Source organism: Serinus canaria, chromosome 2 (assembly GCF_022539315.1).
Source record: "Serinus canaria isolate serCan28SL12 chromosome 2, serCan2020, whole genome shotgun sequence".
NCBI lineage: Eukaryota > Metazoa > Chordata > Aves > Passeriformes > Fringillidae > Serinus > Serinus canaria.
This window is the reverse complement of record NC_066315.1, coordinates 74447997-74520085: the sequence shown is the minus strand read 5'-3', so window position 1 is coordinate 74520085 and position 72089 is coordinate 74447997.

The following is a 72089-nucleotide window of genomic DNA, read 5'->3' as shown; positions in this document are numbered from 1 at the left end:
AAAACAATTCCAAAGAGACCTACACATAATGTAAATAAATTATAAAGATTTTTTTTTAAATAGGTAAAACAAACACCTGTCAAATAGTTAATGTACAGCTGTTCAAATTTTTGTGCAGAGGAATGTATTAGATTACTTATCTAACAGTTAAAATTTGGTTCTTTTGGGGACAGATTTTCCATGCCTACATTGTTTTCATGGTTAGATTGTTTTCATGGTTAGATTGTTTTCAATGCTAAAAGAATACATGCATAAGGAATTACTGCAAGAATCTAATCCACGTTTCAAACTTTTAAGGCATGGATTTATTTTTTTTTTTCTATTGAAGGCCAATAAAAAGCTAAGAGAAAACAGACAAAATAATCTGTGCATAGAACAATTGTAATAGCAAATTCTGTGGGAAGCTGGAGGGGTGTGACTTGCATACCACACAATCTAGGGAGGAATAAATTTCATTCATCAAGGCAGGAGACAATAAGAATGCAATCATGGACTTCAAGGTAGGGAAGAAAAGTCTCTTCCTAAGCCGTGGTCATTTAGTGCCAAATTTACAGCCTCTGTGGAACAAGACACTATTCTGAAGAAAAGGAAAATGATAGTCAAGTAAAGGGTCATTATACCCGAAGCAGAGTGGGAATGTGACAAAATTACAAGTTTCCTTTCCATGCCCTACTAGGTGTATAGCTCTATTACAACTTGCCTAATAGTACTGCAATAAAACATCACTCATATTAACAATACAAGAAGCTGTCTCCTCAAACCACTGTTCCTAAGACTGGCTAGAGCTGCTGCTCATAATAATCCAAAGCCCTCAGGTCAAAGCATTATTCAAATATCTTTACCCAAAGTAAAATACATATTTTCAGTTCTTATGTTTTCAAAAGCAGCCTATCTTTTAGACCTCCTTGGCATCACAGGAAACCCGATTGTCTGCTGGCATCTTTACAAAAAAAGTTTTTCATTTCAAAAAAAACCCAAAATCAAACAACTCAGTGACAAGATTTTACTAAGCAGATGACAAGCAGAAAAATAAATAACATTAATGGCAATGAAAAAAACAGGGCAAAATGCCACAACACTGTTGGGGAATATAAACTCATCTTTCTGCAATAGCTGAGAGAAGGGGAACCACCCCAAACCAACAGAAATTCCAAATTATTTTGTTTTTCATCAAGTACTGTCTAAGCAAGTATAAATTTAATCATAAAAATTCAATGATCTTCTGTTATAAATGCCTGAGAGGCTGTCTGGAGCAGAGGCTAGACAGAGTTGAAGGAACAAAGTAGGTATTTATTAAAAGGCCTTCAAAGGATACACCTTGGGCAGTACAAGATCCCAGCCATGGCTCCACCCAAGATGGACAACAGGTTTTCACATGAGTTTTCACACTTTTATATGTTTTGGTCCCTTTATATATTGGGGTTAATTTTCCAATTACAGCTTCAGGTTATGAAGTCCCAGACTGCTCTCCTCAATTAGCCATTGTTTATACTTTTTGGGCTCAAAGCTGCAAAGGTGTCCTCTGTCCCTCAGCCTGGAAAAGGATTGTTTTGTCTAACTAAGCTGTGAAGAGAACTTGCCGACACTTTATATGAAGTTCAGAGTTACACACTAAGCCAATACAGAATCTGAAAAATATGAAAGCTAAAACTTAAGGCATCATTGTTACCTAATAAAATACACTCCCTTCTGTCCAAAGCAAGCTGCACTATTACAGCTTCTTACTAATTACCCAGGACTTGATACCACGCCACAGTTTCTTCCCAGCCTTGGCTTCAGGAGCCAACATATTAACTATAGCCCACACAAAGAACACCCAGAAATTAATTTAAATGCCACCTTTTCGTCTCTCTTGATTTCAAGGAATAGCTGCTTCTCTCTATTTCTACTTCTCAGTAGTCATAAAACCCAGTAGGTTTCTGCAAAGAGTGTTTACAAAATCCATCAAAACTGCAAAACAGAGCAGATGCAACATTTTTTTTTTACTCGCTGACAATCATAAAAATACTAAGCAAAGGTCTCACAAGCTCAGCTGTTTGTTGTGTCTGCTAATTGACAGATTTTCAAGTTTTTTAATTCACTAATTATTCACTAAATTAAATTTAGTAGAATTCATTTACTGACTGTTTACCAAGTCACTAATTATACCATGAATTTCCTATTATGAAGATAGCTAGAACAATGGCTCAATATAAAAGATCAACAAAGATATTAATCAGTATCTCTCCTGCTACAGAAAGTTATTGTTATAATACAGCTTAAAGGAACTAGTAGTATTTAAAACCAACATACTTAATTCTAGAGGCTATATTACTGCAAAGTATTTGCATGTCTTACATAAAAATGCAAACAGTGAGTGAATACTTGTCTGATATCAGTGTATTTCCTGAATATGTCTGAGGGAGAATGCGATTGGACCTCTGCAAGTGGAAGATTATTGGAATCTTGAAAGCAAACTAGTAATTTCTTTTGCAGATTTTGAGAGGAAAAGAAGGAAAGAAGCAATATTTCATTGAAACCAATGCATTAATATTCTGTATCATTTATTCCTCATGTAGAAAATTTTTACATTATTTCTGTGCTTTCTCCTCCCTCCTCCCCATCAGCAAAGCATCCTTAAAAAACAGACAATCCAAAAGTATACTAGCTTTTTCTGACAGGTTTGGAACAAGCTCTCTCTGTACTAATTAGGAGGATCCTTGGGTGTACTCTTACAGCATGTACTAAAACTTTGTCTCAGAATTAACACTATAATCCACCCACTATTAGAAGTATCACACTTCTTTTTTTTTTTTTTTCACATTATGATCTACTCTACAGTCAAGGACTAATGTGTTTAACTTGTCAAAACGTCAAAAATTAACTGTTATATAACTTGTAAAAAATATTTTGGTGTTATGAAAATGTTGCCAAAAGAAAATAATGTATGAGCCCATTAGTACCTGAAGTGTATTATCAGATACATCCCCAAATATTCTCACTGAAAAAATGTATTAGCTTTTCTTTAGAAGTGATAGAAGTTGTCCATAAGTAGGTCCTACTTCATATATAGGCTAACGTTCATGCAAGCACTTGCAGCAATTTCTTAGTGGAGGTTATTTTCTACTTCTCTCCTACCAGCCCATGCAAACATAAAACTCACTGCTTCTTTGTGTCCTCAGACATCAGCCATCCCCAGACAGAGCAGGTGTCATTTATTGCTTCTTCTCATGCAAATGTGAAAACTTCCAATTTTAAATAAATAGTTTTTTTCAGGCACAATAGGAAGCCTTGTTGTGCTTCTTACTCTGGGTACAACACTTTGACAGCAATTGGTCAAAAGGTATCACCTTTATGGGCCAGGTAACACTGAAAGAAGAAGAGTTGTTCTCTCCTTAGTATGGCTCATTTGCCTACAGAAAGATGAACACAATGTACCACTTTGATGTATGAAATTTGGAGTTGAGAGCTATACATCTAGAAATTTTCAGGCATCAAATAGTATCTTGCAATGATGAAGCTACAGCATACTGGGATGTATCAGCAAAAGTGTTGCCACCACTTTCCCTTTTTTTGGCACCACTGTACCACATCTGGAATATTATGTCACCTCAGGCTCCAAGGTATTAAAAAAAAAAGGAAAAGGGGAGTGACTACAACAGAGGTAGTACCAGAGAAGAATGTGGTAAAAGGGGACTTGACATATGAGGCAAGGTGGTGAGAGTTGGCCTTCTTCAGTCAAGATAATAAGGGAGGATTTATTACTGTCTTCAGAAAGGTTGTTCAGTGTGGTGGTATCTCAAACCTTAAACACTGAACTTTGATGGCAACACACTAAGATTTCACTTTGAATGGAGGTTAATACAAGATGACCCTGAGAGATCAGATCAGCTATAAAGAATTCGGGTGGGTATGGAAAGTAACAGTGACTCTGTACTTCTGTTGATCCACTTACACACAGAGGGTATTTCCAAATTAATTTTGTTCAGAACAGAACTGGTATTTCCCTTACAGCTACTTAAGAGATTCTATGCCAAATTTCCATGTTAACAACAACTGTAATCTTTAAATTACATTTTTCAGTCAAAAGTAATTAATGTACCTCCCTCTTGTGAAGGAAGCGATGGTATTTTGTCTAGAAAAACAAATCAAAGGACTGCTACAGTTCTAAAGGAAATATTTTCTCCATCAACAGCCAGTGAGAGAAAAAAATTATCAAAACTTGTCATCATTCTTTTCTTCCAATTAACTTATATATTCACAATACAAATATTCTACTTAAATTAATTTACCTCCTCATCTAGACTTTTCTTAATGTCATTTCATTGTACAGAACTACCATGGTATTTTTTTGGTTACTTTATTACTTTGTTATGGGAGGTATATAATCAGCTCTTTCACAGGGAAACTTATGACCACTCCTTGTCCTGGTTTGACAGATTCAAATGGATATGCTAAATACCCAGTAAGATCAGTTTCACTTTCAAAGTCTCATGATCATTTTATCTCACAGTTAATATCATCTTCACACTTTCCAGCAGCACATGATGCCACAGATCATTTCTTTCGTGAAGATGTTTTTTTCTAGTGTTTTATTTGAAGTGACAGTGACTGAGCCACAACTACTCTACCATATGAGTAGATAAGAAAGGTTGTTACAGGGGATATATCTCCTTATATCGCCCAAAGATACCACTCAATACCACACTAATCTCGTCTACAAAGAGCCACTTTACTAACAGAAGGAAGGGAGTATCAATATGCTCTTTCACAAGCTATCATATTTTTCCATTTTCCACTACAAGTGATACTTCTACACATGACTGGATAGGAAAAATTATTGGTTTATAGAGCTAAATAGTTGATTCGTTTTTGGAACTGAACTGAACAAACTATTCCACTACTCCCCCTGATTCCAAAAAACATATGTATTAATATACATATGCATTATTTTCCCCCTCATAAATGTGAAGTGTAGCTTAAATAGATGCTAAATCTGATTCCATTCTCCCTGGCAGCAAAATGAGATTTCTTTAAGTTATTATAAACACAACTTTAACAAAGTGCACTGCATACAAATAGAATTTAAAAGGGTAAGCACTCAGGCACTGATTTGTATTTTCCAGAACTTCTCGTTACCTTTACTTTCAGAATGCATCTGAATTATTCCCTTTCTATCTCCTACAGTACTACTGACAAAACAAGTAAGAACACATAAAATATGGCATTACCATCTTCTTCTCTTTGATTGAAAATATACAGACCAAATGAAATATAAAGCCAAGGGGATATTAAAAACTCTATGGAACAACATAAAAAAGATGCCTTCATATGCTGATACATTTCACTACATGAACAAGTATATTTTATTTTTCTTTCAAGTTAATAGCATTGATTGCTTTTTAATTAAAGGCATATAGCAGACGAAATGCAAAAGAAACAAAGAAAAAATAATATGGTTCAAATATTTCTGCATAAAACTCCAGATCTTCAAGGGATATAAATTAGTTCAGAAGCTTAGAAATAAATAAGATATGCAAATTTGCATATGCAAATGCTCCAAAGCCCAAATCAGAAAAAAATACATGAATTATAGACTACAGATGTTCACATATTAAGTGAATCAGGTGCATTACTTTTTTAGATGAAACTGCAAGAATAAAGTTTGTTATTAACATAGACACAAAATTTGAATCAAAGTGCTCAAAGATCTTTTGCTTGGGATTTTATGACTGTGAAATATAGAAATGGAAATTATCTTAGTTAAAGTAGTTCTGCTTCTTTTTTTCCCCACATCAGTAGTCTGCTGTAATTGGTGAAACTTGGCCAACTCAATAGAAACAACAAGAAAATAAGAAGGGTACTCTCTGTGTGCCACTTTAAGTAATGGTGGTTTAAAGAGAAGAGTATAAACCAAGAAGGAATTGCTTTGTTTTTCTCTCAACATACTTTGTATTTACAGCAGCTAAACAATGTAAATATATTTCATTCCCAAAGTCATGCCCCTTCTAGTATCTGCAAACGAAACAAAAACTAATAAAAGCACATGAAAAAATATCGATTTCTGAAATCTCCTGAAAACCCCAGAAGAACATGGTGCCATCTTTCATGACATAAACACAAAGCAACAGGTCCTGATACCTCTGACATATTTTGAAAGGCTTTCAAAATCCTATTTTGAAAATAATATTTTACTGATTGATACAGATGTTAAACCTGATTGGTCTAAATAAAAATACCCTTTTTGTTTTCTTCTTTGCACAAATTATTATATTTATTACAGAATCTTCTGTGAAGCTCCAACTTTGCTAATGATCTCTGGGTTTGCAAGAAAATTTTGTATACTACTCTTCAGTGTCCTCAGAAATCACAAGTTCTCAGGAAACTCTATGGTAAATGCTCAGCCTTTTTAGATAAGTTCTCGATCAATAATGAAATGTTCTTAATCAAAAAATTTAAACTTCTTTTCATGGGATTTTGAAAGAAACTAACAAGTGTAAGGATTGCTTTGTAGGACATAATTTTGACGTCGCCCCTGTGCTGTAAGAACAAATACCCATGCAGTCAATAAATAGCACTCACCAAGACAAAGCATCAAGGTTGTGTTTAGGAGTTCCATCCTGCTAGCAAAAGCAAAAATCCATATGAGGACGCCTGGGACATGAGAAGAGCACAAAATTGCTTTGAGCCACTGCGTTCACTGATAAATGGCACACTAAGAAAAAGACATTTCTTTCCTCCCTCACAGTGGTAGCACTAACGGAAATCTATAATAAGTTATTTTCAAGATCATGCTTCATATTATTTAAATTCTCCCCCAACATATAAACCAAAATCTTAAGAAACAGACAGAAACCCAAGCTGTACTCTGGGACATAGAAAGCTTTCCTTACCTACAACTGACAAGACAAAGGATGAAGATGATATAACAGTTACTACAACTAGGACACAAGAGAATTAGGTTTGGTTTTCTGACCCTCTCTATACTAAAACTTTTTCTAAAAGGCAGTCAGCTCATGTGGTGTTTGGCTAAGCTAAACCAGAGGCACAGAAGTGTAGCTCTGTTCCCTTTCTAAGCAGAGAACTCAGATGGTTTCTGCAGTATATTTCAATGAAATCCATCTCTCCTCTTGAGATTTCAAAGTAGAAAATCCATGTGTGAGGTAGGAGAGGAAACAGCAGTCCCAGAGTTCACAAACAGGCCAGGTCTGCAGACCATATGCAGCACACACCTCTATGAATGTTCACTAGCCTTTAAAAACAGAACATTAATTCAACAGCTATATCTCATGAATTATGAACACTGCAGACTTTGAATCCCTACAAAGAGAATTCAAAAAGCTTCTTGAGCCCACCTCTCATGGAAGGGAACTGTGTTTGGAATACTGATCCTAGACATTACATATTAAAACCACCAATACTATGTAAGAAACCAAAAAAAGAAAACTCTTGGAATGAGTTAGTTCAAACACCTTGTTTTGTTCAGTTTCTATCTGGCCAGAAGGAGGTATTTTGGTACTGCTGTGAGTAAAATATGCCTACAGTATGGTGGCTTTGCCAAATGAGAGACAAAAAGAATAGTATGTCAAAATCTTGCCAAGCTTTAGCTTGACATTTGGAACAGCCCATTCTTGGATAAACTTAATTAATTCCTATCTTATGACCTTTTAACATTGTGCTGGCTGAATGCCTATAGATTGCAAACCCTGCCAAAGCAGAGTTAGAGGGACCTCTGCATCACAGTGATGGGCCATCATTTGGACACAGCACATCCTTCATCAAGAAGCAACACACAGTACTTTGAGCAAAGACCAAGCATATGCTGAGCTTTAAGATTTAAAGACTGCTTGACTGAAATGTTACTGAATGTAACTTAAAAGTATTTACCTTATGCACATTACTGCCATTCCTCATCTTTATAGACATAAAACACATGGCCACACACGATTTCTGAGTAGTTATAGTTGGCTATCCTGAAGGATGAATCATGGCTGCCCAAAAAGTCAAACAGAAATGGTTACTAAGACAGCAAACTCAGTAAATTAAAAACTATTATAATTTGTCAATCATATTGTCAGGAGATGGAAAATTCCTTTAAAAGAGACCTTACCGTTACTACATTGGTACAGACAAAAAAATGTGAAAAAAATCTAAAAAATTAATTCTTTAATATTTAGGTAGAGGAAATCAGCATGAATTTGGATTTAAAATATTTTTACAGCATCAAATCTGAAGAAAATAAATTTTGTTTGAGGCAGTGGAGTTGATCAGACAATAAATTTGAGCTATTAGTTCTTAAAATATGACACTGAAACATTTATCAGAAATTTCTAAAATTAAGTCAATTTTCACAATATTAGTTATGAAAAAACCCAAACAAACAACAAATAAACAGTAGAGAACGCTTGTGTATCCAGTAAGAGCATTATTAAAGACTTCCTAGGAATCCTCAAAGTGGATAAAATGGGGATATTCAAAAGGGAAAAAAACTAAACAAACCATACTTTGAGAAATTTCATAAATGCTTACACCTGTCCTCCCAAAATGCCGCCTTGAAAAAGACATACAGTTTTGTTACAAAGAAACCATGCCCACAAAACCACATTACTTATAAATGAAAATTATAATTTGCCTAAGCATTTTTCAATCATCTGCTGCTCAAGTATGTCCTTACCTGTTAAATGATATTAACTTGTAATAATTATGAGGTAACACATTTGAAGTCAGTAATCCACACAGGCTTATGGCTTTGAGCTTCTCTAAAAAGCAATTCCTCAGTGAAAAGAAAGCAAGGATGAAAGATGGAAGTATATTTATTATTAGAAATAGCTGGTGTTTCAGACTAACTTGGATTATGAAGGGATGTTAATAAATTTGCGGAGATTAATTTAGCAGGCAAAGCTAGTTGGCCACATTCCTTAAGTGGAATATTGTATTTATTTTAAATTCACAAAAATACAGCTGAAGCAGTGCACGGCTAACTGCAATAGTTAGACAAGACACATAGAAAAGTCAAATAGTTTTAAAGAACATATTCAAAAGAGTTTAATAGAATAAAAAGCTACATGGCCCATTGTGCAGTGCAGGAAACTATGATATTTCAGAATTAATGTATGTTAGAATTGCGAGGATGTTGTCATGTATATCAAAGCTGTTAATGTTCAACAGCCCAGGCTAGCTCATTTTAGGGAGAACAGGGGAAAAGTTTTTTTTGACAGGTTGAACTTTAAAAGAAGTAGGGTGTTTCGAGCTGCTGAGGAAATCTAGATTGTGAAAATAAATCCCTGAGAGATGGATTATTGGGCAGGTAATGGCAAAAGGCATCTGATAAATTGCAGAGTTATGTGGTAAACTTATTTATTACATGCCTATGCAATTTGTCACAAGGCTGTCTCATTTATCACTTCCCCATGTGAGTTGCATATATTAATATTGCACACTGCTATCATTGCCTGACAGCTTATGATCCTGTTTGTGAAATTCATACATCATTTTTCCCTGCTCTCTCCTATCACAAGATGTTCCATCCGGCTATATTTCCAGATAAATGTTAAGAAATTATTCCTGACCCACCTGGTGTCGTGCCATATGCTACTAATAAAGTAGACTATAAGTTATGTATTTTCATACACAGACTGTAGGGTCAGTCATTGCCGTCCTGTTGCTCTTAGATTTATTCTATCATGATAGGTCATTGATCAACCAGTAAAAGCTGGTATTCTCACTCAGCTGAAATGGATCTTGTCAACACCACTCTGCTAAAACACTCTTTTAACAAAATGGCTGATTCATGAGAACACTTCTTGCAGTTACTGTTTTTTGCGGGACGATGTTAGCTCTCAGCAAGAGCTTAATATTCACTGAAACACCCACATCAAGAGGCTGCAATTGTATGTTCTTAAATTTCATTTTGTGTAGAATTATGATTCAGTGTAGAATTTTTCATTCTACACTGAATCATAATAGCAGTTTCCTTCAAGTCAGCCAAGGCTGCTGTAGGTATACTGTATGAAACAGGGAAAATGGCAAGTCATGGAAAACTTTGATACAGTAATTTTTATTATTAACTTAGTAATTGGTTATTTTTCTATTAAGCTATGATATATACATTGCCATTGCTCCTTTTCTGTTTCTTTTATTTCTTTAAAGCTTCCTGGGTTTGAGAGATGAAGGCTTATCATCCTCATGAGCTCAAATATGAACTCCCTATTAAAAACCACCTAGGAATGTACTTGTACCTGCAAAACACCAGAAGCTCATGCAGGAAAAGAGTAGTGCTTTGTGAAGCAAAAAGGTGAAATATATAGGTAATAAAATCAAAGAGGAACACTCAGTTACAACTAGAGCTCTCAAGGAACCCAACAGACAAGAAGAAATAATTTAAACACATATGAAATCTGTTCATGTAGCTATCTAGATCCCTTAAAAAGCAAACAGAGCAAGAAACCATCACCAGGGAAGAAGTTGGTTTTCTGGCATAAATTCAACAGTCTACGATTAAATGTCTCAAGCAAAACCCATTTTCCTTTTTTTTTTTTCTAAATGTCAACTTTCTAAATGTTTTTTTCCAGATTTTCTAAGAAAACTCTGAGAGTCTGCCTTGTTTAGAAACACGGTGCCTTATTCTTTCCTCCCTGGAAAGCACATGAAAAAGTACTGAAAGACTTAAAAATTAAACTTGCCATACAGACTCCACATAGAGTACAATCAGAAAAATGTTTGTTCAAGAGAGGGGTACATTCTCAAAACATTCAACAGAACTGAGCTCTAGGTAATTGTGAACCATTCACTGCAGGTCAGTATGATAGCTGAAGTTCCACAGCGGTATTTTCCCCAAAATACACAGGAAATGTTTGGCTCACCTGATGGGTACCCTTTGTACTGCAGGGTATGTGGGGCATGCAAAGGCAAAGTTGGAACCTAAAATGCTGACATATGTAGCTTTTGCAGGAGATGGATTGGTTACAGTGAGTCAAAAACATGTCAAATACTAAATCTAATTCTAGGACAGCTCATGGAGAAAGGCAGTGAAATGCTAAAGATTGATTCCAGGATGTCTTTACCAGCACAAGGAAGCTGACAACAGAATATAAAATTCAGTTGACAGAATTCAATTGTACTGTCACAGAGGCATCGAAAAAATGCTGGCAATAAAAATTTTAATGACAAATTTGATTGATTAGAAAGGATAAAATAAGAAAAAGGGAAGAAATACGGGACTGATCAACATCCCTTTTAATGGCAAAAGTGGAATTACTCATAGATTTCCCAATTCACTAAAAAATTATGGAAGAAATCTCTTTTAAAACTCTTTTATATACATACCACTTTAGTCAAGGTGAGTTCATTGGCCCTTTCTAAAACTTTGAAGCAAGGGTTGTTGAAACCGGTGCATTAGAGAACTTGTCATACCAATAACTGCATTCTATTCACTGTAGCTGATAGTTTATAGAAGAGAGATCAGGGAAGATCAAATGAAAAATTTCTGATATGAAAAGCCTGCAGTGGTAGTCACAGTTTCAGATTCTTGGATCAAATAGTTATTGGGAAATATGAATTCTTTATAGTTACAGCTACTCTCCAAAAATGGCACTGCTGAAGCATAATGCTGCAGTGCTGGGAAACAGTGGTTTGTAATTAGTAAGAAGCAAAATGTTTTGCAAAATTTATGATTTTAAACACATTGCTGTCAATTCTGTACTTGACTAAACAACCACAGGATTTAAAAAAAGGCTAGTTTAAGTCCCTTCTATAATAAAAGGATTCAACCCCCCCAAACAAACACAAACAAAACCTCCAAAGAACCCTATGACAGTCAAAAGATGAAAAGCATTTATAACCATAAGAAAGTGTCCACAGAGATAATCAGGGAACAGGCAGCCATGATAGATATTTTTTGCAAGGTTCATTTTACAAGTGATAATTAAGGAGCAAGACTTCAGCCTTCCACTTATTTTATAGGAAAATATATAATAAAAATAGACTCAGACTTTAAATTCCAGCAACTCAAAAAGGCTGTGCTGATGATTAGAAAAAAAAAAATGCAAAACAATATTGAACTTAATCCACAAGTCTTCAGAGATTTACAAGGTCAAGGAAGCCAGTTTAGAGATTGCCTGTACATATGCACACTTCCAAAAGACCAAAGGATGAATCCAAGCATAGGGCTCCTGACTGTTCCTTAATTAACAGCTTGTTCCCTAGCTCTGTTCTGAATCTCACCAACAGGACATGATTCAATAAGCAGAATTAAAGAGACTACATAAAATTTTGGCTCTTTTTAACCACAGCTCTGCCATGCTTGTGCCTTCAAACCCTCTGCATGTGTCCATGCCACATCTGAGGTTTACAGCACACTGCCAATGTGTTTTGCAGAGAGCAGTGTGGTGGGCAGTAACACAGGTCTCACATTTATTCAGACACAATTAACTCACATAAATGTATCAAAACTCCTGTTTTAGGGCCACAGGAGAACTTCCTGACACTCTTGTGTTGTGCAGTGTAGACATGGCCAGTCTCTTCTAGGGACATCAAGCCCCAGGCTGTGATCCAGTCTGGGCTACTCAGTTCTAGAATCAGGGATCAATTACTTGTCCTTTCTTGCCTATCAAGGTACAAACAGACTGGCACTGAAAACTGGTGTGTATGGTTAACTTCGTGTTTTTCCACTTGTAAGTGAAATATGCAAGAATAATTATTTTATTGTCTTGAACTGAAACATAATATCTTTAGAATGTTTTGGCTAACTAGAAAGAGTCAAGCAACGTCAGTGAATCAGGGATGAGTGAGCGATGGGAGTTAAGGAAATGTTATATTCAGAGAAATTACTGAGAAATATGCAACTTTTTCTCTTTTCCACCTTTTAACCTCATGCTTTAAGATTAGTTTTTATTCTGTTCAGGATAATTCACAAAATTTGGCAATCACTTCTCACTACACATCACTCAAGAATAATGCAGGTATGGCAATCAATAAGCAATGCAACATTATCAATGGCAATAAAAGCAGGGAGATCCTATATGCTGTTGATATGAATATTCTGTGTGGTAGCCTTCCTAAGTTACCCATCCACACTGATATACAATTTTGTTAAAACCAGAATGGTTTTCCACATATTCTGTTTTCTGAGAATTCTGCAGAGATTTACTATATAGGTGAGATAGCCCAGTGTAAAATTTGCCTATGAAATTGTAAGTTTTTAATTAATGTATTGCATGTTCATGTTATGCTGCAAAATGCAGCACACCTGTCCTCTGTAGACAAAACAATGGCTTTATAGGTTTGCTTCAATTTAAAAACTACCTAACCCCCAAAAAAACAAGAATTACAAAAAGTAGTAAGTGTACTCATTAAATATAAAATGAGACATTTCTAGGACAAGCCAAAGAGTTTCAGCCACAAATGACAAGCCACTTAACCAGCTTTTTAGCAAGTATCATCACATACTGGCAGAAGTATGGTATGGAGAAATAAGACTGTGGTTCTAGTTAACTTGATCAGTCTTAGCTGTGCCAAAAGTATGATCCAGGATGTTTTCTTTTTTATAGGACAGCAGAATTATCTCACAGACATTTATGTATGTAGCTCTGTTTGGTACTTCTTATTTAAGTACCAAATACATACACCTATTGTATGTATTTGAAATTGGTACACCTAAGTACCAATTTCATACACCTATCCAAAAAACAATAATCACAAAATCATATTCCCTTAATCCTCATTCAATCTTCAGTCTCCTTATAAAAGCTTCCTTTAAGGATGTGCTTTTGCCAGTGCAGAATTTCCACCCCTTAATTTTCATACTTAACAAAATTTTCTTTGGAAAATTAATTAGCCAAAGCATCAAGGATAATTTAACCTTGGGCTCACCAGCACTCTGACTCCCAGGAACCTTGGCTGTAGGTAGCTGTGTGATAACACCTTCTGGGAGCAATACCTTGAGTCTCCATGAAGCAAACTCAGACTCAACGCTTCCATGACCTGACATTCTGTCTTTGCTTCCTGCCTTAGGTTCTTCTTCTTTTTTTTTTTTCTTTTTTTTTTTTTTTTTTGTTTTGTTTTGTTTTTGTTTTGTTTCGTCTTCAGGCAATTTGAATATTTTATCAGTAAAAACAACAACAACAACGTGAAGCTGTAGGATTCTATTTCCTCAGTTGTCAACTCCTTAACACGGAGACCCAGGAGATTAAAAGTGCACAATCAAGGTAAAACAGAGACACCTTGACCAAAAACTATTACTAGTCCATAAACATTACCAGTTAACAACAAAAGTCACTGAACATTAAGTTTATTTTTATTCTACTTTGAATTAGACTCATCCAGAGCAACCTGTTAAATTTATCAAGAAATCCTGGCTTTCTGACAAAAAAAAAAAAACATTCTCTAAAACACACCTCATTTTGCTTTCCAATCCCTTCCTGTGTGCCATAAAACGGGGTCGTACCAGCACAGAGCTGAGGAGGAAAGGAATAGCTGATGGAATCTTCATGACTTCGTGTCTCTCAACTGGGTTTTCCCTGTCCCGGCGGTGGCAGCAGCGCCGGGGCCGTGCCGGGGCCGTGCCGGGGCCGTGCCGGGGCCGTGCCGGGGCCGTGCCGGGGCCGTGCCGGGGCCGTGCCGGCGCTGCCCGGGCCGGCCCCAGGCGGTGCCAGCGGCTGCAGCGGCCCCAGCGCAGGGCACGGCTGAGCCCCTGAGCCCCGGGGAAAGCCTGGGCAAGGGAGGGCAAAACGCTGCCCCGCAGCCAGGGCTGAGCCAGGGGAAGCGAGCGAGAAACAGCGCTGGGAGCCCCGAGGGGACAGCGGGAGCAGGGACGGGCCGGGAGAGACCCGGCAGGGATGGCCCTGCGGCCTGGAGAGAGCCCGGCCGGGCTGGGCTGGCCCTGCGGGTCGTGGGAATGGTCCAGGCTGGAGCAGGGAAAAGCGTCTGGAGAAAGGATTGGCAAAGAGGTGTTGCTGTGGGCTGACCGCCCTCTCATTCCCATTCCTGTGCGTCCCTTAGCGAACAAGAAGATTGTTGGCAGTGAAGGACTGACGGTGACCTTGGAAACAACGGGGAATGGAGGGAAGGTGTCTTTTTTCTTTTTTTTCTCACCATCCAGCTGTTTTTAACTGGCAAGAAATGAAACTAATTTTCTCTAAGTTGGGTCCATTTTGTCGGTGTAATTACTGTCAACAATCTCCCTGTCTTTATCTCAATCCTTGAAAATTTCCATCTTATTTCCCCATACGTCCTGTTGACAAGAAGAATTGAGGCTAGCAGACAATCGATGACATCCTCATACTACTCAAGAAAAAAAAACATTTCATCATACTTTTGCAGTCCAGTAAACTGAGAGGACAACCTAAAAAGATATTTGATCCTTTGCAAATCTGTGAAATGGTAATAGGGGTCCGTAACTTGACAAGCAGAGAAATAACATGAGCATTTGGTACATAAGAGAAATTGGATGAAAAGCTAAGATAAAATCAGCCTGTGACCTGGAGCTGTTCCTCCCACAGATCTCATGTTGATGCTACCCAATGGCAGCTGCAAGCCACTGTTCTGAGAAATAAAGGTCTCTAAAGCAAAATGGTTTGACCTTTTTATAGAGCTGAAGAATAAACAGGAAGAAATTTCTATGATGAGATGATTTGTATACAATAGATAAGAACTTTTATCTATGTCTTGTATCTTTTTCTGGAGATGAGGACAAGTGGGTGGAGACACAAAAAAGGGCCCCGAAGTGGGCAAGTATCTTCTGTTTGCTTGGACAATTACAAAAGTAGAATAAGTATTTTACTGAAAAACCCCAATAACATTGAATACATTAATTTCATGTGGCATCTGGATTTTCCTGAAAATGTTCAGAGGATCGTAGAATCATAGAATAGTTTGGGCTGCAAGGGACATAAAAGGTCATCTAGTTCCAATCCCTCTGCCATGGAGAGAGACAATTTTTACTGGACCAAATTGCTCAGAGGCCCATCCAGCCTGGCCTTGAACACTTCCAGGGATGGGGTGTCCGTGATTGCTTTGGACAAACAGTTCCAATGCTCTACTACCTTAGACAGATTTTTTTTCTAATATTAAATCTAAATTTGCTCTCTCATGGTTCTCATCTTGGTGGCTTCCTCTTAAGTACTGATCAAGGTCTGTAAAAACTGATACAAGAAACAGACAAAAAATTTTAGAGGGACCTTCCATCTGTTTAGCTGGAATATAATAGCAAAAGTGAACCAGAAACACATTTTTATCATTGACTAAGGAAAAAAATTGCAATGGAATATTGTGATTTTGCCATCACTTTATGTTTTGAAGGTAAACCTAGATAAATGTATAAACTTGCATGACCACAAATGATGGAATGTGATAAAAGAATTTCCAATTATATGATTTAGACTAGACGGGCATTTGTTTGTTCTAGCCCTAGCATTCATACAAGACTGCAATAAAGCATGGTAAATTTGATAAATTTGATTAAAATATTCTCATTTTATTTACTATCTTTCAATGTATTTTCAGGTATATTTATTATTTTCTTACTTTCTTTTTTGTCTATATATATTGTAAGAAGTCAACTGGAAATACTTGAATGACCTAGCAAAGGGATTTATTGGAAAGAATTCTTCCTAATCATGAGCTCTTAGCTGTTATCTATTTCAATTGATATTTCATGATTTTTTTTCTCTACTATATGATTTGTACTGCAAATTTTAAATTATGACTTTTAATTTTCACTTTTTTTTTTTTACAGTTTGGAGCTATTTGTATCGTCTTAGTGGGTAACATGTTCTGCTAAATTAATTAGTTTTGTGAGAGATTTGGCCCCAATTTGTTGGGGAAATAATGGACTTTGTTTGTTCTGTATTTTTCCTTCTGGGTACATCAGATTCTGCTTAGAGACCTAACATTTGTTTGTACTATTCATGCCTGGACATCAAAAAATATTTCAAGCTTCTCTTCTTACATAGTCACTATTGCCAACACTTGGCATTTTTTAAGCAAAGTGTTATTTTGTGATATATAAAATTCTGAAAGTAGTTCCATTCTAAAGAATCCCATCATAGGCAGCAGCTCCACCTATGCAGTCACAATTTAACTTTTTTTTTTGGAAGAATCTCTGCCTCCATTTGCCATCCATGAAAAATCACTCTCAATCTGTTCTAAGCCTGGATCATTTTATCTGTTTGTTTGAGCCTGACGTATTTTGCTGAAGAGGTGGACAGTACAAGCATCATTTACTCTAGATATTTTTTTATGCAACTCCCTTCTGAATTCATAGGTTATTTTGAAAGCATAAACCTAATTTCATAAATATTCTTCAATTTAATGCTAATTGTTTGAAGCTGATATGATGGTTCAAAACTTCCTTCCACAAGATACATCTGTCAGAATTTATCTCAAATGATTTCAAGTCCTGAATCACTAACGAAAATTAGAACATATGTTCTTGCTTTTTTCCCCCTCAATATAAATACATTGTGACTCCACTGGAAATCCTAATCAGGATGTGACTATTCTAACCTGATAAGAACTAATTGGAAAAAAGACAATTTTCATTGGTCTATTCAATATACGTACTTGCATGTATAAAATCTTCATCAGACAGTAGCCAATGAAAGAACAGTATGTTACAAGGTAAATATAATAAAATTATATGCCTAAGAAACAGCACTCTAGTACCTGCTGCACAAGATGTTGCAGCACTATCAGGCCGAGAACTTGAGTCTCAGAGTTGAGGGCACTGTGATTTTAATGTTTACTATGCAATTTTCACTGCCTGAAGCCCTTCTTTTCCTGGTGAGGAACTGCTGAACTTACTCTCAGCTTCCTGTGCACTGGTATCTGCATTACTTCTTTTGTAGACAGAGACACTGGAAAATTTTTGTTGCATCTCTTGCGTTTGCTTCCCAAGCTGCCAGCTTTTCACAGTAGTTCTGCTAGTTGAGAAGGTCTGCAATCCAAAAGGTCACCCTGGACTGGTCTACCAAGAGAACACTGAAGTGTGGCTCACATAGGTCTGTTCATCAACAGTTCAATCAGTTAAAAGTAATATTGGATATTCTGTGGTGTTATATTACCACATCAGCAGTTCCATGGCATACCGTATAGGTATGTCAGTGCACTTGTGACTATAGTGCAAAAAGCATGTTAAAAGATAAATAAAATATTTTAGTGAAGCCAAGCCTCCCCCACTGTGTCAACAATTTTTCTAGCCAAATTTACCAAAGTGGAAAGAAAGGAAGAGGTGAAAGTTCTGTCTGTGAACTAGTGGGTAACAGTTCAGCAGCTGCCCAAATTATTCTCGAGTACTTTGGCACATCTCTAGATAAAAATTTACATGGTTCAGAGGATTTGATGTAGACAGGAACATTTGTCAAATGATAACCAAACTTTTTCAACTTGCGTTAGTGAAGGTAGGAAGCTGTACTATGGCAGCCCTTTTCACTAATTCATTAGTTAAAGAAAGAAGCCACAAGGCATGACATGCCTTCAAATCTATCTATATCTGTAAGCAAATGTGTATATTCAGGAATGCATTATAAGCATCATTAATACTGATACAAAAAGATACTGCAGGCATCTTTCATAACCATAGGTTTCACACATGCAGTCTGCCTGAACATCCTTCCTCAGTTCAGAGTGTTCATCTGTCTTGTAGAAGTGGTTCAGAATTTTCATTCATCATTGGAATGAGATGAGGTAAAACCTCTACTTTTTTTTTTTTTTTTTTTTTTTTTCAGGCTTGAACTAGTGTATTTTCATGGACTGTGCTTTCTGAGCCCATTAATAGTAATGATATTATATGGTTCACTGTAATCCTTTCCATGGGCTGCTGCTCATATCAGAGCAAGTAATAAAGAGGCAAAGCCCTCCTGGATGGAAATGCATGGCCTCACTGGAGCGGGTTGAGTCGAGAGCAGTTAAAAGAATCAACTAACAGAATCCAAAACTATTTTGCCTCAAAAAAGAAACAAGTAAGCAAGCACAAGAAGAAAAGGAACCCTTCAGAAATAGAAATGAATTCTAGTTTTTTTCTTGTACATTTTTAAGGGTGTTTCATGCTTAGACACATTCACAGGAGTAAACAGTCAGTTTTTCTGTATGGCTTATACAGGATATTATTTTGAGTTTCCTGTGCATTGCACTCTTCCAGATATGTGAATAAAAATGAAAGCTCACAACCCCTGCTATTTCCCAGGAAACTATCAGCTGTGCCAAATTACCACCCTGTCCTGAGCTGTGCTTTTGTCTCCGCAGTCTGAAATGATTTTATGGCATCCAGAATCATGATAATCATTATTGCTTGAAGGGGACTTCAAATGTTGTATTCATGTGAATAGAAGGAATTAATCAATTTATTTGGAATTTTCTCATCTTCCTCTCTCTACTCCAAGATCTGGGCTGCTGGCATTCATATATAGTTTTTCCCTCTTTTTTTTTTCTTTTCAAAGGTCATTTGTCCAAATAAGCTGTACATTTTGGGACTGGTAAATATCTATCTTCCAGAGGTCTCCAGATGTGCTTTATGACACTGTATGGGAATGAAGCCTATAGCCACAATATATATCATGAGATATGTGGTAAAGGGATTTTCATGAGATATGTGGTGATGGGATTTCTGTGGACATGATGGGATTTCTGTGGACATGATGGCCTGCTGAGGTGGTGACAGGCTGTCAGGCAGAAGTCAGACAGCCCTTTTTTCTGCAGTTGCCCAGGTGGAAGTGTGGGACTCTAATGTGTCCCAGTTTCATTATGTCCTTTTGCAAGACCCACAGTCTTTGCAATCTTTCTTGGTAAATCTTGATATCCTTCATTTACACATAAATTGTCTCTCCCTTCTGTTTATGATGACAGTAACAGAGTATTTGACAACACTCTCACCTCCATGTATTCCAGAAGTATAAATTGGCATTTAAAATCCTCAGCAATAGAGGATGAGAATATGATGACCTTGCATGCAAGTGGACAAGGCTAGCTCCTCTTTCCTCCCCAAAGTGAGGACACTTCTGTGATAAGATTTGCACATCCAGCTGCACTGGAGTATACCCAGGAGCTCTTGTTCACCATGTATACACTTACGTTTTGCATGTGCAGTAAATTCATCACCAGCAGTCTGAAAGAATCTATAACCTGTTGCTCCAATAAGCTGCACAAATGGTGAACCTGTGTTCCTAAAAGTTCCTTTTTAATTCATCCAGACTTTTAGTGTTTAATTGGTTAAAACTCACTATTTGTGACTCTCTCACTGTGAATCAGACTACATTAGAGTGTAGCCCACATTATTTATGCATCTGGGGTCTTACTGAGCACAACCAGACTGGTTCTAATCAGAAATAAGCCCAGTTGCGCCCAGTCCCTCTGATTCCTTAGGACTCACTGGAGCAAGGGGGTTTAATTTCTCCCAGATCTCTATATTCTTAACACACTGGTCTAAGCTGAGTCACAGCACAGAAATCATTACTTAAAGGAGATAAAACTGATACTCTCAATTCTGGACTGCTGTGACCAAGAATGAGTGAGAACACTTAAGATTGTCAACAGCAATCTGCATTGCCACCCCAGCACACTCCACTGAATCAGCTTCTTGAGTCCAAAAAAAATATCACAATGTCACAGCAGAGAAACTGTCATTGTCTACAAGGGACTTAACTATAGTATAACAGTATAGGTGAGAACAAAAATGACCCCAAAAAGCCAGGTAAAAGGAACCATCACACTACTTTGCCAGTGCACGTAAGATGTGAAAACAGTAAATTCAAATAATGTCATCATGCAGTCAAAGCATGCTAAAAAAAAAAAGAAAACCAAACCAAACCAAACCCAAATTCAAAATCAATTAAAAAACTCCAACAAAACCAACTTACCAACCAACAAAAGAAACACCTTTTCCCCTGAAAAAAACCCCAGTGCTGGCCCCACAAAACCATCACCAAACACTCTAGGAATTCTCTACAAAGTTCCACAAAGCAATGAAAATTAAAAAAAAAACCCACAATATTAATTTCCTGCTGCACACAAGGAAGGAAAAAATTGAAATATTCTGGATATGCACTCCAAATCTTGACACTGGATCTCCTTCAGAAGAAGCTAAGCAAGGGAAAAGAGGTGCCCTCAAAACCCTAAGGAAAACTCATAGGTAATCTAACATAATGGTCATTCAGCATTGTACAAAATATCAGCAACTGATAATCAGGAGTGTAAAGGACCCATTTTCACATTATCAACAGCAGTATGAAGATGACAAAAAAAAATCACTAGTGCCTTTTGAAAAAATGGTTTTTAATTATTCTCTCTTTCATCCATTCACTTACTTTCACAACATAAACATATCTTCCTTTTGCTAATGGAACACAGACATTTTTCAGATAGATCCGACACAAAAGACCATAGATCAGCAATGATGCCTGCAGATACCTAGATGACATTAATTAGAACCTTTGTTTGGCATAAGAAAGCCATGGCTGTTCTCTTGGAGACCAAACGAATTAATTCTGTTTTTTTGAGAAGGACAAGGCATTATGAATAAGTTCCACATACATCTCTTTTAAATGCAAAATGGTCCTTAAGCTTGAATATAAAATTTCTCTGAAGATGTAAGAAAAAGTGGCAGTATTTTTGTTTTAAGAACATAATCTTAATTTCATATCTACAGAATTTTAAGAACAAAATTGTTCAATATTCACAAATTTAATTGGTGGGACTTTCAGAGCAGACACTATAGAGACTACACAACTTGCAAATGTGCACTTTGTAAAGGAAGTTGAACAGGAGCTATGAAAGCATCCTATTCTCTAAAATAGATGATTTAAAATACTAAAGTGTTTGTGCCCAGAGGATGATGAAGAAAGCATCAGTGAAAACATTAGCAGCAAGTAAAACTGTAATATTGCTGCATAGCAGGATATGTTTAACTTCCTTTTGCAAGGCTGAGGAGACACTGAGAAGAATTTTATGGTGAAGAAACTGTGGAATGACATCCAGGCTCTGATCCAATCACAGTGGAAACCTGCTCTGGCAGGTCTATTTACTCTGAATCCCAAGCTCCATTGTCTGACAGAGCAGCACTACCAGAGAGCTGATCAGAAAGATGCATAATAGAGAGAGGTCAGAATTAATAAGTATTTGTTTCTGACATCTTAGAGCTAAAACATCACACTTCATGCTGCAGTTCCTTCAGCTAAAAATACCTTCCTGATTGCAGGCCACCTCTTATTTTACCAGCAGTCACTGGGATTGAGAGACCACTCACTGCCAAGTGTATTATTTATTTATTAGCATACCAAGTGGGGGACAACAGTAAAGCAATTTCTTTCCTGTGGATTTCAGCAAAATGCAAACAATGCTATGACAAGATGTCTGTTTTGTTAAAATTAGAGTTGAAAAGTCCTTACTGTTTAAAGATCTTACTCCTAAAAATCCATCTGCTTAGTAAGACCTGTTGTACTGGATCAGAACAAGATCCATTTAGCCCAGCATTCTATCTGTAACAGTGGACAAAAATAAACATTCAGGAAAAGTATTTGAAAAATAATAGTCAATAGGAATACCCTCCAGTTACACCCTCCACAGTTCTAAACATCCAATTCAGGAAATTTCTGAATTGTAAAGGAACCCTGTACATGGATTCTATATCCATAGAATTATGGCTTCAATTAGCAGCAGGTAGGATACTTGCTTTAACACCTTTCCCTTTCAAAATTTTAACACTTCTTTCCTCATTTTGTCATTTAGTTTTAAGTAGTGAGCAGTTATGGAGGGTGCTTGGGAGAATTACTAAGGTTCTTCCGTCAAGAAACGTGGAGGGATAGTCTGCTCTAGAGCTCTTTAGTCTTCAAGAATCTAATGAGTTTTCCATAACTGTCTGCTTTCCCTTGGATACTCTTATCCAGAGGAAATAATATCCTAGTTCTGTAGCACAGGGTCACATCTTTTAGGGACCTAATACTTTCAGAACTATCTAAAAAGGCAGGAAATCTGTTTTATTAAGTAGCCTAGGATTTGTCAACCTTAATAATTTCTTCACCAGTTAACGGTCATGAACAGTCATTTCATCCTCATTGTTTCTAATCAGTTCTTCCTCTAAAATCTCAAATTGACTCAACAGCTCTGTATCCACATCAGTCATGAAGCAGGTAGCAAGCAATGACGCATTCATAGTGACTGTTCACAAAATATTTTGCTTTATTCCTTTTATGGGTTTTGGTAGTTTTTAGCAAATATTCCTTGGATTCTCAAGTGTTATATATTCTTTTTTTTCTGTAGAAGCAATAGTCTCAGCTTTTTAGGAAGCGTTTCAGCATTGGGGAAGGAGGTATCTGAGTAAACTGTTCAAGATTATAAAATATTTTAATGGTTATCTTTACATTAAATGCAAAGAAAACATGACTTTTTAACCCTTTTACTGTTTTGTCCAGATCCCACTTTTATAAGCTTTTAAGAGAAACATAAACTGTAAGACTGAGAAGGTGTTTCTGATATATTATAAGAATCTACTGCATGGAAGTAGTTTCTATATGAGAATGCATCACTTAATTTTTTATTATTTATTGCCTTTGGTTAAAATAAAATCTCAAATGAGATGATACTGCTAAAGATCTATAGTATTTTTTGCATCTGAGAGTTAAAAAGTATAATTAGTTTATAAATAAAGCTGACTTCCTCATGCTGTCATACAGTGTGAAGGTATTTTATATTTATAAAAATTGAAAGTATAATAGAGCAGAGCTGAAAGGGATGACAGAGTTTGCTGTGCTGTGTGGTTCTTGCTACATCAAATGGTACTGTATAATATAGTTTCATGAACTTTGGAGAAGAATCAAAGCTTTATGAAAGCACAAAATAGGAGAGAAAACTGAAGAAAATAGTTCCACAAGGGCAGGATGTTAAAGGTAGAGAGAATGGGGAAAGTGGAATGCCACTGTGATGGTCTTTTCTGCTTGATGACCACTGTTTTCAGTAATTATAACTAGGTGACTTTAGGGATAATTACCTCTAGACACTGTCTATTCCAACACCCTCTGCTCCATGCCTGATGTTACCAGAGACCTCAGAATTAAAAACTGTCCTTTCAAAAATCTGTATAATTTATGACATGTAAATTTATTATCAAGCCTCTGAGGAGGTTTTTTAATGCTGTTTCCAGATATCTTGTGTCCTTACAGAGGATCAACTTCACCAAAATGCAAGCTTTTGAAAACCTATGTAGACTTAAGGTACACGTTGATACAACTTGTAACTTGTCCCTTCCAGAGGCATAAACTGGACTCCCAAATAAGTTGCATACAGTCTACTTGTTTTCATTAGGTTTTATATTTATAGTCCCATTTTTCTTTTGACAAAGGTAAAGAAAAATATATGTTCGGAAAGGGGAAGTTCTTACTGCAGAGAAAACAGAGATAAAAAGGGCAGAGGGAGCAAAAAGAGTTATTATGTAAATTCCTGAAAATTGGTGTTCACAATCAACTTTGACCATTCCTATTAACAGCTAAGAACTTATCATGCATTTGGTCATCAGGGGTGCAATTCAGGTGCCTACACCATTAGCATTTACAACCATTCAGGCAGCCCCAGAGTATAGCTCTGTCTCCACTTGCTCTTCCATACAGTTTCCTTTAAGTCCTAAGTCTCACTTGTTTGATCTATGCAGAAGTTCTAGAACATCCTATACAGCAAGACATGCAAATAGCATGACATGAGAAAATATCTGACCTGGAACAGAAATGGAAAAAAAATTATGCTATCTGTAAGAATAACCGGCTATCATTCTGGAAGTAATTTTAAGATTTTTAATACAATTTTCTCTGTGTCTCTAGTGAAGGGTTAGGGATTGTATTCTGTTGTCTTACATAGACATAACACACAATCTGAAGTAAATCTATGAATGCTTTATGTCTTAGTAATGATAAGACACATGCATACTGCACATTTCGTTTAAAGATTTTCATTTTTGGCTGTGCACCAAAACCAAGCCTCTTCTAGAAATTGATAGTCCTGGCCTCACTTTATAGTGCAGACAGGTACCTACCTTATCAATGCTGGGATTATTATTCTTTGTTCAAGGAGTTGACACGACAGTAAATCATAAGTTTGTCTTCTCCTAAGGTTTAAAATAACTTTGTGTACTAAGTAAAAAGGAGGTGAAGTAGAAACTATCCTTTTAGAGTGATGGAGAAAACACAGGTTTTGAGGTATTCATTAAGCGCCAGATAAAAATAACATGTCCCCAAGAAAATCCTAGATGTGGCTAGAGGGATTGGAAACTAAAATGTTTGTTCACTAGAGAAGTTCTGATGGACTGATTTCTACAGACTTGATTTGAAACAAGTCAGTTTTGTTGGTCTTTTTGTCTGTCATCATGTTTATAAATATTCAGTCCATCCTTTTCTGCTAGCAGAAGTCCCATGATGAATGAAGGTGTTACTCATAGTTTCTACAAGTTTTTCTCCCCTTTCTCATAAGCCTTCATTTTTTCTTTCCTTGACAGTTTGTAAATTTTTGTGGTTTGGTTTTTTTTTGGTTTTTTTTTGTTTGTGTGTGTGTGTGTGTGTGTGTGTGTGTGTATTTTCCCCTCACTTTACAATATGTCCTGGTTTCTGGCAAAAAAAAAAAAAAAACCAAAAACAAAACCAGTTTCTGTAAAACAAAAAAAAGAGCAAAACACAAAAACACATTGTGTTTAGGGATTAAGAAAGTGATTATAAAACGTAATTATCAAAAAATTTTTTGACAAAAACATTTTCATAAGCTAAAAATAAATCCATGTTTACCATGCACAGATGCTCGGTGATGATAAATATTTTAAACAACATATTTTTTTAAGAAGTTTGATCTCATATTGAGTTTAATAAGGAAAAAAAATAAGCAGATGGCAGCACAGTATGTGCCTTTTGGATATTATGATAAGATCTCCATTGCTGAAATGTGAAATTTACCTTGTGGCTACTTCATCAGTATAGTAAACTATGCCGTTTGAAATGCAGAAACAAACATTTAGAATTACAAGTTCACTCAGCGTGCAGGAAAGTTTTCAAAGCAAATTGTAGTTCTGAACAGACTTTTTTACTTCAATAATTTTTGTAATACTATAGTCAAAAATCCCCTTAAAGTAGCTATTCATTTGGCTTCCTGACTTCTTTTAATATGCCAATAATAAATTCTATAGCAACAATAAACTATACAATACCTGAAAATTGCTGTTGTGAGATCTGCCATTCAGAAGTTAATTAAGAAATGTTATACCATTAAATGTAGTATGACATAGTATGTTCCACAGCACTTAAATAGTTTAAATTATATCTCTGGAATACACAGAAGGTTAAATATATTTTGCAGTTTTAATATTAACTTTTCAGGTGATATATACCAAGGGTACGTTTTTTTTTTTTTCCAGTCACCTGAATCGAAATGACTGGAGAAAAAGTTACAACACTGAACAAGAAAGACATTGAGAGATGTGTTCTTGAAGGAACAGCTGGGGTTATTTATCAAAGCATACTCCCTACTTGGCTCCAGACATTTTAAGTGCCACTTTTTTAGAGGGATAAGCCTCTAAGCACAAGGCTTCTACTACATATTTGCAGTCTTATTTATTTAAAGAGGGGTTAGGGAAAGGAAGGCAGACTGCTGTGTGAAGAAACTTGGGTTGCAACTACCTGGCATTTACAGTCAGTCATGACTGGATTTGTCTGCACTCCAGGTTGGCTAAATGTAAGCCAGCAGAAGACCAGAAGATGCTGAGGTGCAATTAACGTGGCACTGAGTTTGAGCTAATAAGCCTTGCTGGGAGACAGGGATTTCAGGCTCGTGTGACACTCCAGCTCAGCGCCGTGCTAACACAGCTACACGCCTTCCAGTTTAAACCTGGCTTGCATCCAGCTGGTTCAGAGTGGTGCAGGCAAGGACAGCTGGTATTTTCTCTGAGCATGGACAAGATTTACTAGTGACTGCTACTGTCTGCAGAAAAGTCACATAGCAGAAACTGTGCTGAGAGAAGCACCTTCCACTTCTTATAGCTGGAAATCCAGAAGAGAATAAAGGGACTCATAAGGAGACTTGAAGATCTAAGCAAAGAGAGATTTTTATCCAAGACATATTTTTTTAAATGTACTTCTTCTGTCAGTCTTCAATTAATAAATAAATTATGCTGCCCTTCTATGACACTGCAAATGTAGCTGCCCCATGATCATGGATGAAAACAGCGCAAATATTCTTCAGCCTGACACAGTGCACAGAAAGAAGGTCACATCTCTCTGCGACTACATACAGACATAACCAAAAATCCTCAAATTTGCTTATATCATCATGCTCTGAGTACACAAAACATTCAAATTATATCTCAAAGCCTAGTCTGTGGGTTGCAGGAGGCCTGAAATTTAAAACAGGGAAGTGCATGAACCCTGTCTACCAACTTAAGCACTCCATTTGAGAAAAAGGAAAGTCTAATGAAGAATCACTTTATACCCTCAACAGTACACAGACATAAGGAGGTTAACTCAGAAACAGTATGTAGATAATCACAGAATATTCTGAGATTGAAAGGACCCACAAGGATTATCATGGCCTATATCGAACCCACAATTTTGGTGCTGTTAGCACAATGCTCTGACGACTTGAGCTAAATGGTTTATGTTCCTCTTACTCCAGCAGGTTAGGAGGCAGTTAGAATAAAGTTTTTTACTGAAAGAATATCTGAAAATCAGAAGTAAGCTTCCCAGGGAAGCAGTGATGGTGCAAGGCTTTTCAGAGTTCAAGAAGCATTTGGACAACACTCTTATACACATGGTTTAACTTTTACGGTGCCCTGTGCGAAGTCAGGAGTTGGACTCAATGATCATCCTAGGTCCCTTCCAACTCAGGGCAGTCTAGTAGTCATTTTAATGCAAAATAAAGTTATTAAGGGTGACAGGTGAATTTTAAAAGAAGCTTCTTCAAAATAAAAATGCTATTACAGGTAAAATGTAAATAAATCAGCCCTTCATGTAGATTGAGTATCAAAAGCAGGCTATACTGAATGCAGTGTGCTTAAGCCAAAGTACAGAAAAGACAACCACTTTTTAGGCAATACATCTATTTACCAAGTGCAATCAGCTTGTAACCCTCAAAGATGAGTTGCTGCAGCTTAAGACCAGCTCTAACCAAAGGAGACAGTGTGCAATAGAGGGAGGCAAGAGCATATGTGGGAAGGTGTGGAACAGAGCTAGCTCTGAACTAGTTGCTGTTGGTGTGAGGTAGGTAAGAGTAAGGATTTCTTCCTGACAGGGTGAAAACAGATGAGATGAGGAGCTGGGGCTTCTCTGAACCTGACTTCTGAGAGATAATTCTTGAGCATTCTTCCCCAGCCAAGGAAATGAGCTGTGCAGCAAGATCTTCATACTGAAGAGCCCACACAGGTTTGTTTCTTTTTTTTCTGCCACACATCCTTAAACACCAGGTACAGGTAGAACTTTGAAACTGAGGATTTTCTCCCTTTGAATGACAGGTCTCAGTTCTTCACTAGAGGCTGAGGTTGGTTGTGCATCTGGATCTCCAGATAAGGTCAGCCTTGTCCTAAATGCAAATAATTACATATTTTTATTCTTGAATCCCATGAAATGATGGGACCTTACACCCTCAAGACAAGTCAAGGAAGAAAACAAGGCTCCTGTACCACTCAGGCTTTAATGTTAAACACAGTATTTAAAAATTCTGAATAACAGTCATAAGAAAGAAAAAATTAAAAAGAAAATTAAAAAGAAAGAGAAAAAAAAGAAAGATAGGAATAGAGTTATATAGTAGCAGTGAAGATGTATTTCTGAATGGAGATTTATTTGAAAAAATAAGTGTCTTTTCAGTTCTTAAAATATGTAATTACTCAAATCTGAACTCAAGTTCTTTTAAAAGTTGAGATGATTTTGAAAGCTGAAGGATCATGATTTTGGGGGCTAAGGTTTTAGAAATGCTTCTCGACCTGCCAGGGATCATGAAGCAAGATGTGAAAGCTCAAGCTTGTAGAAATGTCAAAACATAAGGTCCAGCAGCCACAACTACACTAAGAGAAGTCTTACCTTTAACAAACTTGTATTAATTTTAAAAATAAATCAAATTAAAACACAAATGTCTAATGAAACTAGAATGAAACCCAATAGTGAATCAAGTCCAATTGAAAACCATATTTTTAAAGTTTGTAGGGGGAGCATAGTAGATCATACTACTACAGTGCTTTAATATAAAGCATAACCACTAACAGTCTCCAGCTTCCTATTTAAGAGATTGTACAAAGCATGGACCTTGAACAAGCTTAAACTCCATTTAAAATTTTGTCTGCTGATTTTGACTTCTTTCTTCACTTGTACTTAGCTTTTCTTTAAAATGTAGAACAGCTTCTCCTTTGAGTATTCTTCCAGCCTTCCCCCCCCACACCATCCCAAAAGAAAGCATAATGTTGTAGAGGAATGCATCTGGTCCAGGTAGCTTGGCTGCAAGCTGCTGATTGAGATGCAGACTGAAATACAGGTAGAGCTCTGGATGTGAGCCCCAGACAAGGGGCTGTGAACTGCCAGTCTTTGGGATAGCAAAGGGCACGAAGATGGGTGACATTTGCCAGGTGAATGGACATTGAGACATAGCAGGAGCTGGAAATTGCAGGTTTTTTTTGGATAACAAAGGAGATGAAGACCTGCGACCAACTATGTGGATGGACACAGAGAGGGGGCAGGACCCAAAGACTCTGGAGGAAAGTCAAGACTTAAAGCCCAGGGCTTCCTTTGTTGGGTGTGCTTACTAGAGGCACTAACTTTGGCTCTTCCTGTGTTACTGCACCATGAATAAATGGCTTTATGGAACCAGACATCTGCCACGGGAAACCTGGGCTTGAACCAGCTGGGAAAACTGGTCTGACTGTGTGGGAGTGGGGTGTGCAGGGAGTCAAGCAGGGCACCCACTGGATCACTGGAGCCCCCCACGTAAAGAGGCTTCTGTCCCAGCACTGGAAGTCTCTGGCCTTGGGAGTCTGACTGCCAGTCTCATGAATGGTGAGACTGAGAAGATTCCTTAACAACTTAAGCAGCATTTGCTTTTTCTACAGCATATGTCTTGTTTATTAAATAATTCTGGCTCTAATTGGGAGGTTTTGGAAACCCACCCATTTTGTAATAGCCATGAAACAAAAAATTATTATTATATTATATTAAATAGCTTTGTAAAATACACGCATCTCAGTATTGCTTGGATTTAAAGAAAGGATTATATTGACCCTTATTATTTCAGTATGTGTAGGTAAAATTAAATAACCTTCATCTATCCTGTGAGCACTCTAGATCTGACAGCAAAGTCTTTGAAGCTGACATTCTCTTTGACATTACTCTGACTCCAGCAGAATAAAAATACTACTTAGCACTTACCTAGCACTTTTTATCTTCAAAGCACTTTGCAAACATTATAATTAATGCTGACAACAACCTGGTGAGGCTTGTAAGAGTTATCCTCCCCAGGTGGTAACATGGGAGAAACACAGAGAAGTTGCTCATCTAAAAAGAGAGGTGAATAAGAAAAGTTTGGAGTTTCCAGTACCTTGTTCTGTACTTTGATCACATCTCTATACAGCATTTTGAATGGTGTTTATTGCTACAATTGTCCCATTACAACACATTTTAATCTTAACTCATGAAAGGTAAAAGGAACAAACAGAAATTCACATGCTGAATATTATAGAACCCCCCACATTGGTACTGTGGCTGTATTTTGAAATGTGAATTCATTACTTGTGGTAAATATACAGAAATGCAAACAAGACGAAGAGACCTGATATCACTGTGAGCTAGTAAAATTTCAATGCCTCAAAAACTACTACAATTTCCATTTCTTTTGTAGGCAAGATTTTCTACTCTTTGAAACACTGCTATCATTTCCCTATTGTGCAAATCTGACATTTTGTTTCCTGACTACACAAGTAATCTTTGCAAAATCCAACAGCACAAAAGGCACAGGGAAGGCAGCTGAAAATCCTTTTCACATTAGTTTAATCCCTGAGTGACAGAGAGGTGACACATCTGTTGCAATCACTGCTCTTGAAGGCAAACAGTTGGGAATCTTCTGCAGTAGGAACTCATTTTAGGTATTACACAGCAGTAGTCCTTGTTCTTCCCCTCCCTGCATTTCAGGACCAAGGCCAGGGAAGGAGCTGTGATTTCCTCCTTCAGAGAGCATTCCCGAAACCTTTACGGAGCACACCCACATCCCCACAGGACAGAGCAGATTGCAGGATGAGAGCCTACAATCCAAATATTGAATTATCTTGAAGATGGCCCATGGATGGGAAAGCATTAGACTAATATAGTTCCTTTTCTGCGGGAATAGAGATTTCTCATCATTATTTTCTTCCCTTTGATGCCCATATAACTATATGTATCAAAGAGATTATATACAACTACAGCAATGCAGTGGAAATGCATGAACAGTTGCTGAGAATAAGTTTGAATGTAAATGATAATACAGTCATCTTTCCGGTGTTTGTAGGAATTATAATATTGTTGAAAACTTTTGTTGATTGTGGTTTAGGATCCTGCAATCAAAATCATAGAATTATAGAATTGTTTGAGTTGGAAGGAACATTTGAAGATAAGCTTCTCATAGTCCCTTTCATTAGTAGAGACATAATTCTCTAGGTCAGGTTGCTCAAAGCCCTCTCTAACTCGGCTTTGAATGCTTCCTGTGATGGGATATCCACAATTTCTGTGGACAGTGTCTCTCAGCAACTATATTCACCAGAAAAAAATGTATTCCTTACTTCCAATCTAAATCTGCCTTTTCTTTCAGTTAGAATTTTTTTTCCCTTCTCCTGACAGAAAGGGTGTTGGTAAGGAGTGTCTGTCTTTCTTATAACTCTCTCTAAGTATTGAAAGATCTCCATGGAGCCTTCTCTTCTTCAGGCTGTACAAGCCTAACTCTCCCAGACTGTCTTCATGGGAGAGGGGTTCCAGACATCTGATGGCTTTTATGGACTTTCTCTGGAACCATTTGGACAGGTCCATGTACTTCTTCTACTGTGTACCTCATTATTCTTAGCATCCCTTGCCAAATTCAACTCCAACCATGCCTTAGATTTCCTAGCCCCATCCCCATTCAGGCACTGTCTCAGTATTCCTCACAGGATAAAAATCCTTGTTTCCACTGCCTGTACAGAAAGAACAACCATAAAAGGCAGAGGAAAATATAAAATTTACTAAACTTGCATGGTTTCAGTACATTAAGGATTTTAGTCCTTGGCTTTTAATATATTCCTTCAAAAGTTACTGGTTTTACCCACATCTATGAGCCACAGTATATTTACATTAATAAGTTAATTTCATATCTCAGTCTGTGACCTCCAATTGATAGGATTTCAGACCCAATGTAAGTAACAGTTTCTTTCCTAGTTCCTTATATAAAGTGCAGAGAAGGAGGAATGTAAGTTTCGAAAGCTGATGGGTAGAGAGAGAACTACCCAAGGTAACACAAAGCATCCATGACAGGGCTTTTAAACCTCTGCCTTTCAGGAGCAATTAGATCCTTTACGCTGGTTGCCCTTCACTTGGGAGTCACAGCTTTGAGTAATCACCCAGAGTTCAGTACCTTTTAAAAAACTTAAAGAATTATTCTTTCCTATCAAAGGACAGCCAAAGGAGGAGGAGCAGATGCTGGCACAATTTCGTCTAACAGAGCATGGGTAGTCACCCTGAATTCAATTAATTTCTTTCCTTTGCCAGAGAATATTTGAAACGCTCTTTTTGCCTACCCTATGGTAGCATCTTGGCCATGGGTAACAAACCCATGGCCATGGGAGTGGGTAACAAACCCTCTCCATCAATGGGAGAGGGTTTATTACCTCATTGCTGCTTTTTTTTTTTAAGATAATTAAGTATCATTTGAGACAAATAGAAGAATGGTGACAATGTCTTTTGTAGGACTCCCTCTTCTTTCCTGTGAGAAAAAAAAAACTTGTAGTATCATAGTCTACACTTTAGACTATGATACTACAAGTTCTTAATAGAAAATTGCAACGTATTGGTTATATAATTATTAGATTACTCTGTAATGGATGTGTTTATTTTGCTAAATGCTGCAACAAGACTCGGGTACAGATGGGGTGGTGGGACACTAACAGCCTCTTCTCAAATCTAGTTGCCTTAAATAAAGGACAACTTCAATGCAGGTACATCTTTGGTTATACTATTAGGTAACTATTAGGTTACCTATTATATTATTAAGGAACTATATAAAAAATATTTTTGAATAATGAGAGAAAATAATAAAAAGGGTAGCAAAAATTCTGATCAAGAAAAAACTCTGTAGTCCTGTTCTTTTTGCCTTATTGAAAGATTGTGGATTATTAGGTGTTTCATATTGGGATATGTGGGACTTTTCAAGTATTAGAGGTTAGTATAGTCTGCCCCTGCTCTTTTTTTTTTCTTTTTTTTTTCCATTACAAGGACTTGCAAGCCCACCACCTGGAACTGAAAAAAAACCCAAAACAAACCACAAAGAATCAAACCCTGAAGTTTTTGACCAGCCTAGGTGATTATACATTTCCTTTCCTAAAGACCCCTGAAACGAATCAAATTGAAAAAATAACACATTTCCCTAAATAAGGTACCCTTATACCCAGCCATAGACAATGATCTGAAAATCAATTATTAGAGTAAAACAATGTTAAGGTGTTTGTTTGGCTAACACGGCTCAGACTGCCTTATGTAAAGCCTAACTGATAACTATAGAGAGAGATATTTTTTTATTCTCTATTTTTTATATTCTATATTTATCTTCAACCCTTTGTTTAACCTTTTCCAGTGTTGTAAATAAAACTTTACATATAAATAAAATAAGTGCCTTTACTTCACTGGAGGAAATGAATCAAAACCAGTAGTGGTATACTGAAATTCAAAGAGAAGATGGGGACTCTGGAAGCAGTTTTTGGTTTTGTAGCACCAGTGTCATATATGTAACATTACCTAATTCTATAATGTAGATAATACTATGTTACAGTTATTAATATAATGGACAGCATTGTAGTAAGGTGTTATCAATATAATATATAATATTTACATCAAGTGTTTTGCATGTTAGGACTTTGTTGATGCTAAGACTAATTCTTTTTGGAAGTTAGCTTTTTGGAATTATTTTACTATCCTCAAGATATTTCTTCAAGGTACTGCATATTTGGTTACTTTTCTGTATGAAGCACATATCTGGTGATCCTCTGCTTTATATTTTTTACATAAATGGTGGATTTTTCAGATAGTGTGTGGAATTCACACCAAAAGAGTAAAGTAACTACATTTATATCACATATCGCTTTCTTCTGCTTTTCTAACTCCTTACAAAGTCATAAAACCCCCTCCATGCTTAGACAGAAGCCCACAAAAAGGCATGTACACCCTCACACCACAATCACAGGCACACAGTGGAATAGAGGTAGGCAAAAACAAGAGAAGCAGAAGTGGAAAACTAGTAGCAGAGATCTAGTGAGTAGCTTCATTTCAGTACTCTCGTATTTGTATGCAAAAATGGTGCAGCATTAGCATAACTGCTCCAGCAATATGGTATAATTGCTGGAGCAATACAAAGCTCATATATTCTGAAAACATTTGTGTACACAATTTTTGCAATAATGTCAAAGGGAAAAAGAGAGCAAAACCAACAACGAAAGATTTAAAACATTTTTTGAAGGAGGAGGGTTAAAAATTTGGTATCAGCAAAGTTTTAATCTCTTTATTTTCATCAACATACTCTATGCACAGAAGAAACTGTTAAAGAGCTGAATACTGTAAGAACAATTTCAAAGTATGAGTGTATATCATACTAACTATTGTTATTTATCTACCTCAGAAACTATTTCAGTAAATGCTGACATTTTCCTGTGATGAAAAAATATAAAGATAGTAACTTTTTCAAACTACCTAGCTATTTCTCCAGTATCAGGGGATACTAGCACATATAAAGCCTTTGGGTCTATATTGTATTCCTTTTAGAACAGACAGCTGGGAGTAAAGAACGGAGCCATGCTGCCATAATTCTTCTAAAATCTCTAGCTCTAGGCCTTTAAAGGGAACTCAGATATAATTTAGAAGTCTTCAGGTTACTTTCAAGAATATTGAAAGCAAGCTAGCTGCTGGCCTGTGTCAAGCAAAGTAAAAAATTCATTTTTACTTTACTGATGTTCTTCAACATCAGAAAGCTGAAAAGATTCAGTTTTATTTTTCTATTACTGATAGACCAGAGCAAAACTGAAGTTTATTGTCTTTTTTTTTTTTTGTATTCAGACATCTTTCATGTCTCAAATATTTTACCAACTCTTCTACCAGTCTGCTTCTGGAAAGTTGTTTATTTCTGAAAATAAAATATCAGAGAAAGTTTTAAAGGAATAAAAGTAATGGATCACTCAGTATATTTGTGGAGATGTAGAGTAAATGTTGCCAAGACCTCTCTTAGATACTTGTGGGTGAGTCTGTATTTCTTAATAAATCCGCCAGTCTTCCTTCAGCTTTCTGGGTATGGATGCTATTTCATATTGGAAGATATCAGCTTATGAAACAGAACAATACTTACAAGGATGAAGGTGCTGTGCAGCATGTGCAGCTGAGTAGCTGTTAATTTGCCATTACACTGAGCCTGTATCATAGAGGCACCCACTTAAGTTGCCTGCACAGGTGAAGCATCAACATGAAGCAAATTTAGTCAGATCCATCACTTTCTCCATCTGGATTCTGTGAATGTCAAAGGAGAAATCTGCCTTCCTGCACCAAAACAGTCATACTAATAACAAGCTAAAAGAAAAATATTCCACAATAAAAAAAAAGTCTATTAAAAGAAACAACTTGTTCTGTTAGAAGTGGGGAATCTAAGGCTGCTTCAAACTGATGTAAGACTGCAGTTAGTAAAAGCTGAACTTCAGATAAAGACCATAATAATGTAATGAATCAAAAAGATAGTGCTCCTACAGCATTATCCAATCCAGCATGAGTACATATAATCAGCAGTTCAGACAGAACATAGTTAAGGTGGTGCAAATCACACTGGCATAAAAATTGAGATGCTGGTATTGCACTTGTTCAAATGGTAAATTCCATTTGGAAATTGAATATGTGCTGCCTGTGCTTCCTGCTGACAAGCAGCAAGAGAGCTCTTCTAGCACAATGCTGCAATAGAACCAACCAGCTTAGCTGAAACATTCTGCAGCTAAATTATGAGTTTTCTTCTGGCATATGGGAAGGTCTAATGCTTCAAGGAATGACACCCACACTGACATGGTTTTACTACTAGTTGGTTTTATTTATATCATAGGTTCCAGGGACAGTTGACTCACTATTAAAAAAGAAATCATGGCATCATTTTTCTGCACAGAAGCCCTTTCTTACTAGGAGGAACATGAAGCATTTTGTAAATGTGTTGCACTTCGTTTCTCCAGAAGTACTGCAATGGCAGCACTGCCTTCTGCAGGCACAGCCTTTCTGCATGGTTCTCATTGCAAGGGAATAGCAATTAATTTACTTTCACAAACCCTAAGAAACCGCAGCTGGCCATGCTTTAAAAAACACATGCTTTAAAAGGAGTTAGGGCCTTAGGTGTTTCTCAGTTCTCCAGCCATTTTGTATGTGCACATACAAGGCTGTATTTCAGCTGATACAAACAAGTAGAACCCTTTGCAAGCACAGGTCACATCCCACAGTGGTGGCTGTATTTGTGTCTGTGTCCCACTCACACCCTTCACCTCTGGCACTGCAGGTTTGCAGTCTGCAGCCACCGCCCAGGGTACCCGGGTGTTCATTTCAACTGGTTAGTACACATCAGCACAGCTGGGTCACAGGTGCTGTACAGGAGAATTTGTCTACTCTGCAGTATGATTGGAGCCAAAATGCTTGACTGAATCCCCTTCAGTGATTTGATAAACATTGCTTAAATAACAGCACCCATTGCCTGCTTTAGAATGGCTTCAACTCCCTATAGGAGACTAGATGTCCAAGAGCTGGGCACATATACTAGATTCAAAGCAGCTTGTTTTCTCTCCCATTTTGATTGGAAGTTTGAATCTGTACTTAGGGAGAGACCAGTGATGAAAGATTAGGCACATCATTTTCTTCATGTAGCTACTATTCTTTTTCTGGCAATAAAGTAAACTGACATCATCCATCTGAACCATATAGATTGTTGTGCATTATAGCAAGATAAACTCACTGTAAAGTCCGTCTGCTGACCACCATAATTACTACAGAGTTTTACACCAGTACAAGGTACAGACTCTTCAGCACATAAAAACTTTTCTGAGAACCTACAAACCACAAAACTGCATTACCTCTCTACATGAACATGTGGGCAGGCCATGTCGCTTATCCTGTCCATAAGAAATTCCTCAGGGTCCCCTTTGGAGCAACCTCCATGACCAGCTTAAATTTGGTCTTTATGCTTTAAGGTACTCCAAGCAAATATCCTTAACCACTGCCTGGATATACCAGTATTAGCTTTCAATGAATGACTTATCCATATAGTAGCACAGGGCTCCCATGAAAACTTTGTTAAATTATTCATATGTGGGGAATGAATTCATGTATGAGGAATAGCAAAAAGTCAGAAGTAATATGCCTTTTTAAAAGTACAAAGAAATACATGCCATAAAACATTTTCTGGAGTATGATTTTAAGCATCTTTGTATATGTGCAAATATAAGAGAAACAAGGAAGGCAGTATCAAATCCATCAATTTAATTGTAGCAATATAAGTCCTTCATAAAGACCCAAAAAAAACCTCCTGGATTTTTGACATTTCAGGTCTTACCATCTCAAAACACACAAAAAGAAGATATAATGATTCTAAAATAACATTTGCCATATTTGAAACATCTGTTCCAGTCTGCACTTATAATTCTCCTGTGTTTTCATAATTTCCTTCTATCTTATCACATATTACTCAAAACAATGTAAAAACAGAAGTTGTCTGAGTTTTCAGGGCAATGAGAAGAAAGAGACATGCATGTATCTCCATGCCCATGCATAGAAATAAAAACATGCTGCAGACAGCAATATTTATCACTTCAGCAATTTTTTGTATTGTCTCTGCTCTCAATCAAATAATTTCAATCCTTCCACTCCATCTAAAAACATTTCTTATGATACTGCTGAGACGTCACATATAAGTTAGACCTAGACCACAACAACAGGAACAAAAAATTAACCAAAAAGCACGCCTTAAGATGTTACCATTGTGTTTCAAAGCACTTTTCTGTGACAAAAGGCATTAAATTTCCATAATTACATACTGGAATCTGGCTATGATTAAGAGAGGGAAGAAGATATTTTTAAAACGTATTTGAAAGACATTTGTGGGCTCATTTTGGGATTATTTCTTTGCAGGAAATTAATAGATTTCCTGAAATAGTTTTGTCTGTAAGGTAAATAATTGGATTCTTCTGTGAAGATACTGGGTCTTCTTTATACAAGAACACTGTATAATCCAAAGCAGAAAATATGACAGAAGAAAAAAAACAAAAAAAAATAGAATTGCAATTAGAAATTGTACAGATAGAAAGAGTGCTATAAACAAAATAGGTAACTCAGAAAATACTTTGATTTTAACTTAACTGTGCTATTTTATACAGTTGTTGTTAAAGCTGTGGATCTAATTATACCCTGTTATACTATAGTGGATTAGGAACTTTAGGCAGCTATCCTTTTGCAGGCATTAAAAATGACAGGGGCACTATGACTATGCAGTAGTCATAGTGCTGGATACATTATAAAATTCCTTTGTATAACTGATTTGGTGATATCTTTTAAGGTGAATCCCCCCAACATTGCTGCATTTGTTCAGAATATATCCTCTCAAAGGTACTAATTCTCTAATTCATGAAGGTTGAGCATACAAATTGACAACCCCTGTCACTGTACCAGACACTTTCATTGCAGATAGTAGTTGCATGGTTATTTTTTAATCTAAAAGCTGGATTTCAAAGTAAGAAGCAGGATAAAATCACTGGTAGCACAACAGACTTACCACGCAACAAATAAATTAAACTGAAATTTTACTTAAAGCTTCACCAAAAATTTCTCAATTAGTGCTACGGTATTTTTATGCAATATTCTTTTAAATTAAGGATGAATTAAAAATTTTCACATCCATTTTTGTATGCATGTGTGTTTGCATGTGTGACACATTTTAGCCAACCTGGATAGCTGAGATCATTGTCTAGACATTGCAACCCGTATTCTAGTAAACCTAGCCATGACACCAGCTATTTGTGTCTTTAGTGGCTTAGTAGTTTGGAAGCTTTTATGTAAAAAAGATACCTCAGTCACTCACTTAGAACAAGTGAAAAGCAGTAATTATTTTGCTCAGAGAATTTGCAATGGCATTGTAAAATATTTATGACTATTTTTTCTGTATTCTAGAATAAAGGTAAATCCCAGTGTGACCTGTTTGACCAATCAAGACTAGGGAACAGTCAGAACAAGATGAAAGGTAGCATTAACTATTAGTCACAAAAGAGAAATGCCTCCTTGGACAATGAATCACTCAAAAAACAAACAAAAGTCAATTTACTTTGAGATACTCCTAAGAGATAAAATAGAGGCATTTGTATGATAAATTATTCATCATAGCTTATTCACACAATTTTAATTATTATATTTTTTCCATAATAAGCATAGTTCTCTAAGCATAGAGAAACTCAGGGGACTCAAAGGCTCAAGACCATTGATTGTAGGATACAGAACTTTCACCTTTATATTGACTGTATGTGTGGGGACTGGATTCAATGAGTAAGAGCTGGTATCCCCTGTAATCTTTGGTTTCCATGAACCATCTTTGTGATTCATGGAGAAAGAGCAGGTGATGATGAAAAGGAAATAGCAAGCCAGGGATATGCCCTCAAGAGCTTCTGGGTGAATTCAGAGGCAATTAAAAGTATTCAGTCCTTTAGGAGGTCCTTTAGCCCAAGAGCTGTTAACAGGAGCAGTGACAAATGGCTGCTTCAGAGAGCAGGACTGAGACGAGGACATGCCCAGGCTTCTGCACGCTGCAGTGTGCCCTGCTGGATTGAGAGTGAAACATGGATGCAGTGACTTTCCTGCCATTGTCATGCTGTCCTTGTGAGGTGAAAAAGCTGAGTTTCAAGAGCTGAAGGGGCTATGTTCTTCACAGGGAATGCGTGAAGATCCTTTCTTTCTTAAGCAAAGAAAAACCTCAGCAGCAGCCTCACATTATTTGTCATCCACCTTGCAAATTTTGGCACAAGGCACTAGTCTTAACTGAGTTAAAAATAATAATAAAAACACCACAGGAAAAATGCAAACAGTTGAAACCATCATGCCCAGGTGACTGCCTCCCTTTTATACTTTCTGTAATGAGATTTTCTGCCTTGCTTTAAAGAGTGATCCAAAACTTGAGCATCAGAACAGCTGACAGGAAGTGAGAGAAAACTTAAACTCCAAAAGAGCACAGTCAAACTCATTTTTATTGTTTATGCATTAGGATGCAGGTTAGAAAAATGATGGTGTGAGACCATATTCTGAGAACAACAACAACAACAAAAAATCTCTAACACCACTTATTTTCAAGAGCTTGCTTTTTTTGCAGAAACTTTTCTTTCACTTTTAGTTAGCTGGCTGTTCTGAGAGTAAGATTACTTGACCAAAAATTCCCCCTTGCCCCAGAAACCCCCAAACCAACAACCACCACTAACAAAATTCACACTATTCCAGAAAAAAAAGAAGCAAACAAAACCAACCTACATTACAAAAGCAGCAGTACTTTCTGTGTGATTTCGGTATGTGAACATGATTTGTTTCATTATGTCTTACAAGAGCGTATGAGAGTGAAAAATGTTATCTATAAACATGGAAAAATGCCAGGGATGGCTATTCCAAATGTTACAGATACAAATTTGTTGTCTACATTTATATATATGTGGTGTGTATGTATGCATGTTAGTGTGTAATATAGTATGCATGTATATATGTGTGATATATATATGTATATATATATATATATATATATAATATACATATATTATCTGCTCTGACCTTACCTGCACCATACAGCCACCCTCAGAGAAAAATTCATTTTTCCACTTTCCAGGAGAGGCTGAGGTAATAACAAAGCTTCATCCCTGAAATTTTAAGATAAGTTTATTTTTCTTGTTCTGTACTTCAAAGGAGCTCCTCTTTCCCAGAGCACTGTCATGAAGTCCTTATGTGGGACACAGGTTAGACAGATTCAAATGTGTTGCAAATTTGAATAGGATAAACAAGAAAGTATTGCAGAGGCATCTGAGTCCTGTAAGTTTTGGAAGATACAGGATACAATCCAAATTCAAAGAGGGAAGGAGATTGATTTATCAAACCAATTACCATTTTCTTCTTAAAGGAAATTCTCACAAATAAAAGTTTTCAATTTTAAATAGGTTTTGTTAAGACAACAATGCTAACACAGAATCAAATAAAATATGACCCTCAGAAAATACTGAAGGAAACAGATAAGAATGAAGTCTCCTCTGTCCTAAAGCTCTTCTGTTTAATAATTTCCACATATATTCTATTTGATTAAGGCTCCTGGCACTATGTGGCAGGAGATGTCACAGTGTGCCATGGCCATACCCTGTAGTGCCCCGAGTGTTTTATAACCCAGTCATGTCTCTATGTCAGAAGAGACATGAGATGGCTGTGGTGGCACCATGGTACCTCAGCCTTAGCAATGCTAGGGGCCTGCTATTTGCAGCACTGCACCTTTCCACCCAAGATGTGCTGGCAATGCCTTCCAGAGTCTATGTTACACAGCTGTCAGGCTGCCAAAACAGCCTTTGAAATCCCCCCAAAACTTCAAGTATTTCAAGCAGATATTGTTGTCATATAATTCCTCCTACTCTCTCCAAAAAACCAACGTGCCACCTTTGAATTACCAAGCCAGTATTTTTGTTGAGTTCCTCTTCACCCGCTATTAAATGCAAAGCTCTTGTGAAACAGGGAAGGAGAGCTTCAAAAGGAGATGTAAGTAGTGTCAGTTCCTCAGGATGAGATAGGGTCACCCAGTACAAGCCTCTTCCAATTGTATATCCAGCATATTATTTGCAGAATTTGTTTTGTTCCAAATCTTCTGAAAAGTCTTGCAGATGGATAAGTCTTTTCAAAATAGGAATCTCGTCTCACCTTTCTCCATACTAAGTTCTTGCCTTTTCAGCTCACTTCCAGGCAATTTCACTATTGCTGCCCCAAGCACAACAGCCATAATTGGGTGAATAAGATCTTATATAACCTGGACTAGAGGCATGTTAAAAACCTTCATCAGCTATCTTCTTTCTGCTCTAGTGAAACAGTTAAATTATGATTTGCATTCGGAGGTGACCTGCCTGGGTTACAGAATACTGCGATCATACCGACAGTGTTGATCCTGCTCTTGGCCCTTCTCTTGCCTCTTCAGCAAAGGCACAATTTGATTCCTGAAAGGCCAGCTGCAGTAGCACTATCCTGTTGAGGAAGGCTCTCAAGTGAGATGAGGATGCTCCTGAAGGTGAAATATCTACCACCTGCAGACGAGGAAGCAAAGGTACTATTTTTTGAGGTGTTTGTTAACTGCCTACTGCTTGCAAGGGCACATTATTCCCTGAGTACTGTACAATTAAGACAACTCCAGGGACAATTCTTTTCATTCTCCTGTGCTCCTTGGAGTAACTTTCTCCTTGTCTCCTGCTGTGTAAACTTCTGCCCAAGTGCTGGTGAACAGGCCAGTGCATGTAGGAGCTGAAGACAAATAATGGGCTTAGAAAACAGAAAGGGAAAATATCTTAAGCTGTCCTTCACAGCACTGCAGGGTGGCACAAAGACAAAGACTCCACTACAATTTTACAAAGACCCAAGCTATTTTTATGCAATTCAAAAGCAGGCACAGAGGAGCTAAAAAAAAAAAAAAAAAAAAAAAGTCTATCACTGCCATAAGAAAAGTTAGAAGAGCTAAACTCTCTAATATTCTGATTTGCTACCTTACTTTAATACTTCTTGGGAGGGACTTCGTAGTACAAAGGAAGATGAATGTATAGCACATTAAGATGAATGTATAGCACATTAAAATCACTGCAACACTGAATTGTTCTTATCTAATTTCTTTATTTCTCTTTTTTCCAGACCTCTGACTTTGCCACACTTAAAAGTACTTTTGGTATAAATAAAAAACTAATCAGAAGACACATGTTATACTTTTATTGCCCTCTGATCTCTGCTGATTAAAACATGGCTACTGAACATAGAAGTAATTGAGTGAGCTCTAGCACCTCAGTTGCTAGATGTCTCTACTGAGCTGCATGGCAGACAAGTATATAGTAAATTTTACAAACATAATTTATATCTTTAACTTTCTGTAATTGTATCATCATCGATATAATACAATTTGTGTTTCAAATGCTGTGTCAAATGTAGTGCTCTTCCATGGGTGATTGCAAAATGACTGCATACCCATGTAGAAACAAATAATCTGTTTTCAGCCTTCCTGAGGAGAAACAAGTACTTCTGCAGAGTGAATTATATGAATGAAGTGATTGCACAGACATCTGCTAAACTTGTTTACAAGAACTCCAGTCCCAAGTGACAAGCCAGGCTTGAGACCAAACCCATCACTGCTTTTGAAAGCTGCTATTAAAGTCTGTGCAGTTCAGTGCAGTCACATTAAAGCCTTTAAAGTATTACTAAAGTCATTGAACTGACAGGAGACTGAGTCAAACTCATCTGCTCCCAGGTTTACCAATGAGATGCGAGTAATTCCTGAAGCAAGAACATATCATTCACCAGGAAAATAAACCAAACAATTTACTTAAATTTCTAGAGGTTTCATATTCATTGCATGTTTTGTATAAGTACAAACTACCTTTTTCCATTTACACTCACATTCTCCGCATGGATAAGGCTAAAACCCCCAATATATTAGATTTTTTTTGGTGGACATTAGATTTTTTAGTTTGGTGGACCGGCTTTTTTCTTTTCCTTTCCAGTATAATTTACAAGATAATAATAAACTGGGGATTTTATATGCATGTAGACAGAAATTTCAAAACTGCACTGACAATTATTTCATGGTACAAGGCAAGGAAGATATGTTTTAGAGATATTGGGAAAGTTGGCCTATGGAATACTAATGAAATAGCATCACATGTTGGCATTATTAAGCTGCAAAGTTTGTTTGCCACAGATGTTTTTGGATCAGTGGATGCAAATGAGAAAAAAAAATGTTTTCAGGCTGAGAATTATTTTTTCCCAGAAGTAGCATTTTCTTACAGAAAGAACAAATTCTTTGTGAACAAATATTCATTAGAGAATTTTTTTTTCTGTCAAAACTGTTCTCTTTAAATTGTGACAGGGGATCACATGCAAAAAGGCCCATAAATTTTAAAAATCTCATATTATAATGCAAAATAGGTCTCTCTACATTATAGCACTAGATGAGCCGGATACATAATGATTTTAGACAGCAGAAGTATCTGAGGATCAAAGACCATTGTTGTACAGTGGTCTAAGATGACTGACAGCTTGGCCAGTCCTTGGAAGGTAAGCCTTACTGAACTTGACCTTGAGGTCTTAATTAGATCACAGATTTTTCACAAAACTACATAGATCTTTATATCATAACAAGGAAAAAATACTGCTTCTACTGTATTTTTTTCATTCAGCTGCTAACAGTCTGTCTTTTTTTCTTCATTCAATAAACACAGTATTTCAGAAGTATTATTGCTTTTAGGGCTCATTATTTACTGTAGGTTTTCTTTTTTAAAAAAAGTAATTTTTTCCAATTAAGTCCAACAGTCATACATTTCCCTCTCAACTTTCTGAAAATACTTCATGACTATGTAATCAGCCTTTCAGAGTAACAGTAAATTCCATATTGCCTTAGAGAGGAAAAAAAAAGTGTAGGGCATGCAAAGCAGCTAGAAAATAAATTTGCCTTTAATCACAGCAAAATTTCACAGAAAGCATGGCTGGAGATATACTCCACTTGTCTGGATATACTGATTTCCCTTACCTTCATTTTTTTAAATATTAACATACTGGTGCAACTTTTCACTCAGTCTGATGACAGCGGAGTTTCATACAAAATTTGTTTCTGGCTTCAGACATAAATTTCAGTACATAAATTTCAGTAATACTGAAAATTCCGCCTTGTTGTAAAGGCATGATCAGAGCTGGTGTTCAGCATAGGCAAGGAATAGAGTTGTTCAGTGGATTTCCCCCTCCTGTAGGCCCTCAAAGATAAGTCATAGGTTGGCTTGAGTTGAAAATAACCCTTAAAAGTCATCTAGTCCAACCCTCCTGCAAAGAGCAGTAATATCTTCAAGCAAATCAGGTTACTCAAAGCCCCATCCAACCTGACCTCAGATATTTTCAAGGACATTGTCATTTTTCTGGGAAATTGTTCACCACCCTTATTGTAAAAAATGTTTGTAGTCTGAATGCACACTCTTTTGATTTAAAACAATTACCCCTTGCCCTATCAGAACAGACCCTGCTGAAAAGTCTCTCCCCAGCTTTCTTGTATGTCACTTTTAGGTACTGGAAAGTCTCCCTGGAGCCTCTTCTTCTCCAGGCTGAACAATCCCAGCTCTCTCAGCCTATCTTCATAGAAGAAATGTTCCATCCTCCTCTGGACCGCAGTTCTATGACCTTCCTCTAATGGGGACCTCAGAGTTGGATGCAGCACTCCAGGTGGGCTCTCACCAGGGTGATGTAAAGGGACAGAATCTTCTCCCTCTGCTGGCCATGCTGCTTTGGATGCGGCCCAGGATGCAGCTGCATTTTTGGACTGTGAGTGCACACTGTCAGATCAGTTCCACCAGCACCCCCAAGTGCTTCTTAGCAGAGCTGCCCTCAATCTCTTCATCCCCCAGCCTCTGTTGATACTGGAGGTTCCCTTGACCCATGTGCAGCCCCTTATACTTGGCCTTGTTGAACCTCATGAGGTTCATGTGTGCTCAGTTCTTGAGCCTTTCCAGGTCCCTAAGGATGGCATCCCATACTTTAGGTTTGTCAACTTCACCACTCAGCTTGGGGCCATCTGAAAACTTGCTGAAGATGCACTCAACCATACTGTCTATGCCATTAATGTTGATATCATTCAGCCCTGGTCCTAGTATGGACCCCTGCAGAGAACCTCTTGTCACTGATCATCAGGTCATTAAGGCATTGATTACTGCCCTCTGGTTGCACCATTCAGCCAATCCTTATGATGTCATGTCTCAGCTTCTTCTCCTCTTCTTCCTTAACCCAGCATTCTCCTCATCCTCCCTTTCTAGCTCATCTTTGTGGTGTGGTTCATCGGTGTGTGCAACCACAATCTGAATTTCTGCATCCTAGTACTGACCTGCTTTGTATTGCTTTTTTAGATCCTGCAAAGGACAGGGAATTCTCTCCTCTTGCCTATGCTGACCCCCTCAGTGAACATGTTCCAGAACCCAACAAGTTTTATTTCCTTGGAGTCTGTGAGGAACTGGAGAAAGTCCCTTAAACACGCACCAAGAGCCACCCGAAGCATCACTGATCTGTGCAAACTGATTGCCACTGAGTTCTTCCAAACTATTACACTGGGAAGATACTAAGCAACTGTCACAAACCTGAGTTTTGCAGAAACAGGATATGTTACCTTTCAAAATTCAAATCAGTCAACAACTGCCTTCTATGGTTTAAGCCATTTCTGTGATCTGTGCTTAGAAAATTTATTTACCTTTTGTTTAGAGGGCTTGTAGACATATGATCTTAATGATTCAAAACATTTTAATTTGTAAAGTTTTGAGGTTACATTTAATTCCACATCAAAGTCAATGAAAACATGAATTACTTGAATATGATTGTAGCCTCTCTCCTGTGGAATTCCAGGAGCATAACTGTCCTGGTTTGAAAGGAAGTGGTTTTTTTTTTTTTTTTTGAGACAGTGGTTAGCCCAGTGGGGGCTCAGGTGTGAATATTGGCATCTGTTTGGGCCAATGAGGAGATGGTTCCGCCTCTGAGAACACAGGGTATAAAAAGCAGAACTGGCGAGAAGTGGCTCTCTGGCTTTTCGGTGAGCAAAGGGATCGGTCAGTCCTCTCTCCCCCTCCGGCTGTAGGCCGGGTGGGGGAGGGGAAAAGGCCACGAGGCAGCGTGAGGTAGGCCGGAGGCTTTGGATCTTGGAGAGAGAGAGAGAGAGAGAGAGAGAGAGAAAGGAGAGAAAAGAGATTAGACGCGCCTCGCAGCTCCTGGGAAGTCGGCCAAAAGTGAGAAGGGAGAGTCCGGCACCTAAAGATGTTTTTAACTTTTTTTCTTCATGATGGAAACCTTGCAAACGTTGATCCTCCTGGAGGAAAGAGATAAGAACAAGAAGAAATGGACAAGTGAAATGAGAGGTTTTTGTGAGTAGGGAGTAGTGGAGATTCTGAGAAGAATTTACTTGGGAGGAGATAAACGGAGGAGCAGTTTTTATGGGCTGTGGATGGACTAACTTTCTATTGTAACACAGAGACTGCGGTTTTGGGGGGAAAGCAATGGCTCGGACCCAAGAAAGACAGTGAAGAGTAGTGATGGGCAGAGATCAGGAATGGGAAGATGATCTCTGTCGTGAAGCCCTAGCCCCGGGGGAAATGGGGGGGATTTTGTTATCCCAAAATGGAGAGACTGTCGTTTTCTGGAACTGACCAAAGTATCCTTAAAAAGAGAAACCCCAAAAGCAATCTTCTGGTCCATTTCCATGGTGAGAGCATGGAATATGGAAAGGGGTTAGTCAAGAAATGGTACAAGGAGAAGACTCCTTCCTCTTTAATAGAATGTATTGATTGTTTGAAGAAGGATAATGGACTGAGAATTAAAACCTGGGAGATGGGGACTGAAGGGAGATTTGAGTTTGTACGGTATGTTGTAATGTGGGTTGAGAGGGGGAGGAGAAATATGTTTGAAAGATTTCCATTCTGTTCTCTCTGTGTGTGTGTGTGTGTGTGTGTGTGTGTGTGTGTGTGTGTGTGTGTGTTAATAAAGTTTTCTTTCCTTTATTCCTAAGTTGGAGTTTGCTTGCTCTGTTTCTGATCACATCTCACAGTAGACACCAGGGTGGATGTGTTTTCATGGAGGCACTGGCATTGTGCCCAGCCTAAAACCATGACAATAACTTTCACCAAGGAGGAGATTTTCTGCTTTTTAATACTGGCTTGCAATTTTTGAAAGGCACAAATACAAGTCAGATGTGGATCTTTTGTTGAATTTGAACGTGATATTAATTCTTATTTTTCATTCCATTTTTCAGGGTAGATATTGAACAAAAATATTAAACTTTAGCAGTGAGGCCAGTAGAAACCACAGGGTAACATTCCTCTCTCTCCTTTGATAAGGTTCTGCATATCTAAAGGCCCTGAGTCAGGTGGGTACTTGGAAAATCCTAATATGTTTGGTTCATCACTGGTTATTTTGCTGCATCAAGGTACTAACATGAAAGTGGTTTTCCTTTTAGGGCTTATAAATAGAAAATGAAAAAACTACTCATTTTTTATGCAAAGAGAAAAAAGGCACTTATGCATATTCCTGACACGAGTACAATTTGTTGCTGTACAGAAAGCAGCAATACAGATTCTACAGTAATGGTTTTGTCATGGGAAAAGCAATTTGGAAAACAGGAACTTATCATTACCCTAAGCAGTATAGTTTCCTTTATAGCCATGTATACTCTAATACAAATATTGATGTTTAAAATGAGAGAAATATTAAGAGGAAATCTACAAATAATTGTGTAGAAACAGTGGTTTTGTAATATATACTCAAGCTGAAAGCATAAACATGGAAATTTTAAAAGCCATTTAGCAAATTGTGTTAACATAATGGATCAGAACCAAGAAACATTATTTTAGTTAGATTCATAAGCTTAAATTTATTCAAAATTATGTTTGGAGGGATAGTTTTGCTTTTTTTCAGTTGTCAAATAACTACCTGCATTATTTGAGCTTACATTCAAATCAAACGCTTTCAGCGTTCACAACGACATATTGTCATTTGAAACTCCTTGGGGCCCTTTAACATGATATTTTCCCAAACATATGTGATTTTTTTGTAAAGAAATATTTGTGAATATGCAAAGAGTGCAGCTGAGTGCTGCAATGGTATCAATTCAGACTTTTAGTAGTCTCTATAGGATCTATCCAAATTCTATATCTATAACCATACTTTTAATCCAGCATTAAGTAATGGGATCTTTAACAATTCCAAGTGCTAAGGGCGTCAGCTTTTCTTAAAAGCAATACTGTCTTTTATACAAGATTATATCATCCCTCCTGTGAACAAACAAAAAAACCCATCAAACACAATTTTCCACATATTTAAGCTTATGAATCTAACTAAAATCACGTGCTTTATTTCTGATACATTATGTTAAGGCATCTTGTTAAATTGCTTTTAACACTTTTATATTTGGGTTTTGAGCCACAGAATGCTTTGAAAACTGTTGACTTGATAATGACTGGGACTGCATGGGCAGTGTGACAGACCGCTATTATGAATTCAGTAATAGCTCACATGCAGCTCTGGATATTAGAAATGGATTTTCTCATGTCACAGTCCTTCCATTGACCATCTGATCAATGATACCGAGAAGGAAAAAATGAAGTGAAGGAAGCTTGAATAGTTTTCTTAGCTCAGCAATGAGATCTGGCCTCATCACTTCATCCTCCCAGATACCAGGCAATTTACTGAATCTAGAGAGAAGCTACAGGGCTTCTGTAATGTCCTCAGTGCTGTGGGACAAGTTTTCTGTGGCTTATTCCACAGGGGCAGGATGAGTTCTGTATGCTTTTGCCACCGCCTAATCCCCAAGTCTCCTTTACTTTCCCTGGAAGGTCTAGAGTTCCCCAGCTCCATCTCAGATACCTCTGAGATTGGCCTATTTATCATTTACTTGAAGTAAACAGAACACTGAAACCAACAGTACAAGTATTGCTTTGTTAGAAAGTATTAAAATAAGCTTCATCAGGAAACAAAAACCACCTTTCAGATCCTGAAAATAGGAAGTTCATGAGATTCACAGAGCTTTGGAAAGGTGGTTAATCATATCAAGGGAGACCAGAGAGCACTCAAAGCATTGGGTGACATCTACAGTTCCTTGAAAAGTTTGGAAAGAGAGAGAACCCACCTGCCTTCATTCTGTTTCAAATCATCAAGGAAACACATCTACTCCCTGCTGTAGCATATCCCGAGTTGCCTGACCAGCTGAGGCCGGATGGGATGACATGGAGCTTATTTCCAGATGCTCCTTATCTCTTAAAATATCCCCTGCTATCTCCCAAATGTGAATGGAGATACTAACTACTAGCCCTGATGGCAGAGATTTCAAGGGAGTGAGAGCAACACTTCAGGAAGGTTTGCTCAATTTGAGCATGTCATGAGGGCACATGAACTGTGGAAAACACAACAGAGCAGCCACATCACAGCACCAGCTTTTTAACAATAGCTGCAAGACTTCAGGTCAAATGTCATCTGCTCATTTGTGCTTTCATGCAGCCTTCTGCAGTATTTTACAGTTTATCATATACAAAACAAGAGCTAAAAAAAAAGAGCTCTTCCCATCTTGAGGGATGCAAAGTGTTAAGGTGAAAACTTTAAAATACCTAAGATCAGTTTAAAGTTGTTATCTAGGGCCTGACAAAAATTAAATATCTGTGGTGCAGACTATGGTATTTAATAGGAAATGCTAACTTCTTTGGCCATGTAAGAGAGATAACCTGGTGAATTTAGTCTGTCTTGTTTTTTGAAGACTGAAAATATAGATGAAAATAGAGAAAAAAATATAGATGAAAATAGAGAAAAAAAAGATGATGAAATCAATGAAATTTTCAACAAAATGTGAGGATGTAAGCAGAAACAGTTAACATGTCAGTTATCTGTTTTCTCAATAGTATCCCACCAGACAAAGAAGAGCAGCCCAATGACTATACCAGATTTCTCAGAAGTTTCCACTGTTGCCCTATGTGAAACAGTTCCAGGACTTGCCATGATGCTCTGGCATCTTATTGCATATCTTGATATGCTTTAACCTGGAAGTTCTTAGCCAATGCAAGAAAATTTAGTTATGACCATCTTACTTTTTAATCAATTCATGTATTTGTAGGAGGTTTAATGTACAGAATTCTGAATACCATTGTTTGTTTGTGAGACATATCACAGTGCATTTAGGATCCTTGCACACTTACATGATCTTGGTTTATGACTTTCTATGTGCTTAGTACTCTAATTTCTTTCAGAGTGCTAAAAATTCTGATTTAAGTCTCAAGAGCTCCTTAACAATTAGTAGTATATTTATTCACCTGAAATTATTATGATATGATTTCATGTTTTTTATGAGTATGCTCTAGTTTCACATTTCAAAGATACCTAGTTGATAAAATGATTTATGACACTTAAGTTTTGTTTCTCAGCTTATCGTGCTACATAATTTAATTAAATTAAACCAGCTATTATGCTCTGGGCAAGTCCATTAAAAAAAAAGTAAAAAAGACTCTACTATATTTAGTCCAAAGAATTTTGCCATGTTTTCCATTTTACAGTAGTCTTTTATTCTAGAAATGTTGCAATGCACCACATATTTTTAATTAGAATATTACAATAGTCCTTACCCATGCTTTCATTAGAATACTTATTGTTACTGTAATTTCCTCTCAGATCGCCTGCCAAATATAGCTTGATAAAAATGACAGCAGCAAATTCCACTGCCAGAATTATTTTTTTAACACAATCTGTATAGTATTTATATGCTGCTACATTCATACTTTTTTTTTATATAGGTTCAGTGGCTGCTAATCCTTATAAAACATTAAGGTAAATATAAGATTATTTTTGTCTGCATTCACGCTTTTTATCAAAAATCTGTTTATTGAAAAAGTGGCAATTGGGTATCCTCTTGTTTGTGTCACTCATAGTAGTCACAGAGCCTGGATATGCCCAACCCCAGCAACTCCTGCAAGATGACAGTTTTACAGTGAAACAAAGATTTCAGGGTGAAACCACCTCTGACAGAAACATCTGCTTTGTCACATAGTTTCTTATCCTTCAGTTACATTCATGTATCTCTGAAGTAGGAGAAGAAGTCACCATTATGCAATATGGAAATTATACTGCATTTAAACAGTATTTTTCCTTTTTAACCCACACTTGTTCCCTCCTTTAGATCATATTACAGCCCCACAAACCCTCCATTCCACCTTGGGAATGGAGGGCACGGTAAAGGGACAGAAATGATCACCTGGGAAGGAAGGTTAATTGAATATCCACAAACTCTGTCTCATGGAGGAACTGGTTTGCCCAAGTTCAGTAACAGATAAAAAATTTTACAATGCACAGCTAATCCCACTTCTTCCTTCGAAGAGGGAGATGAAGAAAGGGAAAACAGATCTGTTAGAAATGGCAGTTATTACACTTAGGATACCATCTGACAAGTTCAAACACTGAGACAACATCAGAACGAAAACCTAAAGGAAATAGTGTTGCAAGCATTCAAGCCCTGCGCTGCTCATTAAGCAACCTGTTTCCCTATGTACTCGGAACTTCAAACATGTCTTTGTTCTTAACATTTGCTTTCAAGATTTATAGGCAAACTCACTGTGCCTGACATAAATGCTTTTGCACACATTATGCTTGAAAAACCTCATAATGGGCATGCAAATTGATATTTATTCACTCAAAGACAGTAACTACAAATAACTACTCCTGCTGCAGTATCCATTGGGAGTAGCTGTGATACATTGGTGTATCCATTAAAATCTTCTTTCAAACAAGCCGTTTTCATCAGGTAAGAGGTATAGGGACTTTTTTCCCCAAGCAGTGCTCAGCAGGGAACAGGTATAGGGGCTTTTTTTTCTGCTTTTTTGGGGGTCTTGTGGTTGCTTGGGGTTTTTTTAAGCATTAGTAGGAACAGCCACCAAAGAGCTTTAGAGGCTGTGCAGGAATAATTGCTGGAACTGGCTGACCTGCATTGGGAGGGGCTACGAGAAAGAGAGAATGGGCAGCAACAACCCTTCCAGGACCTTCAGGTGAATGGCTTGTTTGCATTGTCATTAAAATGCAATTATGCACGGTTTTACTTTCACAGAATCCCTTTCTAGAGACAATGAGATTCTTGCCCTAGCAACCATGCAAGCTGGATCAAGGGCTCTGCCTCCTTCTCTCTACACCCACAAACCTGCCACAGGAATGATCATCAGGCTTATGGAGATTAATTTAAGATTGCAAAGCTCTGATAATGAATTCTATAGCAAACAAACACAAAATGCTTTTAATCACCGGCAAGAACAGTAACAATAGTCATTATTTCCTCCCACTACGTTAAAAGAAAAAAAAATCCACAATTTTCTGATGCTGTTTTAGCTCTCATTCTAAATCAATTCAACACCACCTTTCCCTCACGAGGATAGTATACGAATTTTTGAACTTTATAAACAGGAACAAACACCAATTATCTGCACTGTTATTAGTAAGATGAAGAAAATAATTGTGAAATGAATTTTATTATGCTCAAAGAGAAAAATCAAAACTAGAGTTAACATGCAGAGGGTTTCTCAGTGGACGACAGAAGACACACTACATTCTCATTCAACTCCAAAACTCACACAAGGTTAAGTCACTGCTAGCATTTTTCTGCTGAAGAACTGTTGGAATTAAGTTTGTGATGCAATACAAAGAAAATTGATCAAATATTTTGTTAAGTCCCCAGGATGTGTTAAGAAACGACTACTCAGTGTGTTAGCTTTGTGAAACAAAACTTCAGCGGCATTTTGCTTTGAGCTGTTTTCATACTTCAGCAAATCAGTCAGTTTAGATTGGTCAAATATTTACTTGTAATCAACATGATTCATTAATGCATTTGATTTCAATGTAGTGACTGTTCAGAGGCAAAACAAAACAGACCCTATAGTATTCCCATCTGGGATGTCCCATGCTCCAATGACAAGCACTTGCTGTTTCAAGGACAGTGCACTTCCTTCTCCTATCATTCAGAGCAAAAATTCTCCTACTTTCCAAAGTACACATTCATTTCAAATTGTACTGCATTCTATGCATTGATGGAATACCGCCCAAAATATTTATTCAGGGCAGGGAGTGTGAAACACTCTTTCTGTAGAAAACAGCGAGCTGGTTTATATTTTGAAGAGATAAGGCATATTTGCTATTCTTTTCTTTATTAGAAAATAACCAAAATTAATTTAATTCAAGGTAAATGGTACTTTTATTAATTTGTGATACAGTTTAGGAAGAGGACACCAAAAAAAGCTTCAAAGAGTAGTGGAAACCTGAAAAGGAGGTGTTGATACAATATGTTTTATACTATCCAATTAACTTGTATTGAGCTAAACCTAAGTCAAAAACATTATTATTTCTTTGATTTTTAAAGTTTGGATTACTTTCTTATGGTATAAAATACACATTCATCCTTATTCCAAAATTATTTGAGAATAATTGTGTCCCTGCTATTGTTCCAAAAATATTCCCTTTTTTATAATGTAATACTTTCTTTAGACTTAATGGCTAAAGCAGCTGAAACAGTGATGTGTGGTGACTGGTTTTCCTCAGTTCTTATTCTGCTGATGTTCTGCTATTGCTATGACTCTGAACTTCCTTATTTAGGCTTTCATTGCTATCTTGGAGAAGCTTAAGATGCATGAAAATAGACACCATTCTCAGTTGACACATTCTCTGTGTTCAATACAACTTACTTTATTGTGAAAGAGGACACTGCTGCCATATTAGACTGACTCCACATATAAAAAAGATCCAAGACTGAGGCTTCTAGCTTCTGAATTTGCCTCATGATATTCTGCACTATGCCTGAGGCAAGCTTTTAACTTCCAGACTTTCTGCCTGTTTTCAAAGTGAAAGTGCTATGGCCCTAAGAAAATTTTATTAGTTTTCTTTCCTTTTTTTTCTTCTCCTTACACTTTTTATACATAGATCATAAACATGGATTTTATCTTGCTTTGTTTACATAGAACAGATTTAGTTCCCTTATAAATCTGCAAAATGGAAATAAACACTTGTGAATGTTGTCATGTTTAAGCCATTAGTCACAAGCCTCAGAAGACAAACTACCCTAAGCATGGTTCAGGAAGAGCAGAAGTATGCTCATTCTAACTCATCTTTATTACAAAAAAAAAGAAAACAACAAAACTGAATGTTGCCACTGATGCACTATCTTTTTATCTGACCATTTAGGTAAGGCTTCATGGGAAAGGAAAAACTTTTTATTTTTTTGTACCATGAAGAGTAAGACATAAACATTTCTCTCCTTAGTTGTCCTATTTGATACTGCATCTTCCCTCTATACCTCAAATGAATCAAGTCAATTCTCCAAAACAACTGCATCAGGCAAAAAGAGAGGAACACTGTGGGTAACCCGAAGATATATACACACATTGATGAGCCTCTCCAGGTATATCACCAACTAATTTCTGTTTGTTCTTCCTCCCAGAAGAGGTCATTGGTTTTCATCTCTGCTGTACTCAGATATTCTTCTCAGAAAATATGTAGAAATCCTTGAAAATAGAACTTTGAAAATTTTACCAGTTTTAAACCATGTCCAAAATTAACCAATGTGTTCTAGAATTCTGATAGGGAAATATGACTGACAGAGGCAGCTAGTAAAACTGCATAGCTCTCATTACACTCAAGTAGAAGAGGGCTAGAACTGCATTGTTGTAGGTTTTGAAAAACAGGCTTCTGGGAATGGAACTTCATTTAGAAGAAGGAATTTGCAATCTCTTGCTGTTCAAAACTGAGGAACTCTGAAAAGTAGTAGAAGGATATAGATATAAAAATTAATTTAGAAAGGATTTAGACACAAACCATGATTAATTTGCAACATAGGGGATTAATCCAAAGACCCCTGGTGCCTTTATTCTCCTACCTTGTAACATCACTCTATTAGATATTCAGTTTCTTCTATAAATTTATCAGTATTCTGATGTCAGAGTAATATAAGAGAGACAGATTATTAATCCTAGTTATTAGCAAACACATCAGTAAAATTCTAGTTCTGGCAATGCTAAATAACTACAAGATAAACCCCAAGCTATCTCCAGTCATCATGGTTTCTCAGGCTTTGTGTCTCTAACACATCCTCAGTCATCTGACAGAGCTCATTGGAGATAATGGCTGCAGAACTGCTTATCCAAATTTCACATCAAGCATCACATCTTTGAAACTACAGTTAAGTCTACCAACACATGCCATATCACATGCATTTGATTCAATGAACTTTTCGGACAATGGGGGTTGACAGGATGGATTTCATCTTTGATTAAAGGAATTTTTTTGGTTGATATCATTGTTTTTATCATTTTACTTATGTTACCCTGCTTAGTTAAGTGTCTCCAGAAGTCCATTGGGGAAGTCTTCAGAGTAAGAAAAAACAGGAGTTGTGGAATCCTTTGAACTCTCCAGGGAAATCCCCAGGGCCTTGCCTTAGAAGAATATACCACAGAGTCTCCAGCTAGGCTGAAAGAGAAAACTTCCACCATGGAGCCTTGCACAACAGTAGAACCACCCCAGTTTCTTTCCCCGTATGTCCCTAATTCTTGTGGTCTCTCCTTTCCCTCTTTCCTCACTGGTTGTGGTAACCCTGGTGGCCAGCCCAATTTTCCCTGTAGGGCAATGCCCTTTGCCCTGCCCTTTGGGCTCTCCCCGTGCCCTCAGACCCCATATTTAACCTTGTGCACACCGCAGGGTTTCATCTTTTGCCCCTGATTTGCCTTTGGCATGCTGGAATAAACCTTCACTGGAATTAATTACACAAAAGGCTCTTCTGCCTCTCTTTGCTGAGCTAGCCACGGTGAGTATGGTGTGTGTGAACTTGACTGCTTTGCCTGAGTGCTTACCCAAGTGGCTTTTCCCCAGGAGATGCTAATTGGGAAATAGGTAGCAGCATCCCCATCTAAGCCCCACGCCGCTACATTTGATTTTTAATTTTAATTCAAAAACTGAGTAATATTTTTAACTACTTACACAGTTTAAACAGCACAGGGAAAACCTATTAAATGATGCAATCAGTAAATTTCTGAGGAAAATCATGCTTCCTTTCTCCATCTAGGTAAGAAGCAATAGTGTGGGTTGACTTCAAACATTTTCTAGTGCTGTCTTGTTAGCATGCAGAACACAGGAACACACCATGTCATGAAAAGTTAGCATCAGTATGGTTATTCTGTCCTTGAATAATAATGATTCCCAAGTTTCATGTGTCCCCATATATCAGCCGTATTTCCTGAGAGGTTATAATTCCTAATGCAAGGTAAAAAAATTCTGTAAAACAGGAATAGGAAAAGCAGACCTGCTGTTTCCTTAGCAAAGCATAAGACTGTTGCCCATATCAAAGCTAAAGAAATGAATGCATTTATTGCAGACATATTTCAGCTACTTTGATGACTGTTCTCCACAGAAGAGGGAAAACATAGAAAATGGCCTTTCAGACCTTGCCTAAAGAGCTATTGATTTCACTGGCTGCAATTTATGTGGTATCTCATTCTCTTTAGAAAAAAAAATTACTCAGCTGGGTCACATAATTATTGCCAGCAGCATAAGACACTTTACAGTGTAAGATCACACTAACACATTAATTGTTTCTTTGACAGCTCTGTGAGGAACGGGGAAGTCCTGCCTATTTGCCAGGAGATTCATAAGCAGTCTCACACTATGCCTCATCCTGCAGATTCTCTCTACAAAGAATTTATCATCATAATCACTGAGCAAGGATGTGCTACATTTAAGAACAGGTTGCCAAAGCCTAAAGGAAATTCAAACATATTGTGGAACTGAGAGACGAAGTAAGATAAATTGTTATGCCTCACAGTTAAGTCTGAATTTGGAAAACAGTACAAAAATGCAATGCAGAATCACAAAATGGGTGAGGTTGGAAGGGACCCCAGTGGGTCATCTGGTCCAACCTCCCAGCTCAGGAAGAGTCATCCTAGAGCACAGGGCACAGGATTGTTTCCAGACGGTTCTTCAGTATCTTCAGTGAGGGAGACTCTACCCCCTCTGTGCAATCTGTTCCAGGGCACAAGCATCCATGCAGTAAAGAACTTTGTCCTCATATTCAGGTGGAACTTCCTGTGCACTGATTTCTGCCTGTTGTCTTTTGGTCTATTGCTTGGCACCACTGAGAAGGGCCTGGCTCTATCCTCTTCACACTCTCCCTTTTAGATAATTATATCAGTGATGAAGTTCCCATTTCAGATGTCTCTTCTGAAATCTGAAGAAACCCAACTTCCTTAGCCTTTCTTTGTGAGAGGGATGCTCCTGTCCCTTAATCATCTCTTTCACCCTCTGCTGGACTCACATCGATTTTGTATTCCTTGGGTTTTTTTTGAGGAGCCTCGTGATGAAATTTTGCCTCAAGATTTCATATTATTACCAGATTTTCATTCTATTTCATAAAGCAGGATTTCTTCATATTCTCAACCATAAACCTGTGTTTGCTCCCCTTAATTTTTTTTTTAATCTCTCATCCTTGAGTTTTCATAAACAAATAGTTATGACACATCCTGACAGAAAAAGCTGTTCATGTCAATAAAATGATCCATGTCCAAATGTAAGGATTCCCTACTGAAAATAATTATTTTTCTGAAAAACGTTCAAAAAGAGTTTATTAGTTAAATTTGGAATCATAATTACTGCAGAAAAGTAAGAAAAATGAATGTAAAAGATATTTTCTGCACATGCACTAGCAAAGTGTTTAAGCAAAATCTTAATTACGAGAAAGTGAGTGATCCCAGTGGCCTGTATAACTGCTATAAGGAAATAATATTACCAGGATATAGAAGCTATTTTTATCTCTCAGGTAATTGCTGGATTTTTTGGATTCCAGGACACCTTTGAAAGGTTACTCTGAGATTATTAATTAACTAAGAAAAGAGACAGACTGAATGACTGCATTGCAACTTATTTTGAGATGCATAACATGTCATTTAAACTGAGTAAATTATGGACTAAATAATGAAGACATTTAAAGTCAGCTCCACAGATCAAACAACAAACAAATGAAAAGCTATAAAGAAAATATCAGTAATAACTTTATTCAATGCACTTTCAGGAAAATAATATTCCATTACTGAAGATATTTGATTATTTCTTGCTTTACGCATAGAAGAAAGGCATATGTTCTGTAAACCAGTCTTATATACAAGGCAGCTCTTCAAGTTCTTGCGGAACCCTTCTACATGTTTCAAAACATCTGATAGAGCCAACAGATACCTGCAGGCTGGTGGGGATGTGTCCTCCCTTCCTGCCTTCCTGATGAAGAAATAGGGATAGGGCTGGAGGTAGATACTGAGATAGGCTGAGAAATTAAGACAGAGTGGTCCAGGATGTTGTGGTGCCTCCTGAGCATAGGGTAGAGTCCTGCCAGGGCCTCTCCCAGCTCCCCCTGCTCACCAATCCTCTGGCCATCCATAGCTTGAGTTCCGCCATGGTGCCCATTTGGATAAGCAGAGAGCACATGCCCCAGGCAGGTGCTGGATGCAGGAACTGCTGGTACTGGCTGCATCTCCCATGGTGGCCCTAGGTTTGTCAGCACATCTCTCAACTGTCCAGGTGGACAGGATAACTCTCTAAATAAGGTCTGCACCTCTTTCTCCATCCATAGTATAACCAAAAGGGCTGGGAGGAGCAACCCAAGGAGGGAGCAAGCTAACCACAGGTAGGAGCACTCTAGAGCTGATATAAATGAAAAACCACACATGCAGATTGGGGCTCTTCCATCCCAACTCACAGGTTTGGCCTCCTATGTTCTGTGGCAAATAATGCCCGTTTCAGTCATCTGCTGTAAACCAATAAGATTAGTATTGCTTCACGCCTATTTCTCAAAGAAGCTTGGATTGAAATAAAATTATTTAGGATTGCTAACTTGTTTGCTTTGAAATTCCTTGGAAATCATCTCTAAACCACAGGCATTTCAGTGCAATAAAGCCAATTCAAAATACTCAATTCTAGCTCTTCAAGAATACCCTCAAACATCAATGAATTATCTGCTTCTATTATGCAAGAAGATATACTCCCAAGTGATGAAAAATTAACTTACTTCATGCCAGGGGAAAGTCATACTGAGCTTTGTTAAATTTATCTTTATATTTAAAGCATGTTTTCAATGTTAACACTTCAAATTGCTTAGTAAAGGATAAAACATTATAGCTAGAAATACAAACTAAGTACATGGTTTTAAAAAAGCAAATGGTATACTCTAAAAAGAAAGACTAGATGGTAGTGCTCTCTTCCCTCCTACTGGTGTAAAGGAAAAGCAGTTCCTTTGATATTTTCAGTGTTACGCCATATAAAAGGTAATGCAACTTCAATAAAATACCAGTTTTAAAATTGATATAAGAGGTCTAATGTAGAAGTTGTTCAGCATTTGGATTTACATTCAATAAAATGAGTCAGACTCATTGGACAGACTTGCTGGTTAGATCCTCTGCACAATTCAAGAGAACAGTGTAATAATTCAAGAGAACAGTGTAATTCAGAGAGGTGATCACAGAAATACCGATTTTGGACGACTGCAGCACAGCTGGATTTCAGCTTTAGGAACTATTGTCGCTACTTCTGGTTAGTTATAGAAAATTAAAGGACACCACCAGAGTTTCAGTGATTAACGAGTAAATTTGACAATAAGAATATTGCACTCTCAATATATCAAAGCATCTTAAAAGAGTATTACTGTTGGGCAGGATCATTATTGCTGTCTACTAAGAGGACTGGAGCTCCAGAAGGTCAATTCAATGGTCTCTGATATTAGTGTCAGGAATTACTAATTGTAGTACCTCACTAAATCTAAGTATCACCAAGGTAAAGAAGATAAAAATGTTTTGGATTGAATATATGGATGTTGTATTATTAGTGCTGACCCATGCAAGGGATCAGTAATACAGACCTTAAGAAGGTCATTTACATTATGTTAATGGCATTTTTCATTTCTGTAGTGAAAAGTGTAATCAACAGAAGATTACTGCCACATTCTTGAAGTACTACATCTTCGGTACTATGAATAGGAATGGATTTTATAAGTTGTTTCCTTATACTGATCAGAAAATCCCTGAAGTGACAAGTATCACAGGAAAAAAAGGAGATTACTTAACGTGCCAGGATCTGCTTTCACCAGTAATTTGATTAATTTGTTATGATGTTCATGCTCTATTTTACATATGAATACAGCAAAACTTAGTGGAGGAGAAGTATTAATAGCTTCTCATCCAGCTGCCCTAAAACAACCACTTATTTCACTGTCAGTCCAAGGCTAGGCTTTTTGATATTTTTTCTTCCTCTTGTAACTCATCTACTACTTTTCAGTTCATTGTCAGCCAATGTATACAAGCTTGTGATGCCTCACATTTTTAAAAATAAAAAGAAAATTTTTATAGTAGAGCATAATATTAATTTTTTTCTCATTTGCATTGACAATTTACTGTTGCTGGAAGTTCTTTTGCACTGTATCCAAATGCTCAAATGCTGGCAGAAACAGCATGAAGCTTTTATTTTTTACCTTGGAAACTGAAGGCAGTAAGTTCCAATCCAGTTCAGTAGGTTTCTTATTTTCTCTGTACACACTGTTGTATTTAATCAGTTGTCTCATGGATAGGACCAAATGAATTTGTTCCCTTCTCATTTTTCTAATGTGGTACCATTCAGCTTGATTAAAGGGAATTTTTTTTGTCTTACAAAGCTGCACATTTGGGGGGAATTTATTGCAACTTAATTTGCCTTATCTTCTAGGAATGAGTGTCCCATTTCCTCTGTCTATTGCTTATTTATAACTGTTAATAATCTGTTTCCTGTTCACTGATAAAAGCCAACTGTATTTGCTTTTGTCCGTGCATTCCATTATTAGTTTTTCTTTCTGTAAGTGAATCTCTGTATTTCATATAACTAATTAAGTTTTCTTTCTTTTTGTTATTGTTAGTTTTGCAGTCTTTATCCATGTTGAAGGATCTCTGCATACTAAACAACCTACAGACCTATTTTCTTGTTGTATTCTGGTATTTTATTGCATTTTATTCCACTTGGTTTCTTTGTATGCTGCATTAGGCAAAAATTGTTTTCTCCAAAATTCGATATGAATGCACACAATTCCATTCTATCTGATCACACATTATTGAAGCACATAGATCACAACCAATATAATCAATCGGTAAGAAAGCTAAGACTAGCAATAAGTGTTGAAAGCAAAACAAATGGATTCCATTTTTTAGATTATTTCAAAATGCCTGCCAATAAGGAACTAAAAACAACTGATGCAACCCCAGCTACAGAGTGCTTGAATCAGCCTTTACTCTTCATCCTCAGTTAAACTATATTTTAATAATGGACTGCAGGTTTTTTCTTTCCTCTATTGTATCTGAACTCAGGTGATGATAAACCTAAGTGCAGTTGCTTTCTAAAAGCATCCAACCATATTTTACTGCTTGAGACTTGTGTCCAGGTGGTACTCAGCATTGGTAGTCAAGGTCAAGATGTTCCAGACCATTATGTGTCACCATGTTCCTGTAATAAAAAGACTTTGATGGAAACATTTCTGTGATGATGTCTTTCTGTCTCTCTGACTACCATGAACCACAGGTACTGTGTGTACTGACTCTGAACAGTCAGGAAGAGTGAGTGTGTTTTTACCTGTCTGTCCTTGATATACAAGGCGGGGGGCCACATTTGGATTATCCTAAAAAAGGGGGATAGAGCATAGGAAAGCTGGCTGTGAAGACCTATTAAAGAGCAGTTCATAGCTTTTAAGTAACCACCACCTCTTTGTTAGGCAAATATCAGGTGGTAACACTGATGACTGTTCAGACAGGGCCTTCCTCTTCTCACCTTTAATCCCCCTATGCCCTGGCAAACATCTTGGCATTGCATTCATGGTGCAAAAGCTCTGGTTGAGGACACTGCTGAAAATTGGCTGCACCCTACAGAGCAGCCAGCTCCCACGCTGCATCTGAAAACACAAAAAGTGCCCCTGTGAAACAGAGAGACTCCCAAGAAATCCTGTCCACTGATCCACCAATGCATTTCTCTGTACTTGGTTCAGAGCATTTAGACCTCGAGGCACCTTTATGGTAATTCCTTTTCACCTTCTGCATAAAATGAGAGTTTGCAGGTTTTATTTCACTGCAGCAGATACTAGGGAGTTGGAAGCTAAAGATTATTATGTCTAACTGACCTTATTGTATCAAAATGAAAACCCCATAAAAATTGATTTTTTGGAGCAAGGCATTATGCTGTTCTTCTAAGGGCAAACAGTTTGATTTTTCTTTTTCATTTCCCATTTATATCTATGAACTTAATTTATTTATAGTGCTAAATATACATTCAAGCTCAGTCACCTCAGTAAAAAACATGGAGCTGATAAGGTTTTTAACCAAACTCACCCCTCCTAAATGTATTTATTGAATTTACACATGCTGAAATTTAACATACAGATCCACCCCAGCAAATTAAAAGGGAGATGTTTTAAAAACTCGTAGCTTATGTAGAAGTAACAAAAGGTGGGATTTGTTTTGACAGATAAATATCTGATTTCTGAGAAGAAATTCAAATACTAACATAATTGTGCATTCAGCTACTGTACAGTGGCACAGGTGTTTTGTATTAAAGCACTCTCTACTGTGTTAGTCACAAAGTGCTACCCATTAAGAAGACAGAAGCCCAAGCTATTGTCTCTTTTATTAAAAGATGGATTCCCAATAGTAGCTGAGGATGGATAAGACTTGGGATCATGAGGAAGCAGAAGGGAATTCCAGGCTGAAAACCAGGATTAAGATCTGTGGGTATGGACAACCTGAGAAGTATGGCATGTTGGCCATTGATTTAATTTTTCTGCCCCTCCTGTGAGTTTATGTGAGGCTTTAGATTTCTGTAGAATTCCTGATTGCTTCACAGGTAAAGGTCATGGAGAGGTTGATATATAATTGATGTAGGAGATGCAAAGAGCTTTGTGCCTAGAGGAAGGCACAGAGTTCCTAAGAATAGCGCCTGGATTGCTATAGAATAAGGCCTCAAAAAACTGCTGGTGCAATGGATTTTTAAGCAGTCCCTACTTGAGGGACCTTCCTTCCCCTTGACATAGCCACTAGCCATCTCTAAATACTGATGCATAAACTTTCAGCTATGAAATCAAAGTTAATTTGAGCATGTTTTGCAAACACATATTTCAAATAGAACCTATTCAAATGTACATAAACTTATTTTCCGTATTTGTGGAATATTTTCCCACCTTTTAAAAATACAATTTATAGCAATGAAGTCAAAGCAGAGTCAACCAGGGACAAGTTTTGAGATGTTTGAAAAATGCTTCATATAACAAGCTTGATAAGAAGCAAAAAGGATAATGATGTAAGTAATTTAAACACAAAGTAAACAAGACAGCTCCACCTCTAACCACCCCCATGAAAAAAAAAGAAAAATTAGCCTATCCCCTCCCAAAAATGCTCTGGGCTACCAATAAATGGTTTTCAAGAATACAGCTGAAGAAGAAACTTTATTGAAACAGAAATTTCAAAATGATAAGAATGTTTAACAAAGCAAAAAATCTAATTAATCAAAACCACTAGGAGATAGCTTTATAAAGTCTTCTTTTCCTCAACTAAGAAATAAGACTCTCATAAAGGTCTAGCATAATTTGAAAACACTGTGTATGGAAGATAGATCTTTGCTTGAGCCATATTCTATGTAACAGACAAAAACTCAAAATCAAATGCAAACTGAGCATTATCAAATTTTTTGAAAGACTGTTAAAAGTGTTTAAGTCTGTTAAGTGTGTTAAATTGCCTAATAATTCTCACTGGAAGAGACAGAAACTACATTATTTGAATTGGTTAAAGCTGGAGTGTACAAAACCTTTATTCCCATTGGGAACACTCCTTCACCTACAAGGTATTGGACAAGATGACCTCAGAGGTGTTTCCATCCCTTATTTCTTTGACTCAATGAATAAACATGAACCTAATCAGAATAACTGAACTGTTTATCTAAGCAATAACATTCAGTTAACTGGAGCACACAAGGGAATTGTCTACTCTTATGCTGCTGATTAAACAAGATCAAAAAGCTTTAAAATAGGCTTTGGAGTTTTAATTTGCAGACCTTGGTAGGCATTTATATTTTAGTAACCTGTATATAACCTTGGACCTATGAAACAAATTTTAAATAAGAGGTTTTTTATAGGAAAATAGTTTTTAAAACACAGAAGCTACAGACTTCAACTCTAAGACTACATGTAAAATAATGTGCTATAATTCTTCAGACACACAAGCTTGAAGAAACTAATTTCACAGAGAAAGAAAGAAAATGCAAAGACCATCTTATATCAAGAGTGGCTTAGAATACAGGGTGTTGCAGGATTTTTTTTTCTGATAACTTGAATTTGTCTATGAACTTAAAGTCAAGTATCATTTGCATCACTATTTGTTTTGACCTTTTCTTACTTGAATGACTGTTAATTTCATGTCCCTCATAGTCCTTTCTTCCTTGTCCAAGAATTCAAATATTAAAAGTAAATCAAGCAATTTCAACAAGGCTATGATATTACCATTGTTAGTTACTATATTTAAAGTTTTGAAAAGCATATCCTTTCCCATAAAACCTGTGCTGATACAAGGTAGCACATAGGATGTTTTGACATCAAAGCAAGGAGAAGGTGATAGGCCTGGTCAGTGTGACTGTACTCCATGCAAATGAAGGTTTACAGGTATTCTTAGCTCTGTACCAAGTTGGATTGTAAAACCCTAGAGATGAGCTCCTTTTCATTTGTGGGCTTTGTTTCTTTTCTTCTCACTATACATTAAAACCAGCAACATCACTGGAGCTAGAGCTATAAAGGAAAGTCTCCTTGAGCAGGAAAGAAGAAAATTGCTGACTGGTGATGGTGGACAAATGGGAAAGAAAACAACTTGGTCTCTTGGGCTGTCAGCCAAGTGTGTGTTGTAGAGTCTTTGCCATAAAATGCTACCATGTATTCCTAGTCTATTACTCAGATATCTTTCAGGTCATGCATGCATTTGTTATCCCAATATACTGTCACAGCTTAAAATCACAAAATGTATCACAGCCCTTTTGATAAAAATTCACACGGTGCTACTTGAGACAGCTCAAATGGTATCATCCAGGTGGGAGAATATTTTTAAAAACATTATGATCTGGCCTTTGGGATTGATAGACTTTTGACAGATTAATTTTTATATGAAACAACAGCTATTCTATTGTAGAAGGCACTTGGGTTTGGATCAACAGATTCTCGACCATCGGATTAATTTGAGTATTTTTTAATATAATATTTTTCCTTTGGAAAAATAAAATTTTTAGGCATGATCTTTTTGTTTTCTTATTAGTGAACTGTGAAACCATCAACTTGTTTTTACTTTATTAAATTTTCCACATTATTATAATTTTTTCCATATCTTCTCTTAGCTCTATTCTCCATTTCACCAGTCATATAGATCTCCATTTTTTTATCACCTTAATTTTGTTTCACCCTTTATTTCACTTTTTCCCAAAGAAAAAATGTAACCTCTACTGTATTTGAGTAAAATTAGTATAAAATTAATGTATTAAATTAAAAATCTTAACAAAGAGGATTATGAAGACAACAAAGTTATAGTTGAAGATTGAAAGGGGAAGAAAATGAATATTTAACTGCAACACAATATCACATTTTGAAAAAAAATCTTACATCAAGAGACTGGAAAGGAATGGAACTCAAAAAAAGACATAAAGATTTTTAAAAACTTAACTTTAAAATATGTCACTCAAAGCCAATTAAGATGGTGCATAAATTGCATCTCCCCTATACATTTTCTGGTATAAGACAACACATAAAAAGAAGAAATATGTGAAATTAAAAATTTTCTTTAATCAAAAAGAAGGTGTTATGCAAGAAAAAAAAAAGTGAAAATTACTTCAGCAAAGATCTTTCAGACGTATTGGCTAATAAAGACAGAAATACTCCACTACAACAACACTTTATCAACTATAGTTTCAAATTGTCAACATGCTGACAATTTGTGGTGCTAAACAAGATGTTCCACCTGAATATGTCCTATGCTTACCTGGATTTACCTGGGACAAAATCCAAATATAATCTACTCAACGGTTTGCAAATTATTTTCTTAATAATTCATAAATATACAGGATGTGAGGTCACATATTCTGTATAGAAAAACTTCTTTTAAATTTTTTTAATTATCCAATTACAGATAATCCAATTATCCAATTCTATTTTATAAATATAGACTTCAGCTGTAAAGTTAGGAGTACAATATAAGTGTAAACTAATCTCAGTAAAGGAACCAGGGGACTTTAAGATAAGGTCACAACTCTTAAGTTTCACCAGTAAGCTCTTGAAATGCTGTTACTGAAAACATCTGATTCCAAAACAAAACAGGAAACTTGTGTTCTTAAACTCATGTTGCTTCTGGAATGGATTTTGCTATATTCCTATGTGCTTTTGCAAATAAAAATCCTGCCACATAAAAGGCAGAGTGGTTTCAATATCTGAGGATTGCTCATAAAATGTTTTTGTGGTACAGTCAAAGGACTACACGATAACAAGTTATTCTAGCTATTGTAAAAATGCATGTGAACATGCAGTAAAAAAACCCCTCATAAATAGTGGAAATTTATATTTTGGGATCAGCCCACTGCAGAAGCAGAAACTTCTGACTTTAAACTTGATTGCTCTTAGCTGTAAAATGTCTATTTTTAGTATTAAGCAACTGTAGAGTTACTTGTATTCTTGAATAAAAATTTAAAAGACAAACCATAAAGCAAAAAGAATCAAAGAATCACAGATTATTCTGGGATGGAAGAGACCCACAGAAATCATCCAAGTCCAACTCCTGGCCTGGCACAGGACACATCAAAAGTCACACCATGGGCCCAAGAGGATTGTCCTATTGCCTCTGGAACTCTGTTGGGCTGGTGCTGTGAACACTTCCCTGGGGAGTCTGTTCCATTGCTCAACCACCCAAAGGTGAAAAAACTTTTTGTAGTATCAACCTAAACCTCCCCTGACACAACTTCAGGCCATTCCCTCAGGTCCTGTCTCTGGACACAACAGAGCTCAGTGTCTGTCCCTCCCTTTCCTCTCACTGTTGAGAGGAATTGTAGATTGCACAAAAGACTCCTCTCAGTCTCCTCTTCTCCAGGCTGAACAGACCAAGTGACCTCAGCCACTCCTCATACAGCTTCCCCTCAAGGCATTTCAACTTTTCTGACCCCTTTGGACAATCTCCAACAGCTCAATATCTTATATTGTGGCACCCAAACCTGCCCCCAGCACTCAAGGTGAGGCTGTCCCAGTGCAGAGCAGAGCAGGACAATCCCCTCCCTTGCCTGGCTGGTGCCTGATGCCCCCAGGATGTACTTGGCCCTCCTGGCTGCCAGGGCACTGCTGGCTCATGCTCAACCTGCCAGGGACCAGGACGCCCAGGTCCATTTCCATGTCACTGCTTTCCAGCCTCTCATTCCCCAGTCTGTCTGTACATCCAGGGTTGTCCCATCTCAGGTGCAGAATCCTGCTCTTGTCTTTGTTAAAGTGCATATTGTCAGTGATTGCCCAGCCCTCTGATTTGTCCAGGTCCCTCTGCAAGGCCTCCCTGCCTTGGAGGGAATCAAAAGCTCCTCCCAGTTTTGTATCACCTGCAAACTTACTTATTATCCTGAAACTATTCTTTTTATGTTTTGTGCTGCATATTTTCATAGAACAAACAATTTAAAAAAAAAATAACGGGTTACCCATATGTAGGAAATTTTTCACAGTAATACATATGCACAGTATTTCCTTACCTTCATTTAAGCCACTGTACAGATTATAATTTCATGGTGGTAAGCAAAATTGCAATATATGGTTTAAATATAGGGATATTTATTAGGAGAAAAATAAAAAATTTAGGGAATAAGCAGTAAAAATGAAGAATTTTGGAGGTGAATGAGCCTGCCATTATTACTGTGGAACATTCTATTAATTTATCATACTTTTTCCAGTGCTCAGTTAGCTATTTAGATAAATGAGCTGTGCATTGTGAACTCAATTCAACTTCTGATTTATTTAGTGAATTAAGCAAACAATGACCAGCTACACTGTTTCTTTGAGGCTTTTCAGATGATTAGAATTTACCCATTCAACTGATAAGACAATGCTAGAACAAGTTATGATTCTTTCTAGAAATCAACTGTTGATGGGAAGGGGTGGGTGGAGGCACAATTATGTCTCATTAGCTTAATGTCACACTATTGATGATTAGTGTTCATATAAAACTACAGCTCCCAGCACTGACTGTGGAAGTTGACTTTTCCTAGTAGTATAAAGCAGACCATGGGATGTTTCTGTACCTAACAGCCATATTTCAAAGGCATGACTCAGACAAATGTTGAATGAGAGGACATTAAAACCCTCTATTTTCCAATGTTAGCAGTATTTTGTCACTGAGTTTGCCTGAGCATGGCAATCTATTTTTACTGCTGTCATGTTGTCTGTCAGGTTGTGGGATCTGTCTCTCGTGGTCTCCCCTCAAAGCAAGTGGCACTAAAAGCTTTTGCTGTAAGTCAGACTGGTGGCAAAACAGAGTGTATGAAGACAAAGCTTTTAAAATTGCATTGTGAGTCAACCCAAAACTGAACAACTGTAATAAAATTATAGCACTCACATATACTTAAATTTTCTTCTGGTGGATGACCTTAACATCAGCTGCAGAACTGAATGATGATTCAAAGCAAAAAGAAAAAAAATTCTCCCATCTGACCATGATGTAGACAAGTCTTCTTAAGCTCATCTCTTTTTATAGACATCAGAGATCAATACAGCCTATTATATCTGAGTCGTAATTTCATCATAAATCAGGTGCATAAACCAGGACAGGAATATTTAATTCTGCCTTGTGTTTATCAGCTAAAAATGAAGGTCAGAAAAATTAGTGACTATAGGTTCTTCCATTTGAGGTAAATACAGTAACAGTAATTTTTATCTTGAGAAATACAGACTCAGTTGTCTGCTTGTTTTTGTAAAAAATTTGATCCTAATCCCTTCACTGAAAACATTCATTGTAATAAACCCACTGTAAACTACTTTTTCTAACGTTTTTCATAGGCTCCTTTTTTGCCTTTCTTATTTGTCCAAGGAGGACAGAGGCATAGCATGAATGGTGGGATTTTTTGGGTTTTTTTTCCTGTTTAATACATTCCTCCTTCGTGTTCCACACATTAGTTCTGCTTGCTCTCTTCATCAGTATTTGCAGAGAGTTGCAAATATTTCTCTGATAATTTTTGTATTTATTCCCAGAAATTTCCCCCCAAATAGGAAAGCCTAAGTTTTCACTTTTACCCTGTAATTCATTAGATATAAAAAGTGATTAAATGAATGTATTTGTGGACAGGAGGAGAACAGTGTCTGTAGTTACAGATCACAGAAATCACAAAATATTCTGAGTTGGAAGGGACCCACAAGGACCAGCAAGTCCAACTCTGAAGTGAATGGCTTAGAGAGGGATTTAATTCAAAACCTTGGTATTATTAGCACCGTGTTCTGAGCAACTGAACTACTCTCACATGAGCAGTCCCTCACAATATTCTTGGAAGCAAATTAAGATAGTATATTCAAAAACATGTCAACTACTGATTTCAGAGGGTAGTGGTGTAGTGCTCTCTATCAAAGCTATTAAATTAAATCCAGAAAAAAAGCCCTAAAAATCATTGAGCAGAGATGAATGTAACTCACGAGGGGCACATCTATTTTGCTCAACCTGAGGGAGTGTCCTTGAAGAGGCATCCCCACTTCAAGAGAGGAAACTTCATAGACATATTCCAAGAAGGAATATGTCAGAGGACCCTACTTTATGGAAGTGGACTGGACTTGTATAGGATTGACTGCCAGTCATAGGTCTCCACATCACCCTAGCAGCTTATCTGCCAAATTTTTGCTTCCCTATCAAAATACTAATTTGGGGCTGATAAGCCAGACTGGTTTTAGCATAATTCAACACCAAAAGTAGCACATGAACCCCCTCTCAACCCAGTACTGATAACTTGTAAAATAGGATATTTTGTGAGTTCCTTTACCACATTCCAAGGCAAAACATCCTACAAGCTGACCCTCCTTTAAGGAGCAGGTTGTATTAGAGACCTCCTGAGGTCCCTTCCAGCCTGAATGATCTTATATGACCCTGTCCTATAATCTTGTCACTCTATTGCCATATTCAATTTCTAAAAGTGCTTCCATTTTCCCATATGAAGCACTGCCAAAAAAAACATAACCTTGAAAACATCAGTCACACTACCAAAACTCAAGTCACCTTCCAGAGGTATCAGACTCTGAAGAACAACTTCTGCTCTGTTACTGTTTCAATACCAGCCTCTTGAAATGTAAATGTTTTCCTAAAATAGCTTCTCATCAATTCCCAAAACAGACAGAGTACATCACCAGCAACCTCCTCCAGGTTTATATTCCATTTCGTCAAAGGTCAGCAAAGTATTTTAGATATCACCTGGTGTTATTCTTACACAGGTATCTATTTCCTACTGCTGACTCATATTCAGATTCTTGCAAAGTACTGAATCTGCCACAGTTTTGTGCTGCACTCACTCATCCATAAAAAGAAGAAACTTTGGGTTCTTTCCTTTTTTTAATTTTGCAGTTAGCAAAAAATATTACAAAGTTTAACTATTGTAGTCATGCATTGCTAAGCATGAAATAATTCTAGGTTTTTAATTTCAGAACTGACTCTCACAGTATTTATAACAACTAACTTCCTATGGGAATTGTACCATCTCATTCCTTGGGAAAAACAGGTATTTCAAAGGGAAATGAGACTTGAGGAAGCTGAACATTAATTTGAACAGTGGTAGGTGTATGAGACACCTGAAGAATTTGTAATGTTAAATTTCTGACAGGAATGGATTAATAGAGGAGCAAGTGGTGAAAGGAGTATGATTAATAGTTTCACATGACTAATTCATTACATTGTGTATGATGCTGTTACATATTGCCTTGCAGGTTCTTTTGGAATATAGGTACATTTTTAATTCTGAAGAAAATGCAGTGCCATGCAGTTTTCTGCTGCAATTGCTGTGCATACCAGCTGAGACAAGTCCTGTCTTGAACTTGAGAACTTTTACTTTACCTCAGCCTGC